Here is a 72,089-nt window from a genome sequence, read left to right as displayed (position 1 = left end):
ACAAGAACAAGGATGGTGGCGCTGTTAAGAGTCTTCTTAGGAAATAGGTTTTTGATTTTTCCTGCAAGGAAAGGAAACAAAAACATCTGTCATGCAAGGTACAAGTTGTTTGTCTATAAGATGCTTTGCAAAAGGATGTGACTGATCAGTAATTATTCACCAAGTCACTACTTTAGAAACTCACTGACCAAGACTTCACCAGACTCAGCTGTGCTCATGGCTGCTGCCCCATAGAGTTAGCCCTGTAGGAGATACCACTCCTTGTGATGGGAAAGGGGTGCAGGTTCTCTGTCTATGGGTGAGTTCAGTTATCTACACTGAATACTGATAAACTGATTTTATTTGCTCTTTCAACTTATCTATTAAGAGTTCATCTCTCCCTCCCTTCCTGTCTTCCTATTTTTGTCAACTTTGGGCTCACTCACAAAGGAGTAGGACTGGATTGTTCTTTAGGACAAATATGAACTCTATGGTCTGAAATGCATGCCCTGTGCTGTGAGACGCTACTTCTTGGGGTGTTTTTCCATTCATTCCCATGTTGAATTGCTGGATATTTGTCCTGTAATGACAGTTGGGAGGTAGGAGGGATGTTCATAGAATGAAATCTTTGGTAAGCTGTCTACCATGCATGAGAAAAACAGTTGTGACAATCCCTGCAGACTATGTGAGTGTAGGTGTGGTCCCTGAAGCTCTAGCTCGAGAGGTTAAAAGTGTTGCTTACGGGAGGGCTGCACATTTCCCAGTTAGTGAAGGAGAAGGGACCCTTTGTAATGTTTTCTCTTAAAGATCCATATTAAAAAATTGGCTCTGACTTAAAGAAAAAGATATGATCTTGAAATGGGCCTGTGCAGAGACTTGGGATCTGCAAAGATCCAGTCATGTGGGTCATGTGGGTCATGTGCAGAGTTCTCCAGGTGTGTTTCTGCATACTTGGGTTCCTGTGAATCCCTCCCATGGGATTTCCCCTTGGCTTTCCCAATTAATGTGGACCATTTCATCTTCTGCAGAGTTCTCCTGCTCCCTCTCTGCAAATGCATTTCCACCCCCACCCCCATAAACCCATGGAGTGTCAAGCATAGGGCTCACTCACACAGGAGACTCAAAAGTGTTCCTATAACGGGCAGTCCTCTTACCATTTGTTTGAGTTTCCACCCAGGAGTTAATCTTCTTTTCACTTTCTTCTGCAGCATTTTGAAAATCAACAGATTCTGCATGGGCCAGGAAAAATTCCTTAACATTATCTAAATATTGCTTTGAGATGGGAAAGAATAAAAGAGGAATTAATGGTAAGATATCAGCAGCAATGTATTACTGTTACTAAACTTAATTATTTATAATTACAGTAAGCTGAGTTCAGACCCTGAACACATCCACTATCTCCTGCCCAAGCCTATTTTTGTGCAGCTGTCATGTAGTCCATGAGAAAGGGGTGCAGGCTGGCTCAAGACGGAGGTAACTGCAGATCAAATCCATCTGGCAAACGTTGGGCAGAAAAGGCTATGGTTGGCAGGCTCCAAAGCATGTTGTTCTGATGTAGGTGAATTTTTTCTGATGCTTCTTTTCAGTATTCCAACCAAGACATTTCTCACCTTTGTGTCTTCCTCAGGCATTCAGTATCTCCTAGTACTTCCCCAGCTGTCCCCAGGGACTCACCCAAGCCTGCCCACTCCAGTAATATCCCATTTGCCTTACATTTTCTACCAACATGTGCTCTATATTACTGGCATTTCATGAATCATTGAGCTACCACACCTCCTGTTTTCTTATCAGATTACCGCTAAAACCACACTTTTCTCGTGCATTATCAGAATCTTGGGTGGAGTTGTGGTGTTGGAGCTGATGAACCCTGAGTGAATGCTCCCCACCTGAGAGGACCAGACTAATCTTCCTCACCCTGCCACATTATACCTTTCAGACGCGTAGGACCCAGGATGCAGATGAAAGTTTTGGTAGTTCAGGTGAAATTTACCTCAAGGAATTGATAAGTCTTTTCTCCATAAAGCCTGTTGGCAATCTTCAGCTCATACGCATCAGTGCGTTTGTGTAATTCAGTCAGAAGCTTTTGCAATTGGTGATACACATTTCCTGGCTTTTCATCCTTCAAACATCAAAAAGGACCTCATTGAAATACCGTATCAATGAAATTACTAAACCCATTCTAAGTCTGTGGTGTCAATACCTAAATGTGAGTGGTCTCACAGATGACCTTTTGTGCCTGTTCCCTAGTATTTGCTGAATTTTTACCTCAGATACTCTTCAAAATGTATCTTACATTTACCTTCTTCCAGTAAATTCTTTCTTCTTGTCTAAGACATCTCATCTTTTCTCTTTTGAACTAAAGATGTAACAGTATTCTACCACTAAATTGTCCCCTCATTGGTTTAAATTGTTAAGTATAACTTCCCAGCTAAACTCTAAGCATCTCAAGGGCAAGAACCATATTTCATTTCTAACAGCCATCATGGATATCATTATGTTGGAGTTTCAATTTTTTAGATATGTTATGACATGAAGCGCTGCTCTATCCCTTGATGGAACTATCTTCTAAGACACATGGACTGTGATTTATGGCTCTTTCCTCACGATGGTCATTCTCTGCATGTAAGAGCAGTGTGTGCCTTGCAGTCATCTGAGGGCTTTACATGGGTAGCTCGAAGTCTTCTGCCAAATTCAGATGAAAACAAGGAAGCTCAGCAAATTAAACAAATCTCTCCCAAGAGACATAAATTAGCAAAGCCAAGGTTTGAACCTAAACCTGTCTGGTTCTAGATCCTTCTACTTGGTACCTAAGACTTTTGAAGCTTAGATTGAAGCTCTAAATCTATATATCTCATAGGTATCATTTCTAAAATATAGTTGTAATTTTGCTTATTTTCCTTGATTTCATTGATGACAATGAAAATTAAATTATTTTGGCAACATTATTGTCATTAGTATGATAATTATTTTATAGTAATATCTTTTTTATGGCTTTTTAGAGGCCAGGTGCTTTGTAAATGTTTGCATGTATTTGTATGTATTGAGTCAGATATTTTATTATTCCTAGTTTTGTGGTATGAGGTCAGTGTGACTCAGCAGTTGTATCTTGCCAGTGTTCTCTATGTGTGAAGAGCAGAGCTGGAATTTGAACATAGCCTATGCAGCTCTAGACCCATGCTCTTAAGTACAATGCTGACCTTCTTATAGTAAAGCAAAATGTGAAAATAATAATTACGTGACACAAAATGCAAAACCACTCTGTATGTCACAATCTTTTTTGTCCCAGTATACTTCAAAAAGTTTCCTTTAGTTTCTTAATTTATAAGAAGTCCCAGTTTAAACTACCACCCACTGAGATATCTAAAGCTATTTCTGAACTGCAGTGCTTTGTGACTCACATGACATGCAGTAGTTCTTTGTTTTTTGTTTTCCATGACTCGATTAAAGTGAAGGACCTGGAAGAGATATGAAGTGGGAGAAGAAAACTTTATTCAGAAGATCTGTTTAAATCAGTCCTCACTCAATAAAGGAAATTTCTACTCATCGTGTGCAACACCCATTAGGCCCTGTGCCCCCCCCCCCAAGGTAACTGGATTTGGTGCCATCCACATGCCCACTGACACAGCAATGGATAGCAATGTTCAAACAGGTAAAGGTAACAAAGCTGTCATGTACCTCTTCAATTTCTAGTGCAGTGTTTTCTCTGCATCCTAATAGAAGCATCCCAAATGCTGATGTGATGCTGAAAGGGGAATAGAAGATGTTCTCCTTCTTTGATTTTCCAAACTGTCGGAACATATCTAAAGCAAACTGGGTGTTTGCTTCACTGAGTGACTTCATGGTGACCTTGGTGTGATCCAGAACTCCTGGAAAAGCATCAGATTCATTTTTAAATGACTTTACTGAATGTAGCATCACTTTATAATAAAATTTTCTTACACAAAGTGACATGTCTGGGTTATAGGATTCTGGCGATTAAAGTTTTCTTTCTTTTTACTTTTCAAGCCTTCTACAAGGTCACATATTAATGTCAAAAGTACAAGACTTACAAAATTACTATTTTCAAATACTTTGTGAACAGGAAATAAAACATCTTTATCTCTTCTTCATCGCTGCCTGTACTAGGTCTAGGCAGAAAGGCTTTATAACAAACGCTCAGATGAAGATTACTGTAGGCCCCATCCTGGCAGCTCTCTAGAGGCACCTCTGACTTTTTCTTCAAACTTCTGTGTCTGCAAGGCACCCTTTCCACTATCCCTGTGCTTCTACGGGTGCATTGGTTCACTTAGAAATAAATAATTGAAAGGATAAATCCTATGAAATAGGTATTTTAATTTTACCCTTTGCAGAATAAGCAAAATACAATTAGGCAGAATAAAGTAGATGCATAATATAAAACACATTATTGTTATTATTCTAAGAAATAATTCATATTTTTATGTGGAGATACTGGACGCACTCACCTGTGTTCCTGGAAGAAGCTGAAGATGTCAGGAAGCCTATGAGAGTCTGAGTGTTCTGTATGGCGAGATCCTGAATATATATGCCTTCTTTCTGCCACTCCCTCTCCATTGCAGTTGGTGTTTCCAGTAAACCTACTTTAGATTTCACAACCAGGATAACACTCATTTTTATGAACATGAAAATTTATAAAAGAAACGTGTGACTGTTTGTTCTAGCAGTGTACTTCCTTTTTAATATGTGGAAAAAAATTGCAAATTTGCAGTTTGGCAATCATTGGCTTGTTGAAATCCATGTAGGTGCCTTTCTAATACCAATGAGAATACTTTTTAAATTTCCACTTTTTCTCCTTCCTTTCAGCTCCATCCCTTTGTACACTTCCCCAGATGTAAAAACAATTCTTTCTGTTCTTGAATGTGTAACTGTTTTTAAGGCACACTTGCAATACCAAACAGCTAAAGAGCTTACATTGACTATTTTTCAGTTCTAAAAAGTTTTGTTCATCCTAACAATTTCCCTAGTAACTGTTCTGTTAAACCAGGAAAATAGTTCTAATCTATGTCCGAAGAGATACTGAGGAGATGTCTCAGCAAACTGTAGAGAACAGGGTTCTATTGCTTTCTCCTAAATTCTCTGCATTGGCAGGGATCCTCTTGGTTACCTCCTATGCCCCTGGCAGCCATTCAGTGTTTTCCTTAGCTTAAGGTCAGTCAGATGGTTATTTACCTCGCTGAGTTAACATACTGACAATGAGAAGAACAGGTGGAAAAAAAACAAACAGAATCTATTTTGAATGGCAGCTTCCTAATTTTTCATATAAAAATGAAACAGAAAAATAAATTGTTTCAGCTGTGAGGATCACAGCATTTCTCTACCGACCTCACCATTTATCACCCTGGGCTAGCTGTGAAGATGAAATGCCTGGTTATGTAAGACATAACAAGAAAGGGGAAAGTGTTCTTTGAATTCTGTCGGTAAGTCCATTTTTACTGGATTCTTATTCTCTGCATATGCATGGTGTTTCTGTATGTAGAACAATGTTAATGACTGTTGACCTTTACTGAGCTGGAATATATATGTGGTTACTTGCACCTTACAGCAACTCATTAATATAGGTGCATCTGTTTTCCCCATATCACCTATGAGAAAACACATCTGTGTTTAATGGTACAGAGTCTGGGTCATAGAGCTTGTGAACAGCATGGATGAGATTTTAAGGCAGATAATCTGGCCTAGAGACCCACATGTTTATTTGCCACCCTGTATTGCATAAAATAGCCTTCAGGTTTAAAATGACCTATTTCCCTCCTTTCTAAGTGATAAGGCCCTTCTCTTCTGTACTCTCAAAAGAGAAAATGTTTTCCCACCAAAACAAACAAACAAACAAACAAAAACCCCTGAGGGGTAGGGGTGGATCAAATACTAAGCCCTAGACCTGTCCTCTCTGGGGTCTCCCAGGAGCCAGGGGAGAAGGCTGGGCCCATAGACAATGTTGGGGGCTGCGTCCAGAGTGGGGATGGAAACAGGGTAATTTCTTCTGACTGAGGGGCTCTGAGAGACAATCAAATCCTGCTCATTCTTCCCTTTACCAAACTGCTCTATCAAGCTTGGATTTAGGAGAAATGAGTAATTTTGAGAAGAAAAAGACAAGGGCAAAAAAAAAAAAAAAAAAAAAGAGTGCTTTCCCTGGAATACCCCCCATACCCTGGAGGATGTCTGTGGCCAAGGAGAGGGCTGTTGTCCACAGCCATTTAACCCAATATCTCCCTGACCACCCTGGGTGGGGGCTGTTTGTTCTGTGGAGCCCCTTTTATATTGAAATATAATTTACACACCATAAAGTTTACTATTTTAGATTGTGCAATTCAGTTTCTTTTAGTATATTCACAAGTTGTGAAATTACCACCATGATCTCATTCCACAATAATTTTATTACCTCCAAAATAAACCTCATAGTTCACTCTTCCTTCTTTCCAGACCCTGGAAACCACTAATCTACCCCCTTCCTCTATGGATTTACCTATTCTAAATATTTCATGTAAATGGAAACATACAATATTTGTCCTTTTGTGACTGACTAATTTCATCTAGGATTCTTTTCAAGGTTCATTCTTGTTGTTGCATAGATCAATGCATAATTCCTTTTTAAGATTGAATAATATTCCTTTGTATGGATATACGACCTTTTTTCCTTCTTTTTTATCTTCGCTTATTTATTATTTTAAGCACATTTTCTTTATTTCTTCATCAGTTGGTAGACATTTGTGCTGCTTACATTTTTGGGGTCTTATGAATAATGATGCTCTGACCTTCCAGGTATGTTTTTTTGTGTGGCATATGTCTTCAATTTTCTTGGGTGGATACCTACAAGTGGAATCACTAGATCATGTGGCAACTCTATGTTTAACATTTTGAGGAAATGCCAGACTGTTTTCCACAGCAGCTGTGCTATCTTAGATTCCAGACAGCAATGTATAGGATTCTGATTTCTCCGTATCCTCCCTAACACTTGTTCTTGTCATGGGCCCTTTTTATTTTATTTTATTTATTATTTTTAGGTAAATTTTTTTTTGACTGTTGAAAATTTTTTTTTTTTTTTTTTTTTTTTTTTTTTTTTGAGACAGAGTCTCGCTTTGTTGCCTAGGCTAGAGTGAGTGCCATGGTGTCAGCCTAGCTCACAGCAACCTCAATCTCCTGGCTCAAGCAATCCTTCTGCCTCAGCCTCCCAAGTAGCTGGGACTACAGGCATGCGCCACCATGCCCGGCTAATTTTTTTATACATATATATATTAGTTGGCCAATTAATTTCTTTCTATTTATAGTAGAGACAGGGTCTCGCTCTTGCTCAGGCTGGTTTCGAACTCCTGACCTCGAGCAATCCGCCCGCCTCCCAGAGAGCTAGGATTACAGGCGTGAGCCACCACGCCCGGCCGAAAAATTTTTTTATTATTATTATTTTTTATTTCGGCATATTATGGGGGTACAAATTTTAAGGTTTCAATAAATGCCCTTTCTCCCCTTCCCCCCACAAGTCTGAGTTTCCAGCATATGGGCCCATTTTAATACAGCAGTGAGTTTGTTGTCTTAGCACATCACAAAGTCACAGAAGATTCATCTACAACAAAGTTCTAGAAATATATAGGATGGAAGTAGGGGATGATGGGGAGAAAGGTAGCTGGGTTTTCAAACCTTAAACTTTCACCTGCTCGCTTCCCCAACCTCTGAGACATGCTGCTCTGAGGGCTCTGTTATCAATGTGCCCTGAATGAGATTCGGGGGTACAAGTTCTCTGAGTTGAGTTGGGGGATAGAGTAAAGGAGTGTTGACAAAATAAAAAGTTAGTCCAAAGACAGAGGAAAATGATGGGAAAATATCCAAGACGAAGAATTCTAAATATGAAGACTGTGGTTTCCTCAGTTGAGTCTGTATTCAAGGCAACAGTCACAAGATGAAAAAGGATTTGCCTCTATGCGGAGCAGGATGAGTTTACTTGGGTCCCAAAGAGAAAGAGATCCAACTTCCCCATAGGAGAAAAGCAAGAAGCTCAGCCTGGGAATGGAGGGAACAAAGTGGATGGCAAACGAAGACAAACTAGAGTGTCAGGGGCCAGTCTAAGGAAGAGAATTTCAGAATAAGGCTACATCTCCCGAAACACTGAGGTTTGTTGTGAAGAGGGTGAGTTTGAGGAAAAGGTACTAAAATTAGTACCTTTAATTATTAGTACCTTTAATTAATTAGTACCTTAAATTATCAAAAAATTGATAATGACCAGGAGTTTGCTTAAAGAGAACTTGGATTTAAAGAGAACTTGGATTAGTTCAAATGACAAGTCATTTTATGAATTTTCTGTTCCCAAAAGTGTTTCTGGCATGCTATAGACAGGATGATGACTACCTAATATTATACATTGTCACAGGAAACTCAGCAATTCTCAGAAGTTTTTGCATGTGTGCACTTGTCAAATTATGTCTATCAGTGTTTCATAATCACATACCGATTTCAATAGTTCTAAAAATGTAGAAATAAAAAATGCTCAACAAGAAATTGCACTTTCACAATCATCCTGCTATTACTAATGCTTTTACAGGTTGGTTAAGATATATTCTCTAGATTTTTGTGAACTTCACTTCCTTGTGAAGAGTGTGAAGTTTTCTCAGCATTGTTATATTACAAATTGAAGAGAATATTTTATTTCTTTTTTCTTACCAAGTATGTGCTTTTGCCTGTCTATATGGAAAATGGTTAGTATTAGGTATGGATAAGGAGAAGGAGGGACAGATGTCTTGTCCAGGGGATCTTTAAGGACTGAGTGAATAGCTCTTTGGTCAATGATAGGGAGTTTTTAAGGACTGACTAACTAGAAAGAGGCAGAGAAATAATGAAGAGGAGATATGATTCAGACTACAAAAGGGGGTCTTGGATCATGTGTACAAACAAGGTGGCAGTGTCCTCAAGTGACGTACCCTCATTAGCATAGTAAAAATTACACCCACCCATGCCACCAGAGTTTACAAATGCTGTGGCAACTCCCAGATATTGCCTTTCAAGGTTAAAAATGGGGGGAGGACCTGCCAACTCGGGGACTCTCCACCCTTTTCTGAAAAAATCCATAAATATTCAGCCCCAACTTAATATAGAATTAAAATCTTAGTATAAGGGAGAGAATCCGATTCAATGTATGGTGGTCTCCACTGGCAGAGCTACATTCAGACCTTCTTTGGAACATACTTTCATTTTAAGGGTTGTCTTTCCTCATGGAGTTAGACCTGTCCCCTCTTCAGAATGTTCTGTGCATAATAAATGTTACCATTTGGCTTGCTTGCATCTGTTTGGCTTGCTCATTTATTCTATTAACTTGATACCAGTAACCATTCTTCATTACTGGAAACCAAGAACCAGGGAACATAAACCTGACATTTTGACATCAAACCTAACAGTGGAGAAGATCCTTCAACTATTAAATGATAGGATTTGTGCCAATTACTGTATTCCCAAGGATCTCTCTACGGACATGGATATGTATATATTGAACAAGCTCATCACAACGTCAATTAGCTTTCCTTTTTAAGTCTTCCTGAGGAAAAACAACTCCAGTAAGGTTTAAAAAGAAGTTAGTTAGGAAAATAGTCTCATCTAAGTATATCATGGAACACAGACAAATGATGTTATGTCCACTGACCTTCCCCACTTTCCACCTTAACACCACTCAGGACAGACATCATACTATGCTTTCAACCAAATCTAACCCTGTTTTCTCACTCATGTCCTATAGCTCCTTTCCTGATTCTTCATGACATTCTTGTTCTATTGCCAAAATACATCAATATGGATTTTACCTTTTGTTAGAACTGTCCTTCTTCCGTGCTTCTTTTTTATTCCCACTGTCTTTCTAGCCATTGTTCTTTCCCTGTTTTCAATAACCTATTTTAATCATCTGGCTATACAGCTATAGGTGTGCCCACTGGTACCTTCTATGCTACACCTGTGAATATTAATTCATAGGTAATTTGTCACCTGTCCACTCTTCCATGGTTTTTGTCTTCATCTTAACAGCTTCCAATTCTACATTTAAATATATACCCTAGATGAACCCATGTACTATGTCCAACAAAACATACACCAATATGTGATTGCAGCATTCCTGCCAATGGTAAAGAATTAGAAACAAGTTAAATGTATTCAAAAGAATAATAAGGAAAAACTTAAGCTAGGTTTATACAATGGTGTATTCTACAGAAATAACTGTAAATAAACTAGGTATTCGTTTATCAAAAAGGATAAATCTCTAAACATAATGTGTGGGGGAAAGAAAGTTGAAAAGAAATTATAAATATCATTTATGTAATTTTTATAAAAAGAATCCATAACATTGTATCTGTAATGTATTTTTATAAACATAGAAATAAAAAGATATTAACTTGTGTCAAGACTAAGTAGAAGGTATATGAAATTCTTAAATTGTTTTCAGAATATTTTTTAAAAGTTTTATAAACTTTTAATTGGCAAATAAAAATTGTATGTAGTAATGGTGTACAACATGATAGTTTGATATGTGTACACATGTGGAATTGCTAAATCAAGCTAATTAACATATGCATTACTTTATATATTTTTTGTGATTATAATTGGAAATCTACTCTCTTTGCAATTTTCAAATATACAATATATTGTTATTAACTATAGTCGTGAGGATGTAAAATAGAGGCCTGGACATGATTCCTCCTAACTAAAATTTCATATCCTTTACTAGCATCTCCCCAATCCCCCTACTTCCCCCAGCCTCTGGTATCCACCATTCTATTCTCTGCTGCTATGAGTTCAATTTTTTTAGATTTCACCTGTAAGTGAGATCATACTGTATTTGTCTTTCTGTGTCTGCATTATATGACTTTGCATAATATCCTCAAGTTCATCCATGTTGTCATGAATGACAGAATTTCCTTCTTTTTAATGGCTGAATAGTATTCCATTGGGTGTATGAACCACATTTTCTTTGTCCATAAATCCCCTGATGGACACTTGGGCTGATGCCTTATCTTGGCTATTGTGAATAGTGCTGCAAAGAACAAGGAGAAGCAAAATGAAATACTGACTTCATTTCCTTTGGATGTATTCCCAGAGGTGAGATTGCTGAATCATGTGGTAGTCCTGTTTTTAATTTTTTGAGAAACTTCCATACTGCTTTGTAAATAGCTATACTAATTTTATTGCCACCTACAGGGTACAAGGGCTCCATTTTTCCACATCTTCACCATCACTTTTTATCTTTTGACTTTTTGGTAATAGCCATTCTAAGAGTTGTGAGATGGTATCTCATCATGGTTCTGATTTGCATTTCCCTGATGATGAGTGATATTGAACATTTTTTCATACATCTGTTGGCCATTTGTATGACTCCTTTTGAAACTCACCTATTCACATCCTTTGCTCATTTTTAAATAGCCTTATTTGTTTTTGTGCTATTGAGTTTTGGCAGTTCATTCTACATTTTAAATAGTAACCCCTTATCAGAGATGTAGTTTTCACATACTTTTCCCACTTGTTAGGTTGTCTCTTCACTCTGTTGCCCATGAATTATTTTCTCCTTTGTTGTGGAGAGTCTTTTTGGCTTTAAGTAATCATATCTGTCTCTTTTTGATTTTGTTGCCTGTGCTTTTAGAATCATAGCTAAATAATCATTGCCCAGACCAACGTCATGGAGCTTTTCCACTATGTTTTCTTCTATTAGTTTTATGTTTTCAGTCCTCACATTTAAGTCTTCAATCCATTCTTAGTTAATTTTTGTATATGATGTGAGATGGTCTAATTTTTTTTTCTGCATATGGCTATCCAGTTTTCTGAACACTGCTTATGGAAGAGCCTATCCTTTTCCCATTGAGTGCTCTTGGCATCTTTTTTGCAAGTCAATTGACTTCATATGCATGGACTAATATATGGACTCTCTATTCTGTTTCACTGGTCTATGTGTGTGTTTTTATGGAAGCACCATGCTGTTTTGATTTCTATAGCTTTGCAGGTTATTTTGAAGGCAGGTGGTGTGATGCCTCCAGCTTTCCCTTTTTCAAGATTGCATTGGCTATTTGGCATCTTTTGATATTTCATGCAAATTTTAGAATTTTTTCTATTCATTTAAAAAAAGAATTTTGATAGGAATTGGATTTAAATGAATCTGTAGATATCTTTGGGTAATACAGACATTTTAACAATATTACTTCTTCCAATTTATGAACATGGGATACTTTTTATTTATCTCTCTTTAATCTCTTTCATCTATGGTTTAGTTCTCAGTGTGCAAATATTTTATCTCCTTGGTTAAATTTACTCCTAAATACTTTATTTTAGTACCTATTGTTTTCTTGATTTATTTTTCAAATAGACCTTGCCATGATGAGAAGGGAAGAGGTCTGGAATCCACTTATAGAATTTTCCTTGGATGGGAGGTGAGGTGCCTTCTACATCATCACAAGAAGCAATGAGAAGAGGATGGGTGTCTCACAGGTATTGGGAAGTTGAGGATGTTTCCGTGTAGGGGTATTTATTTTCTTAATGACCCACGAAGCCAGATCTCTTACGGGAAGTGTGAGTGTAGGAGTGTGAACATGTACAGTCATGAGCCGACTGAGGTGTGGTAGACAAAGTAAGAAGACCGAGAGTTGAATAGTTACTCTGGGGAATGACAGGGCATGCTTGCTGGGGAAATATTATAATATTTCTCTGTAGTAAATCCTATTTTATCATAATTGGTATAGAGGGTCATTAGTTATATTATGTATCTGCAGAAACAGTCAGCCACATAGAAAACATCTTTGGTTTGTTCTTCTAGTCTGAGATTTAGACAACTGTTTGATGATTTCTCAACTGTTTCTGCAGTGCTTGAAATCTAACCCTATTATTGTTCTTGAATATCCCTGCTGGAAGAAATAGTGAAGTAGGAAGCTCTAAACCTCTTTATGCTGTGGAAAGATACTTAAAAATCCAAAAATTGATTGAATTGGTAAAAGCTCTAGAAAACAACCCAAACTCTGTAACAACAAAGCAAACTCCCAATCATTTGCTCATTTTAAAATAGTCTTCGTTTTTGTGCTATTGAGTTTTGTCAGTGGGTTCTACATTTTGAATAGTAACCCCTTATCAGAGATGTGATTTGCAAATACTTTTCCCACTTGTTAGGTTGTCTCTTCACTCTGTTGATCATGAATTATTTTCTCTATTAATGAATGAAACAGCCACATTCAAAATGGTAGGAAATCAACAACCTAACTTTATACCTTAAGGAAGTAGAGAAAGAAGAACAAACTAAACCCTAAATTAGCAGAAGAAATGAAATAATTAAGAGCAGATAAACCCAAATATAGTGTAGAAAAACAATAGAGAAGATCAATAAATCCAATTGTTTTTTGTACTAAAAAGTCAACAAAATTAAGAAATCATTAGCTAGACTGACTAGGAAAAAAAGAGAGAAGATTAATATTACCAATTACCAATATTACCACAAATGAAGTGTGGACATTACTATCTACTTTACAGAAATAAGAAGGATTATAAGGGAATATGAAGAATAATTGTGCAAACAAATTTTATAACCTAGATGAAATGGACAAATTCCTAGAAATATATAACCTGTTTTGACTAAGTTATGAAGAAACATAAAATCAGAATATACCTATAACTAACAAGAGGATTGAATCAGAATAAAAAACATCTTCACAAAATAAATCCTTGAACTGGATGACTCCACTGTCAAGTTCCACTAAACATTAGAAGCAGAATTAACACCAATCCTTCTGAAAGTTTTCCAAAAGATTGAAGAGGTGAGAAAACTTCCTGACACATTGTGATAGACCAGTATTATTCTGATACCAAAGCCAGACATAATCAAAGACATAATAACAAGGAAAGAAAAGTATAGACCAATAAATATACCTTATAAATATTGATACAATAATCCTCAACAAAATACTGGAACGCAAGAATGCTTAACATAGAAAATTGATTGGTGTATATCTCATTAACAGAGAAAAGGAACACAACAAAGCACAACCTGATCATCTCAATAGATGCAGAAAGAGAATTTGACAAAATTCAACATTCTTTCATATTAGAAGTACCCAATAAACTAGGGATAGAAGAAAACTTCATCAAATACAATTAAAGTCATATATGAAAAACCTGCAGCTTACTTCATACTCAAAGTTTAAAGACTGAATGCTTTCTTCCTATAATCTGAAAAGGGCAAGGATGCCCGCTTTTGGAATATCTATTCAAGATAGTATTGGAAGTTGTAGCCACAGAAATTAAACAGGAAAAAAAAAAAAGAAAGACATCCATGTTAGAAAGGAAAAAGTAAAATGATCTCTTTTTCCAGATGACATAATTTTATGTGTGGAAAACCCTCATGATTCTACAAAAGAACTTAGAACTAAGAAACGCATTTAACAAAGTTGCAGGATACAAATTAACACATGAAAATTATGTTGGTTTCCATGTACTAAGAATGAGCAATCATCAAAGGAAATTAAGAAAACAATTGGTTTACTATAGCAACAACAAGAATTAGATACTAAAAATGAACTTACCAAGGATGTAAGGTTTGATTGTCTATTTTTAAGGGTTCTTAAGTGACCCTTTCTCTGTAAAATGGGTTCTTAGTTATTTTTTTATGTCTAAATGGTGAGCTAAGTGTGGAATCTCTAGCACATTGCCTGAAACAGGGACTTATGGAACAAAGAGATTTGCCAAGGTCCCTTTATATTTGGGGGCAAGGTGATTGGTTAAGCCTTATCCTCTGAGGCAGATTTCTGAGTGCATCACCTCATCACACCCTTCCCATCTCATTGCTTCTAGACCAGCCACTGTCTTCCTAAAAATGGTCTTGCCTTTTACGCACCTCTCTCCAGGGACTCCAGGAGCAGTTACCATCACCTTCTTCTGTGGTCCCTCAGTTGCCCAATGTCTGATAAAATCTACTCCCATACTTATAAGTAATTCTCTGTTACTGCATGTGAAACTTTGTGACTTTAACCTTGTCTCAGTGATATCTTCTTTAAAATATGAGAGTTAATTGTTAAAGCATGTAAATTAATTATACTTTATGTAAAAAGGATTGCTCCTGAAAAGTATTGCATTAAATTTGCTATTTGGTCAATATTTGTTTTGATTTCCAATCTTATTGCAGAGATGCTTATCTTTGCTTTTTAAGAATTATTATTTTAAAAAATTACCAAGACACTAGAAGTTTTCAATTCAGAACCATTCTACTAAGTGAAGTATCACAAGAATGGAAAAACAAGCACCACATGTACTCAACAGCAAATTGATTTTACTGATCAACACCTAAGTGGACACATAGCAATAACATTTATCAGGTGTAGGGCAGGTGGGAGGGAAGAGGAGGGGATGGGTATATACAAATATAATGAGTACGAGGCGCACTGTCTGGGGGATGGTCACGCTTGAAGCTTTGACTTGAGGGGAGACGGGAGACAAGGGCAATATAGGTAATCTTAACATTTGTACCCCCATAATATTCTAGGGAAAAAAAGAAACACATAACCTTCCTAGAAGGAGAAAACTGCACAGAAGGCCAATGATAATTTTGAATTATGCAGTCAGTCTACTACTCTCTCTTCTGATCCTAAAACAACAAGAGAGATTGCCTACCTGTGGGTCTGCTTGTCTAGCAAAAAGATCATAGCCTCATTAGATTTGCTTTGCCATTTCATATGGGTACTTGTTAAATTGAAATGACTTAAAACAGAAAAAAACTGAATACCAGAAATTGCATAGAAATCAATGGGATAATTTATTAAGCTATACATATACATGTATATGTGTCTATAGAGAGAATAGGGATGAAAGGTGTTCAGTATTTTTTGAATCTTGAAAATTATTTATCTTGCTTGTATTCTTATAAAATAACAGGATGAATAAAAAAAAAAGAAACACAAGAAATCTGAATAACATCTGTAGATTGTACCAATGTATATTTCCTGGTTTGGATACCACACTATAGTTATACAAGTTATTACCATTGGGGCAAGCTTGGTGAAGTATACTGGAGCCTTCTTTGTATTCTATTTACAACTTTCTATGAGTGTCTAATTATTTCAGAATAAAAACTCTTGAAGAATCCAATCTAACACAAATTATAATTCTCTAAGTAATCTCCACTATATTTTTAAATGCTTTCTGACTGTAAAGGTACTTTAAACCTGTTGCAACTCTTAGTTTTGACACCACTCTTATTTCAACGTACTTCCTGCTTATGTGTTACATTTGTGGGTAGAGGTTTGCCCAATACTATATGGATAGCACACAGTTTTCAATAAAAGACACCCTGGAAAAGTGAAGGAAAAACAAAATGCAAGTAGGATAGTGTGAGGGGAGATTCCGTCTTTTTAGGGCAGTAGCAGGAGTAATGGTTATAGTAATGATTTTCCATTAACACATCAGCCTCTTCCAGTTCTTTTTTTTTTTTTTTTTTTTTTGGAGAGGAGAGGGGAGACAGGGTCTCACTCTGTCATCTGGGCTAGAGTACAATGGCATCCTAATAGCTCACTGCAACCTGAAACGCCCAGGCTCAAGGGATTCTCCTGCCTCAGCCTCCCGAATAGCTGGGACTACAAGCATACTCCACAAAGCCCAGCTAATTGTTCTATTTTTTGTAGAGGCAGGATCTTATTTTTATTCAGGCTGGTCTCAAACTCCTGACCTCAAGTGATCCTCCTTCCTTGGCTTCCCAAAGTGCTAGGATTACAGATGTGAACATCATGCCAGACCTCTTCTAGTTCTTGACTTTTGTTGAAATTGCATTCCCCAGAGATCAAAGCAAAAGGACATGTACAAGAACTACTGGAACTCTTATGTTGCTTTCTACCCATGAATTTATTTATTTTATTTTATTTTTTTTTTGTTGTTGCCTAAAACTATGGTGTTCAATCTACCCATGAATTTAAAGGTGATCAATTCTTTTCTGCTCTTCTTAATACTTATTTCTAGTATAAGAAAAATACCGAATCAGGTAAAGTAGTATATGTTATACAAGGAATTATTTTAGATTTAACTGGGATGTTTTACAGAGTATAATTTTTTAAAGCTACATTGGATTAAACTCATGAATTAAATTTTGCAATTTCTTTTGGGTTTGGTATGCATTATTTAATAAACATGTAAAAATTATTTTATCAAGTATCATGAAATGTTTAGTCCTATTACAGGCAATCCTCATTATATTTCATCTTATAAAATGATTAATGTTTCAATCTCCTATTAACAACATCTAGGATTCTATGTTAGGTGCAGGATCAATACATTTTTAGAAGTGCATTGCCTGCTAGATCATTGTGCTAAATGAAAGACCACAGAAAATTTTTTGTTCTCATTCACCCCATTAAGAAATGCAGGTCCAATAAAAATGTAGCTTGTATGATTAATAACTATTTACCAAAATTTAAATACATATATCTTTGTTTTTTTAGTTGCATTCTGACAGAAAGTGTAGTGATAATCCAGAAGAAACTTTTAAAATATTTAGAATAAGGAACATGGGCCATAAGAACATTTTGTTTTAAATTTATATACATACTTTCATTGCAAAGAAGTATGACCTGATTATCAGTGAAAGACTTTCAAATATAAAAGTAAATTAAATTAAGAGAAAATTCTTTGGAGGAAGAGGTATGGAAATACAATTTCAAGGTAAGAAGGAATGATGTAAAATAGCTGAATGTTGAAAGGGTTTTCATGTGTTTTCAATATGGATGATGGTGGGTCTTATGGTTAGATTTCACTGGATATTTAAAGAATGATGAAACTGTTTTATTTTAAAATAGCAGCATTCATAATTTTCCAGAATTATATCCTCTGCAACTATTTAGATTATGGAATAAATTTTGAGATGTCCTTTTAAAAATGTACAAGGAATATATGATTTTTTTTATTTTAGCATTTTACGGGGGTACAAATTATAAGGTTTCAAATAATTGCCCCATATCCCCCCACAAGTGTGAGCTTCAAGTGTGACCATCCCCCAGATAGTGCACAACTCACTCATTATGTATGTATATACCGTCCCCACCTTCCCCCTCCCACCTGCCCATACCCAATTGATGTAATTCCTATGTGTCCACTTAGGTGCTGATCAGTTAATACCAATTTGATGGTGAGTATATATGGTGCTTGTTTTTCCATTCATGGGATACTTCACTTAGTAGAATGGGTTCCAGCTGTATCCAGGAAAATACAAGAAGTGTTATATCACCATTGTTTCTTAAAGCAGAATAGTACTCCATGGTATACATATACCACATTTTATTAATCCACTCATGAATTGATGGGCACTTGGGTTGTTTCCACAGCTTTGCAATTGTGAATAGTGCTGCTATAAACATTTGAGTGCAGGTGTCTTTTTTGTAGAGTGTCATTTGATCTTTTTGTTAGATGCCCAGTAGTGGGATTGGTGGGTCAAATGGTAGATCTACTTGTATCACTTTAAGATATCTCCATATCGCTTTCCATAGAGATTGAACTAGTTTGCAGTCCCACCAGCAGTGTAGGAGTGTTCCTATCTCTCTGCATCCATGCCAATATCTAATGTTTTGATCCTTTTTGATAAAGGCCATTCTTACTGGAAATAAGTGACAATTCATTCCAGTTTTGGTTTGCATTTCCCTGATGATTAGAGATGTTGAGCATTTTTTCATATGTTTGTTAGCCATTATTTTGCCTTCTTTAGAAAAGTTTATGTTCATGTCCTTTGCCCACTTTTTGATAGGGTTGTTTGATTTTTTCTGGTTGATTTTCGTGAGTTCTAAGTAGATTCTAGTTATCAGCCCCTTATCAGATGTGTAGGATGCAAAAATTTTATCCCATTTTGTAGGTTGTCTGTTTGCTTTCATGACTGTTTGGCTGTGCAGAAGCTTTTTAGTTTGATCAGTTCCCATTTATTTATTTTTGTTGCTGCTGTGATTGCCTTTGGAGTCTTCTTCATAAATTCTTTGCCTAGGCCAATGTCTAGGAGAGTGTTTCCAAGATTTTCCTCTAGAATTCTTATAATTTTATACCATAGGTATGAAATACCTTAGGTATAAGTCTCATCTCAGCATGAGATGATTTTTGTGAGAGGTGAAAGGTGTGGATCCTGCTTCAGCCTTCTACAAGTGGCTATCCAGTTTTCCCAGCACCATTTATTGAAAAGGGATTCTTTTCCCCAGTGTATGTTTTCGTCTGCTTTGTCAAAGATTAGATGGCAATATGAGGATGGTTTTATATAAGGGTTCTCAGTTCTGTTCCACTGGTCAAGGAATATATGGTTTTTTACAAAAGTTATAAGGGTGTTCTTTAGCAAAGGTTTCAGAGGTCACCAGTACCTTAATGGTGCTGTGTGCTTTCAACAAAGCTGGCCACAAAGTTTGTGACACTGCATATCAGTGGCTGCAACAGCAACTCAACAGCTCACAACTTCCTGCGGACATGGAAGGTTTGTGGCTTTTCCTCTTTAAGGCAAGATCATGGCTGACAAATCTCCAGGTCACCATGACTAGGTAATCGCTCTGGGGTTCTTAAATTATCAGCAACCAGAAGATGGGGCAAGGAAAGAGAATGACAAGATGCATTGACACCACTTGTGAGTTAGCTATTTCATCTGATTATGAGAAAGAGTGTTGCTTTACTTAATGATGCAGATTTTGTTTAAGTTTACCATAGAATTTCTGATCTGTAGACACCAGAAGTTCCTGAGACCACAAGAGCAAAACCAGATTCATGATAATAGTAAAATGTAATTTGTCTTTTCTACTGCGCTGCAATTTGTGCTCATATGCAAAAGGGATAGGAAGAACTATTGCAATTTAGCATGAAGCAGGGTGTTGGCTCTAACCTGGACTCATAGTCATGGATTTTTCTTTGCCAGACCTACAGGAAAATGCCATTTTACAATTTTGAATGATCTTGATGAAGATGTCTAAATTGTAAATTGTATTAAATTTCAACTCTTGACTATATATCTGTTAATGTTTGGTGTGATACAATGTGAAGCATCCATAAAGCATCCTTTAAAAATGTTGAAATGCTTATAGATTCAGAGGAAGTTATGTCAAAAAGTGTATAAGGAGGTTTTGTGTACTCTTCCATCAGTTTCCCTTGAAAGCAAAATTTTGCACAACTATAATACAAATAGAAAAACCAGGAAATGATGCTGGTACAATTTAAAAGGGTCTTCAGAAGAAAAAGAGAAGACACCTGTTCCGGGTTTAAAGGATGAATAGCAGTTTAACAATGGCTAAGTCTGAAAGGAGGAACATTATACCAGAGCGAAGAGAGACACAAATTGTGTTAGGGGAACAAAAAATAATTCCATTTTGCTAAAGCAAAAAAAAATGCAGAAAGGGACACTGAGCCAGGCGATGAGATTGTGGGCCGGGTATTGACCCAATGATGAAGGGCTCCTGTGTCAAGATGGAAGACTTGTTTGTTTCCTAGAGCTCTGGGGAGCTGTGCAAAGGTTTTAAGAATGTGGGTGGTGTCATTGGATTCATATTTCAAAAAATAACCTTGGATTTTTTTGAGGATTAAAGGACAAGTAGCATTAAGCTCATTAGGAAGATTTCTGATAATCAATGCTAAGAGATTTTGAACTAATGCGATAATAGGAGGATGGATACCAAGAGAAATTGAAGAAATATTTAAGAAACAAGAACTACAGGACTTTATAATGAATGATGGAGGTAAAAGAAAAAGGGGTGTAGGATGACTCACAGATCTGACTTAGTTGGCAGGATTCAATGATGGTACCATTCACTCACATGCTCCATCTGGAAATATTTGGATTTAGTTTTTTAAGAAACATCAAAGGTTTAGACGGCTGGTTTTACTGGCACAGAGTCTGGTGAAGTAGTCAGGTTACAGATACAAATTTGGATGTCTTCATTTTGGGAGGTTGTTAAAATAATGTGAGTGTTTGAAGTCATCTCTAGAGAGAAGACGTGATATAATAATAAAGAAGCAAAGTTTGGAAACTAGGGGAAAAGCAGGTGATATAAAGAAGAAAAGGAGTTGGTGTAGCACACTGAGATAGATAAGAGAAAGTAAAACTATTAAATGCAGCAGAAATGCACAGTGCAGTGCTGGCCAGATAGTTTGGTATCAAGACCCCTTACCCTCTTGGCCAAGGCAACCTCTCAGAATTATTGAATCATGTAATCAATAATCAATTTTATATATTTAATAATTTACTAATTTAATCAATATGTACATTTATATGTATACAATTGATTATTGATTACATGATTCAATATATAAAAGGTGGACTTAAAACCACAAGAAAATCCAAATCCAAGTCCTGGATAGCAGGATGTTTAGTGATGGATATTCAAGAAAAAGGAAAGTAGTGGTAAAAGGGAAGGAGAAATTTGAGGCATTAGGTAATTTACCCTGTTTAATCATCATTGGTGTGAAAACCATAGCAGGGAAGGGCAAAGATGCCTCATTGCATGTGGCCCAATATGTCTGAACTAAGCTCAAGAGACATTAAGATGTGAAAAATGTTAAAGATCTTAGAATTGATGTAATTGTGGATTTCAATAGGGAAGTCTTACGATGCTGTGAGCTGGCTGCTGTTGTCTTCTTACCACACATTTTAGAAAGGCTCTTCAGTTCATAGAAATCAGGCACACAGGGTTAAGGACATGTGCGAAGATCACATGCCCTGTTGGGGTAGAATGGTGGGATTTGAACCCAGGTCCCCCTAGAGCTCAGCTGCCTTGTCTCTTTAGGAGGGTCTTTCACTGGGAAAGAAAAGATATGCTGTAAAGAAAGGAGAAAATGACAGAAAGCTGGATGAGAAAAGGGGAAATATGCAAACAAATGTTAATGTTTACTGTCTCTCTATGTGTGTGTGTCTTTTAAATGACACTTGGGAAGCAATATATTTCACATGAAGTTTGATCAGTATATGCCTCATTTTTAGTTAGTGTCAAAGTGTTGATGATAATATATGCATATGTATGACTATATCTCATTTCAAACTGTTGATTCATGTGTGCATATATACATCCTTTTTTTTTTGGGGGGTGAGTGGTGTAGTTATTTTTGTGCAATAAACACCATAAAAGTTGAATGTAGACCTATGCAAAAAGAAAAAAAAAGAGTGGATGGGTAACCTAGTCCAGAGATAAGTCCAGCCATAATGAATGTTTTATCTATAAGCAATACAGTGAAGCCTTCCTGGGAATTGTCTTTCCAGTCCTGAGTATGCCTGCCTGTGTGTAGTCATTGAAACTGGAGGTAGCATATTCTCTGAAAAGAAGTCTTTAAAGCAAAAGATTCAAAAGTTTGGCCTAAAATAGGATCAGCTCATAATATCAGAATTTACTGAAATAAGCTGGGTCCTTGAATGACAGGTAGGAAGAAGTATCTCAATCATTTCCTTTGAAATTTCCTAGCTGAAGGAAAAACTCAGGTTTGAGTGCAAGAAAATCTGGGAGGGAAAGCTTATATAATGCTCTTTTCACTTTTTTTAAATTAAATATTTAATTTTCATGGAAAAGGGAGAAAAATGAAATTAGGTTTTCACCTGGCCCCTGCAGTCACTTAAATATTGCACTGGACAAAGAATAGTAAATTTTGAAGAAGCTACTAAATTATGTGGGGGGACTTAAAAGATAAGAGTTATTTTAAAGGGCCTGTACAGAATTCTTTTAGTCTTAACTTCTCATCCTTGAGGATAAAAACGTTATTTCTTTTGGTATGGGAAGGGTACCTTTCACATGGGAATTTCAACTTCTGTTTTTAAGAAACAGCACAAAATTCAGAATGATCTCTTTCTACTTACTGTTTTCAAGAGCCTTTAATTTAAATAGTCAATATGCGAGCGTGGAATAGTTTTAAGTCCTTCACCTGGATCCTCCCTGCTGGTGCTACCTGTCCACCTGGTACCTCTCAGAGTGGCAGATGAGTTCAGGAAGAGGAGAGAACTTCCCCTGGCTGATCAGGATTCCCAGAGCTTCCCATTCCTCCCCTTGCTGGTGACTCACTATTTACCAGGGAAAGGAATCAGCTTACCTGGACTGTCAAGAAGTGCAGGATCCAGGTCTTCTTTTCTCTTGAGTGATGGGCTGTGAGATCACTTGCTGCTGTTTTTTCCCTCTAGTCCTGGGAGCACAAATCACCTTTATTTTTTCTCATCAGTTTTCAGAATATTCCATTGCTTGCCTCTTGTGTAGTTTGGGGGCTTCTGTTTGCACTTAGCAGGGAGGATCACGGAGAAACAAGTCCAACCCATCTTATCTGGAATGGAAGTCCCTCCTTCACTTAAAAAAATCAAATATAAAGGTTTTTGTAGTATTCATAGATTATGTCTAGTATGTCCGTGGAATCTGTTGTAATCTCTCCGTTTTTGTTCCTGATGGAATTTATTAAGATTTCTGTTTTCTATTTCATTAGTCTAGCCAAAGTGGTGTCAATTTTGTTTATTTTTTCGAAGAACCAACTTTTTGTTTTATTAATCTTCTGTCTAGCTTCCTTGTTGTCAATTTCATTTAGTTCTGATTTGATCTTGTTAATTTCACTTCTTCTGCTGGGTTTGGGTTTGGTCTGTTCTTCTTTTTCCAAATTAAAGACTCAATACCCTTCACAATAGCAACAAAGTAAATAAAGCACCTAGCATAAAATTAACAAAAGGGATAAAAGAGCTCTGCAGGGAAAACTGTGAAACTCTGAGGAAGGAAATAGCAGAGGACATAATCAAATGGAAATCCATACTGTGCTCCTTGGTCTGCAGACTCAACACTTTTAAAATCTCTATACTACCCAAAGTGATCTACAGATTCAATGCAATCCCTATCAAAATGCCAACATCATTTTTGACAGATATAGATAAAATAATTTTATGCTTCGTATGGAACTAGAGAAGACCCCATGAATCAAAAGCAATTCTAGGTAATAAAAACAAAATGGGTGGTATCAATTTGCCAGATATCAAACTATACTACAAAGCTGTAGTAATTAAATCAGCTTCATATTGGCACAAAAATAGGGACATTGACCAGTGGAACAGAACAGAGAACCCAGAATAAAACCATCCTCATATAGCCATCTAACCTTGGAGAAAGCAGACAAAAGCATACACTGGGGAAAAGAATCCTTATTCAATAAATGATGCTGGGAAAACTGGATAGCCATATGTAGAAGACTGAAGCAGGACCCACACCTTTCTCTAACTTAAGGTATGAAACTATTAGAATTCTCGAGGATAACATTGGAAATACTCTTCTAGATCTCGGCCTAGGCAATGAATTTATGAAGAAGACCCCAAAGGCAATCATGGAAGCAAGAAAAATAAGTGGGACCTGGTCAAACTAAAAAGCTCTGCACAGCCACAGGAACAGTCACAAGAACAAACAGACAACCTACGGAATGGGAGAAAATTTTTGCATCCTACACATCTGATAAGGGATTGATAACTAGAATCTATTTAGAACTCAGGAAAATCAGCAAAGAATAATCAAACAACCATATCAAAATGTGGGCAAAGGGCATGAACATAAACTTTTCAAAAGAAGACAGAATAATGGCCAACAAACATATGCAAAAATGCTCAACATCTCTAATCATGAGGGAAATGAAATCAAAACTGTGATGAGATATCACTGATCTCAATTAATAATGGCCTTTACCAAAATGTCTCAAAACAATAGATGTTGGCGTGGACGCAGAGAGATAGGAACACTCCTACACTGCTGGTGGGTCTGCCAATTAGTTCAACCTCTATGGAAAGCCATATGGAGATACCTTAAAGCAATACAAGTAGATCTACCATTTGATCCCATTACTGGGCATCGACCCCAAAGAACAAATGACATTCTACAAAAAAGACACCTGCACTTGAATGTTTATAGCAGCACTATTCACAATTGCAAAGCTGTGGAAACAACCCAAGTGCCCATCAATTCATGAGTGGATTAATAAAATGTGGTATATGTATACCATGGAGTACTACTCAGCTTTAAGAAACAATGGTGATATAGCACCTCTTGTATATTCCTGGATACAGCTGGAACCCATTCTACTAAGTGAAGTATCTCAAGAATGGAAAAACCAGCACCACATGTACTCACCAGCAAATTGGTATTAACGGATCAATACCTAAATGGACATATAGGAATAACATTTATCGGGTGTCGGGAGGGGGGGAGGGTGGATGGGTGTATACAACCACAATGAGTAAGATGTGCAACGTTTGGAGGATGGACATGCTTGAAGCTCTTACTTAAGGGAGGAGGGGGGCATAGGCAATATAAGTAACCTTAACACTTATACCCCAATAATACGCTAAAAACCCTCCAAGTGCCCATCAATACATGAGTGGATGAATAAAATGTGGTATATGTATACCATGGAGTACTATTCTGCTTTAAGTAACAATGGTGATATAGCATTTCTTGTATTTTCCTGGATAGAGCTGGAACCCATTCTACTAAGTGAAGTAGCCCAAGAATGGAAAAACAAGCACCACATGTAATTACCAGCAAATTGGCATTAAGTGATCAATATCTAAGTGAATACATAGAAATAACATCTATCGGGTGTTAGGCAGGTGCAAGGGGGGAGGAGGGAATGGGTATATACATACATGAATCAGATGTGCACTGTTGGGGGATCTTCACGCTTGAAGCTCTGACTCCAGGGAGAAAGGAGACAAGGGCAATATACCTAATCTTAACATTTGTACCTTCATAATATGATGAAATAAAAAAATCATATATATAGTAGTAGAGGAGGGTTCCTTTTTTTCTTTTTGGTATGTTAACGTTATAAAAGAGAAAAGATACCCCCCTGACTTTCACAGAAGTTTTGTATATTTGGACACAGGCAGCCATTGAAGGAAAGATGGATTCAGGTTACAAGGTAAAGACCTCTAGTGGTCAAGGTGGAGAATGAATACTAACTAGTTCCAGTCCTAACTCAGTCCCTCACCAACATATCTCATCAGGTCAATTCTAAGCTTCCTTTCTTCCTTCTGTCTGATGAGCAATTTGGGGTCCCCCCAGCTCCCATGTATATAAACCGAAACCCATCCTTTTTACCCTTCACTGAGGGTGATAGCCCAGGTTTCCTCTAGAAATTTCTCTCAGCAGTTGAGGAAATCATGTTTGGAGAAGACAGGACATACAGACCAGTTTGGCTATATCTGCTTACACCAGAGCCACAATTTGATCATTTGTTCATTCACAGTATTTGTCCATTTGGTTCATAATCACTACTTCTTCAAGTATGTTTTGTATGCTTACTATGTGCCAGGATTTTCCTACGGTCCGTAAAGATAAAAAGTAAAATGAGACAGATTCTATCCTTATGTTGCTCAGCCACTTATTTGGCATTATCTTCCAATAAATACCCATTAAGTAATGTGGGTAAGTAACTTGAGAGGCCAAAACATCAAATGTGTTTAGGTTCAATGTGCAAAATGCCAACATTGGTTCTCTGTGAAGCTGCACAGGAGGTCTGGGACCATTGTTCAAACACAGTGAATCTCAGAGCCTTAGCACTCTTTGCACCATTAGGCCTCCATGAGCAAGTGTCAGTGATTCTGTGAGCCTCTGTTCTTTTAATGAGTTTAGCAAACATGAACTACAAGTGCTGTCATCTTGTCTCTATTCATTGTGCTGTGTAATTGGAAGAAGAAATTCTAGTTTGTTTCTTCCCTGTGAAGTAGCCAGTTAGGCAACAGACCAGTCTTCTGACATATTGTACCTGGGACAGTTACAGAATCTCATGATTCAATGTTTTATCGATAGATTCTCTTGCATGGTTAATAGCGCAGTGTCTATGTTCCAGGTCTATGAGCTGAGACTATAATCTGTGAGAAGCAGGTAATCACATAGCTCTTGGTTCAGGAATTATAGACTCTTGAAACCAAACAGAGCCTAGAAGCAAAATAAGCAGTAACCATAAATTACGTTGCAAAATACACTTTAAGGGACAAAGAAATACAAGCTAATTAAAGATGTAGAAGGAAAATTTACTGAGGAAAATTTGACCTTGGTCAAATCCTTTAAATTTGTAATTTTTGAAATCAGCTGGGATTTAGTAATGACTGGGAGGAATCTGGGATAAACATAGATCCATGAATAACGCTACCTCCTAGAAAATAAAAATTTTCAATTCTGGTCTTTACATATTGGTATACTTTAGGTCAGTTTTAGACTCTCCTTTCTTCTGAATTTAAACTTTCTCCCTAGGATCTCATCTTTGCCTTTAGGTATAGTTACCGTATTTATGCCAGTAGCTCAGCAATTTTATATTGAACGTCACTAATTAAGAGCTTCTGGACATATACTGTTTCTGAGTTCTGCACTAATATTTTCATGTGCCTGCCAGACAAATCTATTTGGATCTTAAAAGAGCCTCAAATTCAATTCTAATTTTAACCCATGATCCTCTCTTGTCCCCAGAACAAAATCTAGCTGGCTAGGTCAGAAACTTGGGTGTCTTTCTTGGCTTCTCTTCACTTCCCTATATCTAAGCAGTTGCCATAATTCTGTGTCCGATCGTTCCTAAATAATTCTCACAAGGTGTTTCATTCTCTCCATCTGCACTACCACCACTCTAATGGTTTCCTAATGTATGTCACAATAACCACAGTGTCCTTTATTCTCATCCATTTATATCAGAGTAGTCAGAATTGGATCTTTCAGATACAGATACAATGATTTTATTTCATTCTTAGAGAAACAAATAATCAAAGCCTGTAATGAGCTTCCTATTCCTTTCAGGATAAAACAGAAAGTTGTTAATGTGGTTTACAGGCTCTTTATGTTCTAGCAGCTGCCTACCACTCTAGACTCATCATGCCCTATTCTAGTTTAAAATATTTCTGCCTGTATTATTAATATCTTTGAAATTATCTTTTCTATGTGTGATTGGCTGTTTGCATTTTGTGGAAAGACAAAAGGTAAAACAAAAACTAACTGAAGTCATTATTTTATTGATAGTGTATTTTACAGAATCATAAAATTTAGATACATAAGAAGGGTTCCAGATATCACCTAAATTCAAAGAACTGTGGGTGTCTAGGTTAATGAGTTTGAAGAGAAAGCAAGATTTGGTTTGGCTTGTTAAACTAGGTTGCAAACAATTATATTTCAAATTTAGAAGATATTGTATTGAAATAACCTTTTATATTACCTTAAAGTTGGACATTTTCCCCAAGGAAATTTTTATTGTAGAAAAAGTAGATTTATATATGTGTGTAGAAAGAGAAAGATAGAGAGACATGTTTTTTCAACCATTAATTCTTGGTGATGACTATGAGATTGAAAAGAAAAATGAATCAAGACAACCTATTGTTTCCAGCAATAAGTTTACTGGAACAATTCTGTGAACATCTTATAAAAGTTACAGGCTAATCACATCTAAGGGGAAGAGACTCTTCCAAAGAAGAGGATGCTGTTGGTCTTATTTTGCTTGATGAAGAATAGGAATGGGTGATTACAATGGAACTCTTCATGAATTGGATAAGAAGCAGATGTTAGGTTGATAGCTATGCCAGTGGCAGCAGCAGCCTCTGCTCCCTCCTCTGTGACCTCTACAAATGCCTTGTGTAGGACTTTAGTCACTACAAGACCCCGACTCCCAGTCATGCCTGAGAGGTCAGTATCCTGTGGAGAGAAAACATCCACCATCCCCATGGCCATCAACATGTCCTTGAGTTCATAGCTCTCTTCCACTTTGAACTGAGGTAAGTATAGATCCACATCTCTCTTGCTCATATTCTGTGAGCTTGTCCATTCTATCAATTTCTGAGCAGTGAGTTTATCTTCAAGCTATAAAAATGAAAAAAGAGGCCGGGCGTGGTAGCTCACGCCTGTAATCCTAGCACTCTGGGAGGCCGAGGCGGCGGATTGCTCGAGGTCAGGAGTTCAAAACCAGCCTGAGCGAGAACCCGTCTCTACTAAAAATAGAAAGAAATTAATTGACCAACTAAAAATATGTATACAAAAAATTAGCCGAGCATGGTGGCACATGCCTGTAATCCCAGCTACTCGGGAGGCTGAGGTAGTAGGATTGCTTGAGCCCAGGAGATTGAGGTTGGTGTGAGCTAGGCTGATGCCACGGCACTTACTCTAGCCTGGGCGACAAAGTGAGATTCCGTCTCAAAAAAAAAAAAAAATGAAAAAAGAAAATGACATGGTTAACTACAGACCTCTAACATAGCTTAACAATGAATTGAATATGTGTGAAGCTTTTGTTTTAGCACTAAGTAAAAATACAAAACATTTATTTTATTAGATATTCTAATAAACAAAATAACAGTCCTGATTATATAAGTACATGGGATTATACATGTGTAAGTATATATGTATGTACATGTATATATATAAACAGAATCATTACATCATTTTATACTAAATGAACTCTATTTCACTTTCCTTATGCCAACAACCTCTTACATGTATTAATTTGTAATATACTCTTCCTGTCCTGTACACACCACTAAACACATACTGCAATTACAGTGTCTACCCTATTGTAATTCCTTTTTTTGCTTTAAGTATTTATAAATTTTTCTCACGTTGCTATATATTTCTCTCAATTAAGTATAAAATTGTTGCATAATACTACCATCAAATTGAGATCCACTGCATATAACTCTAATTAATTAATAATTGCTGAAGCTTTCAGTTTGTATCAGGTCTTATGTTAAAAGATGTGTAATACAAAAGTGAATCATTGTTCCTCATTTTGAATTTTTCATTAGTTTAAGGCTCCTTTGTCCAAAACCTTTAGCCTTGTTGAGACTTGTTACCTTAGGAAGAAAATCGGGCAATGGAAGGATTACAGATGCAAGGTTTTACCTTCTGCAGACCATCTATTTCATTTGGCAGCAGCACAATCATGGTTAGGTCTTCGCCTTTGTATGGTATTTCCAGAACTTTAGCCTGCACATCCTCCAGCAAGGCAAAATTAAAGGATTTTCTTTGATTCATCATCTGTACAGATTTGCTTGTGCCCTGCAATAAATTAATGTGCCAAACAAATACCAAGTGAGACACAAGCCAAAAATGAAAATAGTATTGAGTTACCAACACATCTTTCTCTTTCTAAGAAATAAGGCAGGAAATTTGTGAATAGGAGAAAAGAGTTTCTGTAGGTATTTGTAGCGAAATAAAATTATAAGAATGAAATGTTTTACTTTGCATGGTACATCCCATCAGATGTGTTTAAATTTGACATGAGTGGATTAAGAAAACATTGTTCATGTATACTATGGAATACTACTCAACTACAGAAAACAATGGTGATCGAGCACCTCTTATATTGTCCTGGATAGAGCTTGAGCGCATCCTTCGAAGTGAGATATCACAAGCATGAAAAAATAAGCACCTCATGTACTCACCATCAAATTGGTATGAACTGATCAACACAAAGGTACTCACTTGGTAGTAATATTCACTGGTGTCAGTCAGGTTGGGAAGGGTGGGTGCGTAAGCTCACAACTAATGGAGATGGAGCACACTGTATGGGGGAAGGGCACACCTCTAATCCTGGCTTGTATGAGGCAAAGGCATTGCTTGTATCCAAAATTTTTGTACCTACCTAATTTTCTGAAAAAAAAAATTAACATGCTCTTTATAACTACATTACATTATATAAATAAAATGTAGGCAATACCTTGTTCAGCCAAAATTCTCCCTCTTTTGTATCTTCTTTATTAAATTTCTCCTCCCACTGCCCTTTGAAATAGACTGCATTCACAAGAACCAGTATGGTGGTGTTGTCAAGAGTCTTGTTAGGAAATAGGTCTTTGATTTTTCCTGCAAGGAAAGGAAAAAGAGCATCTGTCATGCAAGGTACAAGTGGTTTGTCTGGAAGATGCTTTGCAAAAGTTTGTGACTGATCATTAATTAATCACAAATTCACTACTTCAGAAACTCACTGACCAACAGTTCACCAGACTCAGCTGTGCTCATGGCTGCTGCCCGATAGAATTACCCCTGTAGGAGATTCCACTCCTTGTGATGAGAAAGGGGTGCAGGTTCTCTGTCTATGGCTGAGTTCAGTCATCTACACTGAATACTTTTAAACTGATTTTATGTGCTCTTTCAACATATCTATTAAGAATTCATCTCTCCCTCCCTTCCTGTCTTCCTCTTTTTGTCAACTTAGGGCTCACACACAGAGGTGTAGGACTTGATGTTTCATTAGGACAAATATGAACTCTATGCTCTGAAATACATGCCCTGTGCTGTCAGACACTACTTCCTGGGGAGTTATTCCATTCATTCCCATGTTGAATTGCTGTAAATTTGTCTGTAATGACAGTTGGGAGGTAGGATGGATATTCATAGAATGAATCCTTTGGTAAGCTCTCTACCATGCATGAGAAAGAAAGCTGTGACAATCCCTTCAGCTCCATCTTAGGTGGTAAAAAGAGTGGGTTACAGAGTGGGTTAAGAGCTGCTTATTTCCCAGTTAATTAAGGAGAAGGGACTTGTTGGAATATTTTTCCTTAAAGATCTATAGTCAAAAATTGTCTCTGACTTAAAGAAGAGGATATGATCTTGAAATGAGCCTGTGCAGAGACTTGGGATCTACAAAAATATAGTCATGTCGACCAGGTGCAAAGAGTTCTCCAGCTGTGTTTCTACGTAATTGGCTTCCTGTGATTCCTTCCTGTGGGATTTCCCCTTGGCTCTCCCACATTAACATGTACTGTTTCATCTTCTGCAGAGTCCTCCTGCCTTCTTTCTGCAAATCCATCTCTACATCCACCCTCAAAACCCCAAACAGTGTCAAGCACAGGGCTCACTCACACAGGAGACTCAAAAATGTTCCTATAATGGGAAGTCCTCTTACCATTTGTTTGAGTTTCCACCCAGGAGTTAATCTTCTTTTCGTTTTCTTCTGCAGCATTTTGAAAATCAATAGATTCTGCACTGGCCAGGTAAAATTCCTTAATATTATCTAAATATTCCTTTAAGATGTAATGGAATAAAAGAGGAATTGGGGTAATGTATCAGCAGCTATGTATTACTGCTACCAAATTTAGTTATTTATAGTTATAGTAAGGTGAGTCCAGACCCTGAACACATCCACTATCTCCTGCCCAAGCCTATTTCTGTGCAGCTGCCACATTATCCATGTGAAAGGGGTGCAGGCTGGCACAAGATGGAGGTAACTGCAGGTCAAAGCCATCTGGCAGACATCGAGGCAGAAGAGGCTGTGGTTGGCAAGCTCCAAAGCACCTTACTCTGAAGCAGGTGACTTGCTTCTGAGGCTTCTTTCCAGTAATTCCAATCAAGACATCTCTCACCTTTGTGTCTTCTTCAGGCATTCAGTATTCCTCAGCTGTCCCCAGGGATTCACCCAAGCCTGCCCACTCCAGTAATATCCCAGGAGTCTTACAATTTCCACCAATCCCTGCTCTATATTACTGGCATGTCATGTCTCACCGTGCTACCCCACCTCCTGCTTCCTCATCAGATTATCCGTAAAACCACACTTTCCTGGTGCAATATCAGAGTCTGGGGTGGAGTTGTGGTATTGGAGCCGATGAACCCTTAGTCAATATGCTCCCCAACTGAGAGGACCAGACTCATCTTCCTTGCCCTGCCACATTAGACCATTCAGACACGTAGGACCCAGGATGCAGAGGAAAGTTTTGGTAGATCAGGTGAAATTACCTCAAGGAATTGATAAGTCTTTTCTCCATAAAGCTTGTTGGCAATCTTCAGCTCATATGCTTCAGTGTGTTTGTGTAATTCAGTCAGAAGCTTTTGAAATTGGTGATGCACATTTCCTGGCTTTTCATCCTTCAAACATCAAAAAGGACCTCATTGAAATACCCTATCAATGTAATTACTAAACCCATGCTAAATCTGTGGTGTCAATACGTAAAGGTGAGTGGTCTCAAAGATGACCTTTTGTGTCAATTCCCTGATATTTGCTGTCTTTTTACCTCAAATATTTTTTGAAATCTACCTTACAATTAACCTCTTCCAGTAAATTCTTTCTTCTTCTTCTAACATATCCAATGTTTTCTCTTTTTAACTAAAGATGCAACACCATTCTACCACTGAATTGTCCCCTCGTTGGTTTAAATGGTTAGGTGTAATTTCCTAAAGCTAAACTCTAAGCTTCTCAAGGACAAGAACCATATTTCATTTCTAACAACCATAATGATATGATTATGTTGAAGTTTCAATTTTTTAGATATGTTGTGACATGACATAGACATGCTGTTCTACCCCTTGATGGAATCATCCTCTAAGACACATTGACTGCAATTTATGGCTCTTTCCTCATGATGGTCATTCTCTGCATGTAAGAGCGGTGTGTGCCTGGTACTCATCTGAGGGCTTTACATGGGTAGCTCGAGAAGTCTTTTGTCCAATTCAGATGAAAACAAGAAAACTCAGAGAATTAAAAAACCGGTCTAAAGAGACATGAATTGGAAAATCCAAGGTTTGAACCTAAACCTGTCTGATTCTAGAAGTCTGTAATTTGTAGCTAAGAGTTTTGCACCATTGAGGCTCTAAATCAAAATATCTCATAGATATCATTTCTCAAAATGTACTTGGAATTTTACTTATTATTCTTGATTTCATTAATGACAATTAAAATTAAATTATTTTAGTGATATTATTGTGATTAATATAATTATTAGTTTATAATAATAACTTTTATTGTGGCTTTTAATAAGCCAGTCACTGTTGCAAATGTTTGCATGTATTTGCATGTATTGAACCAGATTGTTTGTCATCCCTACTTTAACTGGGATGAGTTCAGTGAGGCTCAGCAGTTGTAGCTTACTCACTTTCACTATGTGTGAAGAGCAGAGCTAGAATTTGATCCTAGGCTATGCAGTTCTAGACCCCTGCTCTTAAGTACAATGCTGACTTGCTCACAGTAAAGCTAAAACACAAACTAACAATTATGCAACATGAAATGCAAACGAGTCTGTACACCATATTCTTTTTTGTCCAGGAGTTCTTCTAACAATTGCCTTTAGTTTCTTAGTTTATGTGAAATTTCCAGCTTATACTGTGACCCACTTATATATCTGAAGCTCTCTCTGAAGGGCAATGCTCTGTGACTCACATGGCACTTTGTATCTCTTTCTTTTGTGTTTTCTGTGACTTCATTAAAGTGAAGGACCTAGAAGAGATACAAAGTGGGAGAAGAAAATTTTATTGAGAAGCTATGTTTAAATTAGTGCTCACACAGTTATGGAAATTTTGCTCAGCCCCTGTGGTATCTATCAGCCCCTGCACATACATCAGGCCCTGTGCTACTCCATAGGCCTCCAGATCTGGTGTCCTACGCATGCTCACTGACACAGTGATGGAGAGCAACGTTCAAACAGGTCAAGATAACAAAGCTGACACCTACCTTCTCGATTTGTAGTGCAGTGTTTTCTCTGCACCCTAATAGAAGCATCCCAAATGCTGATGTGATGCTGAAAGGGGAATAGAAGATGTTGTCCTCCTTTGATTTTCCAAACTGTCGGAACATATCTAAAGCAAACTGGGTGTTTGCTTCACTGAGTGACTTCATGGTGACCTTGGTGTGATCTAGAACTCCTGGAAAAGCATCGGATTCATTTTAAAATCACTTTACTGAATGGAGAATCACTTCATAATAACATTTTCTTACAGAAAGTGACATATCTGGGTTATAGGATTCTGGCAATTAAAATTTTCTTTCTTTTTACTTTTCAAGCCTTCTACAAGGTCATGTATTAATGTCAAAATTACAAGACTCATGAAATTACTATTTTCTAAGACTTTGTCAACAGGAAATAGAACATCTTTATCTGTTCTTCATTGGGGGCGGTACTAGGTCTAGGCAGAAAGGCTTTATAACAAACACTCAGATGAAGATTTCTATGGGTGGCATGCAGCTAGCTCTCAAGAGGCACCTCTGACTTTTCCTTCAAGGTTCTGTGTCTGCAAGGCACTCTTCCCCACCCCCGTGCTGCTAAGGATGCATTTGTTCACTTGCAAATAAATAATTGAAAGGATAAATTTGATGAAGTAGGTATTTTAATTTAGCCCTTGCAGAATAAGCAAAATACAATTAGACAGAATGAAGTAGATATAAAACACATTATTATTATTATTCTAAAAAATAATTCATGGTGTTAAGCTGGAGTGGCTGGAAACACTCACCAGTGTTCCTCGAGGAGGTGAAGTTGTCAGAAAGCCTAGAGTGTCTCTGTGTGATGAATGGTGAGATCCTGAATATATATACCTTTCTTCTTTCTGCCACTCCCTCTTCATTGCAATTGGTATTTCAAGTAAATCAACTTTAGATTTATGAGGGTGAAGAGTTTTGGACAAAAAGTCAGGATTTTTTTTTCTACCACTTGCCAACAGAAAAGAAGCCAAACACTTGTAGCAAATGCAATCATTGTTAACCATTTAAGCTGAGGGATTTAGGGACTTTCCTTGTGTCACAATATTTTAGTCTCTTTAGTAATTTGTCCTAAGGAGGCTCATAAAATTCTTGTTTCATCCCTTTTTGCATAAACCCCATAACTGAGTACGATTATGCTCAGGGAGCTCTAAGTCTATGGGAAGCAGGAAATTTTTATGATTGGGATGGATATCCACTTGGCCCAGAAAGGCAAAGTCTCTCATTTAGTATTTGTTTAGGCTTTTGCGTGCCCATCCTTGATCTGGAGGGTTTAAACTAATTCTGTCCCTTATAATTGGCTCTTGTAATCTCACCTAACAGGTTGGGCCCAGCAGGATTCAATTGTTTTAAATCCTGGAGATATCAGGTAGACTTGTTTTTATTTGAAAGTTGTCATGACTCTGGAAAACAAAGCAAGAGAATCAGTAATATTTTAAATAAAAGTCATAAAAAATATTTTAGTTCTTTCCATGACCTTTTTATAAAAGAAGGAATTCTTGGATTGTAGTTGATTATACTATACTTGATCTTAGCCGAAAGGCGAGAAGTGATGTAGTTGATTATAAATTGTTGTTTAATGACAATCAAAGTAAAATAATTATTGTGGATGATAAAAGCCTTGCAATAGTCATGGTTAAAGAAGCAAAGAGATTTAGTTATTTCTGTGGCATATAACAATTTAGCATGTATAATTATTATTGATAGTATTATACCAAGGCATAATAGAATTTTAGGAATCTTATATACTTTTGGAACAAGTATTTATAATACATTGATATAAATACAACCAAAAGAAAGTTACATGCTATTTCATATTTGACAATGCTTTCTTGTACAGTTTAAAATACCAGTAAGCCTAATAAGCTTTTCTTGGATATTTAGTGTTTCTTTTATTAAAAGGTAGTTTGAGGTTAAAAGGACTGAATGGGGAAAAGAATCTGTTTTCAATAAATGGTGCTGGGAAAACTGGATAGCTACATGCAGAACAATGAATCTGGATCCCCACTGCTCACCTCTCATAAAAGTCAATTCAAGATGAATAACAGACTTAAACCTAAGGCATGAAACCTTAAGAATTCTAGAAGAAGATGTTGGAAGACCCTTTCAGACATTGGCAAAGGCAAAGGACATAGGCAAAAAATTTTTGAAGAAGATCCCCAAAACAATCACCACAGCAACAAAAATAAATAAATGAGATCTGATCAAATTAAAAAGCTTTTGCACAGCCAAGGAAACTATTATTAGAGCAAATAGACAACCTACAGAACGGGAGAAAATATTTGCTGTCTATACATCCGATAAAGGGCAGATAACAAGAATCTGTCTAGAACTTTAAAAAATCAACCAGAAAAAATCAAACAACTCTGTCAATAAATGGGCAATGGAAATGAACAGAAACTTTTCAAAAGAAGACAGAATAATGGCCAGCAAACATACAAAAAACGCTCAACATCTCTAATCATTAGAGAAATGCAAATCAAAACCACAATGAGATATCACCTAAGCCCAGTGAGATTGGCCTCTATCAAAAAATCCACAAACAACAAATGCTGAGGAGGATGTGGAGAGACAGGAAAACTCTTACACTGCTGGTGGGACTGCAAATTAGTGCAACTTCTGTGGAAAAGAATTTGGTGATATCTCAAAGAGCTAAAAATAGAAATACCATTCGATCCAGCAAATAGCATTATTAGGCATCTACCCAAAAGACAAAAATGCATTTTATAACAAAGATATCTTGTTATATTCGAGATTTGCTGGGCCACAAGACAGAGAGACAGAGTCACCGAGGCTGTAATTATCAAAAGGAGTTTTATTGTCTAGCTCGAGCTAGGGTCTGAGCCCCCAGAGTGCCAGCGCAGTGGCCTCTTCTTCAAGCAGGGACCCCCCCTTTGTGTGCTAGTGACCCTTTTATAGCTAAGTTGTTTACACACTGATCATGCATCCGCCCCCACAGTGATTCTTACTTCATCCTGCCCCTGATAGGCTCTAACCAGTTCCAGGACCTAGCTGAGAGACTTCGGTTTCTGCGTTCTTTGTCTTTTTCCTCTGCATCCCATAATGTACTCATAATGCCTTGCTGTTAGCAAACAAGCAGTAAACAGAAGCTGGAAGGTGTCCATTGTCCTTATAGCCCAGTATCTTACAATCTGCACCCGAATGTTTATGGCAGCACAATTCATTATTGCAAGGATGTGGAAACAACCCAAGTGCCCGTCAATTCATGAGTGGGTAATTAAAATTTGGTATATGCTTATAATGGAATATTACTCAATGTTAAGAAATGACAGTGAGCTAGCATCGCTTATACTATCCTGGATTAAGCTTAAGCCCATTATCCAAAGTGAGGCGACACAAGATCAGGAAAATGGGCTCCACATGTACTCACCATCAAATTGGTACTGACTGATTAAAACTATGGTGCTCAAAAGGTGGTGGTATTCACCAGGGATTCGGGGGTAGAGGGGCAGTCTCACAACTTAAGAATGTGGCGAGCATTGTGGAGGGGAAAGGCATACCTTTAACCCTTGCTAGAGAGGCAAAGATATAAAATGTAGCCAGAAAGTCAAAAAAACCCCACAAACTTTTATCGGGTGTCAGGAAGTGGGAGTGGGGAGGAGGGGATGTGTATATACTTACATAATGAGTGTGATGCCCACCACCTGGAAGATGGACACGCTTGAAGCTCTGACTCCAGGGGAGAGGGATAGCAAGGGCAATATATGTAACCTTAACAACATTTGTACCCCCACAATATGATGAAATGAAAAAAAATCAAAAAAGTAGGTTGCAAACAATTACATTTCAAATTTAGAAGATATTGTATTGAAATAACCTTTAGTATTATTGAAGTTGGACATATTTCCCCAAGGAAATTTTTATTGGAAATAAGGTAGATTTATATGTGTGTTTAGAAAGAGAAAGACAGAAAGAAGTGCTATTTGAACCAGTAAATTCTTGGTGACGATTATGAGTATGAAAAGAAAAATGAATCAAGACAACCTCTTGTTTCCAGCAATCAGTTTACTAGAACAATTCTGTGAACATCTTATAATAATTACAGGCCAATCACATCTAAGGGGAAGAGACTCTGCCAAAGAAGAGAATGTTGTTGGTCTTATTTTGCTTGATGAAGAATAGGAATGGGTGATTACAATGGAACTCTTCGTAAATTGAATATTGAGTAGATATTTTACTGATAAGTATGCCAGTGGCAGCAGCAGCCTCTGCTCCCTCCTCCGTGACCTCTACAAATGCCTTGTGCAGGACTTTAGTCACTACAAGACCCCGATTCCCAGTCATGCCTGAGAGGTCAGCATCCTGTGGAGAGAAAACGTCCACCATCCCCATGGCCATCAACACGTCCTTGAGGTCGTAGCTCTCTTCCACCTTGAACCGAGGTAAGTATAGATCCACATCTCTCTTGCTCATATTCTGTGAGCTTGTCCATTCTATCAATTTCTCAGCAGTGAGTTTATCTTCAAGCTATAAAAATGATAAAAAGAAACTGATATAGTTAACTACAGACCTCTAACACAGCTTAACAGAGAATGAATATGTATAAAGTTTTTATTTTAGCAATAAATAAAAATACAAAAGGTCCAGTTTATTAGATATTCTAATAAGAAAAATAACAGTGTTGATTATGTAAGTACATTTGATTATTTATGTGTAAGTATATATGTATGTACGTATGTATTTATATGTAAAAACAGAATCATCATATCAGTTTGTACTTAACTCTATTTCACTATTTCTTATGCCAACAACTTCCTAAATGTGTCTAATTGTAATAGACTCTTCCTTTCTTGTATACATTACTTGCCACATTCTGCAACTACAGCATCTACACTATTATAATTACTTTTTTGCTTTATGGATTTTTAAATTTTTCCCACAGTGCTATACATTTCTCTCAATCAAGTGTAAATTGTTGCATAGTACTGCCATCAAATTGAGATCCACTGTATATAACTATAGTTAATTAATAATTGCTTAAGCCTTCTGTTTTTATCATGTCTTATATTAAAAGATGTTTAAGAGAAAAGTGAATCATTGTTCCTCAGTTTTAATCCTTTATTAGTTTGAGGCTCCTTTGTCTAAAATCTTTAGCCTTGTTTAGACTTGGTACTTGAAAATCGGGCAATAGAAGGATTGTGCATGCAAGGTTTTACCTTCTGCAGACCATCTATTTCATTTGGCAGCAGCACAATCATGCTTAGGTCTTCGCCTTTGTATGGTATTTCCAGAACTTTAGCCTGCACATCCTCCAGCAAGGCAAAATTAAAGGTTTCTCTTTGATTCATCATCTGTACAGATTTGCTTGTGCCCTGCAATAAATTAATGTGCCAAACAAATACTAAGTGAGACACAAGCCAAAAATGATAATAGTATTGAGTTACCAACACATCTTTCTCTTTCTAAGGAATAAGGCAGGAAATTTGTGAATAGGAGAAAAGAGTTTCTGTAGGTATTTGTAGCTAAATAAAGTTATAAGAATGAAATGTTTTACTTTGCATGGTACATCCCATTAGATGTGTTTAAATTTGACATGAGTGGATTAAGAAAATGTGGTACATGTGTACTATGGAATACTACTCAACTACAAAAAATATGGTGATCACACATGTACTCACGATCAAATTGATACTAACTGATCAACACGAAGGTACTCACTTGGTAGTAATATTCACTGGGTGCCAGTCAGGTTGGGGGGGTAGGTGGGTAAATTCACAACTAATGGAGATGGAGCACACTGTACAGGGGAAGGGCACACCTCTAGCCCTGGCTTGGGTAAGGCAAAGGCATTACTTGTATCCAAAATATTTGTACCATCATAATTTTCTGAAATAAAAAAATAATATCTCCTGTATAACTGCATTACATTATATAAATAAATTATAGGCAATACCTTGTTCAGCCAAAATTCTCCCTCTTTTGTATCTTCTTTATTAAATGTCTCCTCCCACTGCCCTTTGAAATAGACTGCATTCACAAGAACCAGTAAGGTGCTGCTGTCAAGAGTCTCCTTAGGAATAAGGTCTTTGATTTTTCCTGCAAGGAAAGGAAAGAAAAGCATCTGTCATGCAAGGTACAAGTGGTTTGTCTGGAAGATGCTTTGCAAAAGTTCATGAGTGATCATTAATTATTCACCAAGTCACTACATTAGAAACTCACTGACTAACCATTCACCAGACTCAGCTGTCCTCATGGCTGCAGCCCCATAGAGTTAGCCCTGTAGGAGATACCACTCCTCGTGATGGGAAAGGGGTGCAGGTTCTCTGTCTATGGGTGACGTCAGTCATATACACTGAATAGTGATAAACCGATTTTTTGTGCTCTTTCAACATATCTATATAGAATTCATTTCTACCTTCCTGTCTTCCTATTTTTTTCAAATGTGGGCTTACTCAAAGAGGATTAGGACTTGATTGTAATTTAGGACGAATATGAAGTCTATGCTCTGAAATACACGCCCTGTTTTGTCAGCCACTACTTCATGGGGAGTTTTTCCATTATTCCCATGTTGAATTGCTGTAAATTTGTCCTGTAATGACAGTTGGGAGGTAGGATGGATGTTCATAGAATGAAACTCTCTACTATGCCTCAGTAAAACAGTTGTGACAATCCCTGCAGACTATGTGGGTGTGGGTGTGGTTCTTGTAGCTCCAGCTCAGGTGGTAAAAAGAGTGGCTTATAGGAGGGCTGCTCATTTTCCAGTTAGTGAAGGAGAACGGACCATTTGTAATGTTTTCTCTTAAAGATCCATAGTCAAAAATTGGGTCTGACTTAAAGAAAATGATATGACCTTGAAATGGGCCTGTGCAGAGACTTGGGATCCACAAAGATACAGTCATGTGGGTCATGTGGGCCATGTGCAAAGAGTTCTCCACCTGTGTTTCTGCATAATTAGCTTCCTGTGAATCCCTCCCGTGGGATTTCCCCTTGGCTCTCCCATATTATCGTGGACCGTTTCATCTTCTGCCGAGTCCTCCTGCCTCCGCTCTGCAAATCCATCTCTGCACCAACACTCAGAACCTCATGTAGTGTCAAGCACAGGGCTCACTCACACAGGAGAATCAAAAATGTTCCTATAATGGGCAGTCCTCTTACCATTTGTTTGAGTTTCTACCCAGGTGTTAATCTTCTTTTCACTTTCTTCTGCAGCATTTTGAAAATCAACAGATTCCGCACTGGCCAGGTAAAATTCCTTAACATTGTCTAAATATTGCTTTGAGATTGGAAAAAAATAAAAGAGGAATTAATGGTAAGGTATCAGTAGATATTTATTACTGTTACCAAATTTAATTATTTATAATTATAGTAAGGTGAGTCCAGACCGTGAACACATCCACTATCTCCTGCCCAAGCCTATTTTTGTGCAGCTGTCATGTAGTCCACCTGACAGGAGTGCAGGCTGTCACAAGATGGAGGTAACTGTAGGTCAAAGTCACCTGGCAGACATGGAGGCAGAAGAGGCTGTGGTTGGCAAGCTTCAAAGCACCTTGCTCTTAAGCAGGTGACTTGCTTCTGAGACTTCTTTCCAGTAATTCCAACCAAGACATCTCTCACCTTTGTGTCTTCCTCAGGCATTCAGTATTCCTCAGCTGTCCCCAGGGACTCACTCAAGCCTGCCTACTCCAATAATATCCCATGAGCCTTACAATTTCCACCAACACGTGCTATATATTACTGACACGTCATGACTCACTGTGCTAACACATCTCCTGTTTCCTCATCAGATTATCCCTAAAACCACACTTTCTCCGTGCATTATCAGAGTCTGGAATGGAGCTGTGGTATTGGAACTTATGCACCCTGAGTGAATGCTCTCCACCTGAGAGGAACAGACTCATCTTCCTTGCCCTGCCACATTAGACCATTCAGACACGTAGGACCCAGGAGGCAGAGGAAAGTTATGGTAGGTCAGTTGAAATTTACCTCAAGGAATTGGTAAGTCTTTTCTTCATAAAGCTTGTTTGCAATCTTCAGCTCATACGTATCAGTGCGTTTATGTAATTCAGTCAAAAGCTTTTGAAATTGGTGATGCACATTTCCTGGCTTTTCATCCTTCAAACATCAAAAAGGACCTCATTGAAATACCGTATCAATGAAATTACTAAACTCATGCTAAATCTGTGGTGTCAATACCTAAAGGTGGGTGGTCTCAAATATGACCTTTTGTGCCAATTCCTTGACATTTGCTGCATTTTTACCTCAAATACTCTTTGAAATCTACCTTACATTGAACTTTTCCAGTACATTCTTTCTTCTTGTTCTAAGACATGCAATGTTTTATTTTTTGAATTAAAGATGCAATACCATTCTACCATTGAATTGTCCCCTCATTGGTTTAAACAGTTAAGTATAACTTCCCTGCTAAACTCTAAGCTTTCATGGGCAAGAACTATTTTTCATTTCTAACAGCCATCAAGGATATGATTATGTGGAAGTTTCAATTTTTTAAATATGTTATGACATGAAGCGCTGTTCTACCCCCTGATGGAATCATCTTCTAAGACACATTGACTGCGATTTATGGCTCTTTCCTCATGATGGTCATTCTCTGTATGTAAGAGCGGTGTGTGCCTGGTAATCATCTGAGGGCTTTACATGGGTAGCTCGAAGTCTTTTGTCCAATTCAGATGAAAACAAGAAAACTCAGAGAATTAAAAAACCTGTCTAAAGAGACATGAATTAGAAATTCCAAGGTTTGAACCTAAACCTGTCTGATTCTAGAACCTTCTACTTTGTAGCTAAGCGTTTTGCACCATTGAGGCTCTAAATCAATATATTTCATATGTATCATTTCTCAAAATATACTTGGTATTTTGCTTATTCTTCTTGATCTCACTGATGACAATGAAAATTAAATTATTTTAGCAACATTGTCATTAGTATAATTATTATTTTATAATAATATCTTTTATTATGGCTTTTTAGAGGCCAGGCAGTGTTGTAAATGTTTGCATGTATTTGCACGTATTGAGTCAGATTTTTTATTACCCCTAGTTTGTTGGTATGAGGTCAGTGTGACTCAGCAGTTATATCTTCTCTGCGTTTGCTATGTGTGAAGAGCAGAGTTGGAATTTGAACATAGCATATGTAGCTCTAGAACCATTATCTTAAGTGCAATGCTGACCTTCTGACAGTAAAGCAAAATGTGAAAATAATAATTATGTGACATGAAATGCAAAACCACTGTGTATGCCACAATATTTTTTTGTCCCAGAATACTTCTAAAAATTGCCTTTAGTTTCTTAATTTATTATGAAGTCCCAGTTTAAACTACCACCCACTGAGATATCTAAAGCTATTTCTGAACTGCAGTGCTTTGTGACTCACATGACATGTGGCAGTTCTTTGTTTTGCGTTTTCTGTGAGTTGATTGAAGTGAAGGACCTGGAAGAGATATGAAGTGGGAGAAGAAAACTTTATTCAGAAGCTCTGTTTAAATCAATGCTCACTCAATTATGGGAATTTCTTCCCAGCCCTTGTACTTCCCATCAGCCCCTCCACCACCCATGAGGCTCCTTGCCACTCCATAGGCCACCAGATCTGGTGCCATCCACATGCTCACTGACACAGCAATGGATAGCAACGTTCAAACAGGCCAAGATACCACAGCTGTCACCTACCTTCTCGATTTGTAGTGCAGTGTTTTCTCTGCACCCTAATAGAAGCATCCCAAATGCTGATGTGATGCTGAAAGGGGAATAGAAGATGTTGTCCTTCTTTGATTTTCCAAACTGTCGGAACATATCTAAAGCAAACTGGGTGTTTGCTTCACTGAGTGACTTCATGGTGACCTTGGTGTGATCTAGAACTCCTGGAAAAGCATCAGATTCATTTTAAAATCACTTTACTGAATGGAGAATCACTTCATAATAACATTTTCTTACAGAAAGTGACATATCTGGGTTATAGGATTCTGGCAATTAAAATTTTCTTTCTTTTTACTTTTCAAGCCTTCTACAAGGTCATGTATTAATGTCAAAATTACAAGACTCATGAAATTACTATTTTCTAAGACTTTGTCAACAGGAAATAGAACATCTTTATCTGTTCTTCATGGGGGGTGGTACTAGGTCTTGCTAGAAAGGCTTTATAAGAAACACTCAGATTAAGATTACTGTGGGTGGCATGCAGCCAGCTCTCAAGAGGCACCTCTGACTTTTCTTTCACAGTTCTGTGTCTGCAAGGCAGTCTTCCAACTACCCCCATGCTTTTAAGGGTGCATTTGTTGACTTGCAAATAAATAATTGAAAGGATAAGTCTGATGTAATGGGTATTTTAATTTAGCCCTTGCAGAATAAGCAAAATACAATTAGACAGAATAAAGTAGATGCATGATATAAAACACATTATTGTTATTATTCTAAAATTGATTCATATAGTTATGTGGAGCATCTGGACGCACTCACCTGTGTTCTTGGAGGGAGCAGAGGTTGTCAGGAAGCCTATGAGAGTCTCAGTGTTCTGTATGGCGAGATCCTGAATATATATATACCTTTCCTCTTTCTGCCACTCCCTCTTCATTGCAGTTGGTGTTTCCAGTAAAAGAACCTTAGATTTCACAACCACGATAACACTCACTTTTATGAACATGAAAATTGATGAAAGACAGATGTGACTGTTTGTTCTAGCAGTGTACTTCCTTTTTAATATGTGGAAAAAAATTGCAAATCTGCAGTCTTTGGCAATCTTTGGCTTATTTGAAATGCATGTAGGTGCCCTTCTAATACCAATGAGAATAAGTTTAAAATTTCAACTTCCTCTTATTCCTTTCAGCTCCATCCCTTTGTACACTTCCCCAGTTGTAAAAACAATTCTTTCTGTTCTTGAATATGTAACTGTTTTTAAGGCACACTTGCAATACCAAATGGCTAAAGAGCTTACATTGACTATTTTACATTTCTGAAAAGTTTTGTTCATCCTTACAATTTCCTCAGTAACTGTTCTGCAAAACCAGGAAAATAGTTCTAATTCTGCATCTGAAGAGATACTGAGTAGATGTGTCATCAAACTGTGGAGAACAGGGTTCTATTGCTTTCTCCTACATGCTCTGCCTTGGCAGTGATCCTCTTGGTTACCTCCCATGCTCCTTGCAGCCACACCAGTGTTTTCCTTTGCTTAAGGTCAGTCAGAAGGTTATTTACCTCACTAACTTAACATGCTGACAATGAGAAGAACAGGTGGAAAAAGAAACAGAAGCCATTTTGAATGGCAAATTTCTAATTTTTCATATAAAAATGAAACAGAAAAATAAGTTGTTTGAGCTGTCAGGATCACAGCATTCTTCTGTCAACCTCACCATTTATCAGCCTGGGCTGGCTGCCACGATCAAATGCCTGTAAGACATACCAAGAAGTGGAAAAGCTTTCTTTGAATTCTGTCGGTAAGTCCACTTTTACTGGATCCTTATTCTCTGCATATGCATGGTGTTTCTGTATGTAGAATAATGGTAATGACTGTGGACCCTCACTGAGTTGGAATATGTATTTGCTTACTTGCACCTTACAGCAACTCATTAACGTAGGTGCCTTTGTTTTCCCCATATTACCAATGAGAAAACACATCTGTTTTTAATTGTACAGAGTCTGTGTCATATAGCTTGTGAACAGCATGGTTGAGACTTCCAGGCAGATAATCTGGGTGAGGGACCCACATGTTTATCTGCCTCCCTGCACCACATAAGACAGCCTTCAGCTTTAAAATGATCTATTTCCCTTTTTTTCAGTGACAAGGCCCTTTTCTTCTGTACTCAGAAGAGAAAATGTCCCCCCCTGGCAACAAAACAAAAAAAAAAAAAAAAAAAAAAAAAAAAAAGAAAGAAAAAAACAACAACAAAAAAAATGAAGGGGCAGAGGTGGATCAAATACTAAGCCCTAGACCTGTCCTATCTGGGGTCTCCCAGGAGCCATGGGAGAAGGCTGGGCCCATAGATAACCTTGGGGGCTGCATCCAGAGTGGGGATGGAAACGGTAATTTCTTCTGACTGTGGGCCTTAGAGAGACAATCAAATCCTGCCCAATATTCTCTTTGCCAAACTGCTCTATCAAGCTTGGATTTAGGAGAAATGAGTAACTTTGAGAGGAAAAAGAGAAGGGCAAAAAAAAAAAACAAAAAAACAGTGTTTTCCCTGGAATACCCCATACCCTGAAAAATGTCTGTGGCCAAGGAGAAGGTTGTTGTCCAAGGCCATTTAACCCAATATCTCCCTGACCACCATGGGTGGGGGCTGTTTGTTCTGTGGAGCCCCTTTTTTATTGAAATATAATTTACACATCATCAGGTTTACTACTTTAAATTGTGCATTTCAGTTTTTTAAAGTATATTCACAAAGTTGTGAAATTACCACCATGATCTCATTGCACAATAATTTTATTACCTCCAAAAGAAACCTCATATTTCATTCTTCCTTCTTTCCATACCCTGGAAATCACTAATCTACCTACCTCCTCTATGGATTTACCTACTCTAAACACTTCGTGTAAATAGAAACATACGATATTTGTCCTTTTGTGACTAATTTCACCTAGCATTATTTTCATGGTTCCTCCATGTTGTTGCATAGATCAGTGCATCATTCCTTTTCAAGGCAGAATAATCTTCCTTTGTATGGATATACCACCATTTCTCCTTTTCTCACATTTCATTTATTTCTTTATTAATTGGTAAACATTCATGCTGCTTCCATTTTTTGGCTCTTATGAATAATGGTGCTCTGACCTTTCACGTACTTTTTTTTTCTTATCTTTTTTTTTATTTCAGCATATTATAGTGGTACAAACATTAAGGTTACACACATTGCCCTTGTTTCCCCTCCCACCTAGAGTCAGATTTTCAAATGTGTCCATCCCCAAGACGGGGTACATCACACTCACTAGGTATGTATATACCCACCCTCTCCTCCCCCCTCCCACCTGCCCCACACCCGACAAATGTTTGTTTTTCTACTTTTCTTAACTTTAGGTAACATTTTATCTGTTTGCCTCTCCCTAGCAAGAGTTAGAGGTATCCCCTTCCACTCCACATTTTTCACCACATGCCTTAGATGTGGGACTACCCTCCAATCCGCAAATCCCTGGTGAACACCACCACCCTTTGAGCAGCATAGTGTCAATCAGTGAGTACCACTTTGATGGCGAGTATATGTGGAGCCCACTATTCTGATCTTGTGTCATCTCACTTTGGATAATGGGCTTAAGCTCAATCCAGGATGATATAAGCAGTGCTAGCTCACTGTCGTTTCTTAGAATTGAGTAATATTCCATTGTGAACATATACCAAATTTTAATAATCCACTCATGATTGTTGGACACTAGGGTTGTTTCCATGTCTATGCAATAGTGAATTGTGCTGCCATAAACATTAGGGTGCAGATGTCTTTATAATAGAATGTCTTATGCTCTTTGGGGTAGATGCCTAATAATGCTATTGCTGGGTCGAATGGTATTTCTATTTTTAGCTCTTTGAGGTATCTCCAAATTCTTTTCCAGAAAGGTTGCACTAATTTGCAGTCCCACCAACAGTGTGCTGGCTGGAATCTAAGATGGTGCAGCCTTTCTGCAAAACAGTCTGGCATTTCCTCAAAATGTTAAACATAGAGTTATCACATGATCCAGTGATTCCAGTCGTAGCTATACACCCAAGATAAATGAAGAGATATGCCACACAAAAAAAACATACATGGGTATACAAGACATATACCACACAAAAACGTATGCCACGTTTACATACAGGATTATGACTACCTGATATTATACATTGTCACAGGAAACTCAGCAATTCTCAGAAGTTTCTGCATATGTGCACTTGCCAATTTATGTCTATCAGTGTTTCATAATCATATACCGATTTCATTGGTCCCAAAACTGCATAAATAAAAGAAAATACTCAACAGGAAATTGCACTTTCACAATCATCCTCCTATTACTAATGCTTTTACAGGTTGGTTAAGAAATATCTTCTAGATTTTTCTGAACTTCACTTTCTTGTGAAGAGTGTGAAGTTTTCTCAGCATTGTTACATTACAAATTAAAGAGAACATTTTATTTTTTTTTCTTACCAAGTAAGTGCTTTTGGTTGTCTATATGAAAGCTGGTTAGTGTTCGGTAGGGTTAAGGAGGAAAAGTAGGAACAGATGTCTTGTCCAGGGTTTATTTAAGGACTGAGTGAATAGCTCTTTGGTCTATGATAGGGTGTTTTTAAGGACTGACTAACGAGAAAGAGGCAGAGAAATCATGAAGAGGAGATATTATTCAGATTACAAAAGGGGGTCTTGGGACATGTGTACAGCAAGGTGGCAGTGCCCTCAAGTGACCTACCCTTTTTAGCATAGTAAAAATCACACCCACCCATGCCACAACAGTTTGCAAATGTTGTGGCAACTCCCAGAAATTGCCTTTCAAGGTTAAAAATGGTGGGAGGACTGGCCATTCTGAGAACTCTCCACCCCATTCTGAAAAATGATAAATAAATATTCAGCCCCAACGTAACATAGAATTAAAACCTTAGTGTAAAGGAGAGAATTCTATTGAATCTCAGGGTGGTCTCCACTGGTTGAACTAGACTTGGACCTTCTTTGGAACATACTTTCATTTTAAGGGTTGTCTTTCCTCATGGAGTTAGACCCGTCCCCTCTTCAGAATGTTCTGTGCATAATAAATGTTACCATTTGGCTTCCTTGCATGTGTTTGGCTTGCTCATTTATTCCATTAACTTGATACCAGTAACCATTCTTTGGTACTGGAAACCAACAACCAGGAAACACAAACCTGATATTTTGATATCAAACCTAACACTGAAGACGATTCTTCAACCATTAAATTATAGGATTTGTGCCAATGACTGTATTCCCAAGGATCTCTTTATGGAAATAGATATGTATATATTGAACAGCTTTATAACAAGGTCAATTAGCTTTCCTTTTTAAGTCTTCATGAGGAAAACCAACTCCAGTAAGGCTTAAAAAAAGTTAGTTAGGGAAATATTCTCATCTAAGTATATCATGGAACACAGAAAAATGATGGTATGTCCACTGACCTTCCCTACTTCCCACCTCAACACCACTCAGGACAGACATCATACTATGCTTTCAACCAAATCTAACCCTGTTTTCTCACTCATGTCCTATAGCTCCGTCCCTGATTCTTCATGACATTCTTGTTCTAATGCCAAAATACATCAATATGGATTTTCTTTTTTGTTAGAACTGTTCTTCATCCTAGGTGCTTCTCTTTTATTCCCACTGCCTTTTCTAGCCATTGTTCTTTCCCTGTCTTCAATATCCTATTTTAATTATCTGGCCATGCAGTTATACCATATGCCCACTTGGTACCTTCTGTGCTACTCCTGTGAATATTAATTCATTAGGTAATTTGTCACCTATCCACTCTTCCATGATTTTTCTCTTCATCTTAACAGCTTCCAATTTTACCTTTAAATATATAACCTAGATGAACCCATGTACTATGTCAAACAAAACCTACACCAGGGTGTGAATTGCAGCATTCTTGCCAATGGCAAACAAATATAAACAAATGGGATCTGATCAAATTAAAAAGCTTCTGCACAGCCAAGGAAACTATCATTGGACCAAATAGAGAATCTACAGAATGGGAGAAAATATTTGCTCTCTATGCTTCCGATAAAGGTCTGATAACAAGAATATATCTAGAACTCAAAAGCATTCACAAGAAAAATTCAAACAACCCCATGAATAAATGGACAATGGAAATGAACAGAACCTTTTCCAAAGAAGAGAAAAAATGGGCAGCAAACATATAAAAAATGCTCAACATCTCTAATTATTGGAGAAATGCAAATCAAAACCACAATGAGATATCACCTAACCCAGTGAGATTGGCCTCTATCAAAAAATCCCAAAACAACAAATGCTGGCGAGGATGTGGAGAGACAGGAACACTCTAACACTGCTGGTGGGACTGCAAATTAGTGCAACTTCTGGGAAAAGAATTTGGTGATACCTCAAAGAGCTAAAAATAGAATCATATCTCCTCTTTATGATTTCTCTTTCTCATTAGTCAGTCCTTAAAAACACCCTATCATAGACCAAAGAGCTATTCACTCAGTCCTTAAATATCCCCTGGACAAGACATCTGTTCCTACTTCTCCTCCTTATCCCTACTTAACACTAACCAGCTTCCATATAGACAACCAAAAGCCCATACTTGGTAAGAAAAAAGAAATAAAATGTTCTCTTTAATTCGTAATGTTAAAATGCTGAGAAAACTTCACACTCTTCACAAGAAAGTGAAGTTCAGAAAAACCTAGAGGATATTTCTTAACCAACCTGTAAAAGCATTAGTAATAGGAGGATGATTGTGAAAGTGCAATTTCCTGTTGAGTATTTTCTTTGATTTAAGCAGTTTTGGAACCAATGAAATCGGTATATGATTATGAAACACTGATAGACATAAATTGGCAAGTGCACATATGCAAAAACTTCTGAGAATTGCTGAGTTTCCTGTGACAATGTATAATATCAGGTAGTCATAATCCTGTATGTAAACGTGGCATACGTTTTTTGTGTGGCATATGTCTTGTATACCCACGTCCGTTTTTTGTGTGGCATAGCTCTTCATTGATCTTGGGTGTAATAGCTACGACTGGAATCACTGGATCATGTGATAACTCTATGTTTAACATTTTGAGGAAATGCCAGACTGTTTTGCAGAAAGACTGCACCATCTTAGATTCCAGCCAGCACACTGCTGGTGGGACTGCAAATTAGTGCAACCTTTATGGAAAAGAATTTGGAGATACCTCAAAGAGCTAAAAATAGAAATACCACTCGACCCAGCAATAGCATTATTAGGCATCTACCCCAAAGAGCATAAGACATTCTATTATAAAGACATCTGCACCCTAATGTTTATGGCAGCACAATTCACTATTGCATAGACATGGAAACAACCCTAGTGTCCAACAATCATGAGTGGATTATTAAAATTTGGTATATGTTCCCAATGGAATATTACTCAATTCTAAGAAACGACAGTGAGCTAGCACTGCTTATATCATCCCGGATTGAGCTTAAGCCCATTATCCAAAGTGAGATGACACAAGATCAGAATAGTGGGCTCCACATATACTCGCCATCAAAGTGGTACTGACTGATTGACACTATGGTGCTCAAAGGGTGGTGGTGTTCACCAGGGATTCGGAAGATGAGGGGTTAGACCCACATCTGAGGAATGCAGTGAGCATTGTGGCGGGGAGGGGCATACGTGTAACCCTTGCTAGGGAGAGGCAAAGATAGAAAATGCAACCAAAATGTTTGTGCTCTCATGTTTTCTTGAAATATAAAAAAGCTTAAATGTATTCAAAAGAAGAATAAGGAAAACATTAAGCTAAGTTTACACAATGGTGTATTCTACAGCAGTAATTATAAATAAAACAGATATTCATGTATCAAAAAGGATAAATCTCTAAACACAATGTGTAGGGGGAAAGAAAGTTGAAAGGAAAGGTAAATATCATTTATTTAATTTTATAAAAGAATCCTTAACATTGTATCTGTAATGTATTTTTTAAAACAGACAAATAAATATATATTAACTTGTGTCAAGTCTAAGTAGTAGGTACATGAACTTCTTAAATTGCTTTCAGAATATTTTTTAAAAGTTTTAAAAACTTTTAATTGGCAAATAAAAATTATATGTAGTAATGGTGTACAACATGATATTTTGATATATGTATACATGTGGAATGGCCAAATCAAGCTAATTAACCTATGTATTACTTTATACACTTTTTTGTGATTAGAATTGAAAATCTACTCTTTGCAATTTTCAAATATACAATATATTGTTATTAACTATAGTCGTGAGGATGTAAAATAGAGGCCTTTAACTGATTCCTCCTAACTAAAATTTCATATCCTTTACTAGCATCTCCCCAATCCCACTACTCCCCCAGCCTCTGGTATCCACCATTCTACTCTCTGCTGCTATGAGTTCAACTTTTTTAGATTCCACCTGTAAGTGAGATCATACGGTATTGGTCTTTCTGTGTCTGCCTTATTTGACTTAACATAATATCCTCAGGTTCATCCATGTTGTCACCAATGACAGAATTTCCTTCTTTTTTATGGCTGAATAGTATTCCATTGTGCATATCAACCACATTTACTTTGTCCACAAGTCCACTGATGGACACTTGGGCTGATGCCTTATCTTGGCTATTGTGAATAGTGCTGCAATGAACAAGGGGATGCAAATTGAAATACTGACTTCATTTCCTTTGGATGTATTCCCAGAGGTGAGATTGCTGAATCATATGGTAGTCCTGTTCTTAATTTTTTGAGAAACTTCCCTACTATCTTCTAAATGACTATACTAATTTTATTCCCACCTACAGGGTACAAGGGCTCCATTTTTCCACATCTTCACCAATACTTTTTATCTTCTGATTTTTTGGTAATAGCCATTCTAAGAGTTGTGAGATGATATCTCATCATGGTTCTGATTTGCGTTTCCCTGATGATGAGTGATATTGAACGTTTTTTCATACATCTGTTGGCCATTTGTATGACTTCTTTTGAAAAACACTATTCACATCCTTTGCACATTTTTAAATAGCCTTATTTGTTTTTGTGCTATTGAGTTTTGGCAGTTCATTCTACATTTTAAATAGTAACCCCTTATCAGAGATGTAGTTTTCACATACTTTTCCCACTTGTTAGGTTGTCTCTTCACTCTGTTGACCATGAATTATTTTCTCCTTTGTTGTGGAGAGTCTTTTTGGCTTTAAGTAATCATATCTGTCTCTTTTTGCTTTTGTTGCCTGTGCTTTTAGAATCATAGCTAAATAATCATTGCCCAGACCAACGTCACGGAGCTTTTCCACTATGTTTTCTTCTATTAGTTTTATGTTTTCAGTCCTCACATTTAAGTCTTCAATCCATTCTTAGTTAATTTTTGTATATGATGTGAGATGGTCTATTTTTTTTCTGCATATGGCTATCCAGTTTTCTGAACACTGCTTATGGTAGAGCCTATCTTTTTCCAATTGAGTGCTCTTGGCATCTTTTTTGCAAGTCAATTGACTTCATATGCATGGACTAATTTATGGGCTCTCTATTCTGTTTCACTGGTCTATGTGTCTGTTTTTATGCAAGCACCATGCTGTTTTGATTTCTATAGCTTTGCGGATTATTTTGAAGGCAGGTGGTGTGATGCCTCCAGCTTTCCTTTTTTCAAGATTGCTTTGGCTATTTGGCATCTTTTGACATTTCATGCAAATTTTAGAATTTGTTCTACTCATTTATAAAAAGAATTTTGATAGGGATTGGATTTAAATGAATCTGTAGATATCTTTGGGTAATACAGACATTTTAACAATATTAATTCTTACAATTTATGGACATGGGATACTTTTCATTTATCTTTCTCTAATCTCTTTCATCTATGGTTTAGTTCTCAGTGTGCAAATATTTCATCTGCTTGGTTAAATTTACTCCTAAGTACTTTATTTTTAGTACCCATTGTTTTCTTGATTTATTTTTCAAATAGACCTTGCCATGATGAGAAGGGAAGATGTCTGGAATCCACTTATAGAATTTTTCTTAAATGGGAGGTTGGGTGCCTTCTACATCATCACAAGAAGCAATGAGAAGAGGATGAAGGTCTCACAGGTATTGGGAAAGTTGAGGATGTTTCCGTGTAGGGGTATTTATTTTCTTAATGACCCACGAAGCCAGATCTCTTACGGGAAGTGTGAGTGTAGGAGTGTGTACATGTACAGTCATGAGCCCATTGAGGTGTGGTAGGCAAAGTAGGAAGACCGAGAGTTGAATAGTTACTTTGGGCAATGACAGTGCATGCTTGCTGGAGAAATATTATAATATTGCTCAGAAGTAAATGCTATCTATTTTATCATAATTGGTATAGAGGGTCATTAGTTATATGATGTATCTGCAGAAACAGTCAGCCACATAGAAAACATCTTTGGTTTGTTCTTCTCCTCTGAGATTTAGACAACTGTTTGATGGTTTCTCAACTGTTTCTGCAGTGCTTGCAATCTAACCCCATTATTGTTCTTGAACATCCCTGATGGAACGAATAGTGAAGTAGGAACCTCTAAACCTCTTTATCCTGTGGAAATAGATACTTAAAAATCCAAAAATTGATTGAATTGGTAAAAGCTCTAGAAAACAACCCAAACTCTGTAACAACACAGCAAATTCCCAATCATTTGCTCGTTTTTAAATAGTCTTATTTGTTTTTGTGCTATTGAGTTTTGGCAGTTGGTTCTACATTTTAAATAGTAACCCCTTATCAGAGATGTGGTTTGCAAATACTTTTCCCACTTGTTAGGTTGTCTCTTCACTCTGTCACCAGGAATTATTTTCTCTATTAATGAATGAAACAGCCACATTCAAATTGGTAGGAAATCAACCACCTAACTTTATACCTTAAGGAGGTAGAGAAAGAAGTACAAACTAAACCCTAAATTAGCAGAAGAAATGAAATAATTAAGAGCAGAAATAATCCAAATATAGTGTGGAAAAACAATAGAGAAGATCAATAAATCCAATTGTTTGTTGTACTAAAACTCAACAAAATCAAGAAATCATTAGGTAGACCAATAGGAAAAAAAGAGAGAAGACTAATATTACCAAACCCACTAATATTACCAAATCATTAGCTAGACTGACTAGGAAAAAAAGAGAGAAGACTAATATTACCAAACCCACAAATGAAGTGTGGACATTACTATCTACTTTACAGAAATAAGAAGGATTATAAGGGAATATGAAGAATAATTATGCAAACAAATTTTTAACCTAGATGAAATGAACAAATTCCTAGAAATATATAACCTGTTTTGACTAAGTTATGAAGAAACATAAAATAAGAATATACCTATAACTAACAAGAGGATTGAATCAGAATAAAAAACATCTCCACAGAATAAATCCTTGAACCGGATGACTCCATTGTCAAGTTCCACTAAACAGTAGAAGCAGAATTAACACCAATCCTTCTCAAAGGTTTCCAAAAAATTGAAGAGGTGAGAAAACTTCCTAACTCATTGTGAGAGACCAGCATTATTCTGATACCAAAGCCAGACATAATCAAAGACATAATAACAAGGAAAGAAAAGCATATACCAATAAACATACCTTATAAATATTGATACAATAATCCTCAACAAAATACTGGAATGCAAGAACGCTCAACCTCGAAAATTGATTGGTGTATATCTCATTAACAGAGAAAAGGAACACAAGAAAGCATAAACTGATCATCTCAATAGATACAGAAAGAGAATTTGACAAAATTCAACATTCTTTCATATTAGAAGTACCCAATAAACTAGGGATAGAAGAAAACTTCATCAAATACAATTAAGGTCATATATGAAAAACCTGCAGCTTACATCATACTCAAAGTTTAAAGACTGAATGCTTTCTTCCTATAATCTGAAAAGGGCAAGGATGCTTGCTTTTGGAATATCTATTCAATATTATATTGGAAGTTCTAGCTACAGAAAATAAACAGGAAAAAAAGAAGGAATGACATCCATGTTAGAAAGGAAAAAGTAAAATGATCTCTTTTTACAGATGACATAATTTTATGTGTGGAAAACCCTCATGATTCTACAAAGGAACTTAGAACCAAGAAACGCAGCATTTAACAAAGTTGCAGGATACAAATTAACAAACGGAAATCATGTTTGTTTCCATGCACTAAGAATGATCAATCTTCAAAGGAAATTAAGAAAACAATTTGTTTATTATAGCAACAAAAATAATTAGATACTACAAATGAACTTACCAAGGAGGTAAGGTTTGATTGTCTATTTTTAAGGGTTCTTAAGTGACCCTTTCTCTGTAAAATGGGTTCTTAGTTATTTTTTTATGTCTAAATGGTGAGCTAAGTGTGGAATCCCTAGCACATTGCCTGAAGCAGGGACTTATGCACCAAAGAGATTTGCCAAGGTCCCTTTATATTTGGGGGCAAGGTGATTGGTTAAGCCTTATCCTCTGAGGCAGATTTCTGAGTGCATCACCTCATCACACCCTTCCCATCTCACTGCTTCTAGAACCAGCCTCTGTCTTCCTGAAAATGGTCTCGCCTTTAACACACTTCTCTCCAGGGCCTCCAGGAGCAGTTACCATCATCTCCTTCTTTGGTCCCTCAGTTGCCCAAAGTCTGATAAAATCTACTCCCATACTAATCAGTAATTCTCTGGTACTGCATGAGAAAACTGTGACCTTGTCTCAGTGATATCTTCTTTACAATATGAGAGTCAATCGTTAAAGCATGTAAATTAATTATACTTTATGTAAAAAGGATTGTTCCTGAAAAACATTGCATTAAATTTGCTATTTGGTCAATATTTGTTTTGATTTCTAATCTTATTGCACAGATTCTTATCTTTGGTTTTTTAAAATTTTTATTAAAAAATTACCAAGACACTAGAAGTTTTCAATTCGGAACCCATTCTACTAAGTGAAGTATCTCAAGAATGCAAAAACAAGCACCACATGTACTCAACAGCAAATTGATTTTACTGATCAACACCTAAGTGGACACATAGGAATAACATTTATCAGGTGTAGGGCAGGTGGGAGGGGAGGGAGGGGATGGGTATATACAAATATAATGAGTGTGAGGCGCACTGTCTGGGGGATGGTCACGCTTGAAGCTCTGACTTGAGGGGAGAGGGGAGACAAGGGCAATATAGGTAATCTTAACATTTGTACCCCTATAATATTCTGGGGAAAAAAAGAAACACATAACCTTCCTAGAAGGAGAAAACTGCACAGAAGGCCAATGATAATTTTGAATTATGCAGTCAGTCTACTACTCTCTTTTCTGATCCTAAAACAAAAGAGAGATTGCCTACCTGTGGGTCTGCTTGTCTAGCAAAAAGATCATAGTCTGATTAGATTTGTTTTGCCATTTCATATGGGTATTTGTTAAATTGAAATGATTTGAGACAGAAAAAACTGAATACAAGAAATTGCATAGAAATATTGGGAGGATTTATTAGGCTATAATATACATATGTATATATATGTCTATAACGAGAATAGGGATGAAAGGTGTTCAGTATTTTTGAATCTTGAAAATTATTTATCTTGCTTGTATTCTTATTAAATAACAGGATGAATTAAAAAAAAAGAAACACAAGAAATCTGAATAACATCTGTAGATTGTACCAATGTCAACTTCCTGGTTTGGATACCACACTATAGTTATACAAGTTATTACCATTGGGGCAAGCTTGGTGAAGTATACAGGAGCCTTCTTTGTATTCTATTTACAACTTTCTATGAGTGTCTAATTATTTCAGAATAAAAACTCTTGAAGAATCCAATCTAACACAAATTATAATTCTCTAAATAATCTCCACTATATTTTCAAATGCCTTCTGACTGTAAAGGTACTTTAAACCTGTTGCAACTCTTAGTTTTTACACCACTCTTATTTCGACGTACTTCCTGATTATGTGTTACATTTGTGGGTAGAGGTTTGCCTAATACTATATGGATAGCACCCAGTTTTCAATAAAAGACACCCTGGAAAAGTGAAGGAAAAACAAAATGCAAGTAGGATAGTGTGAGAGGAGACTCCTTCTTCTTAGGGCAGTAGCAGGAGTAATGATTACAGTAATGATTTTCCATTAACACATCAGCCTCTTCCAGTTCTTTTTTTTTTTGGAGAGGAGAGGGGAGACAGGGTCTCACTCTGTCATCGGGGCTAGAGTACAATGGCATCCTAATAGCTCACTGCAACCTGAAACGCCCAGGCTCAAGGGATTCTCCTGCCTCAGCCTCCTGAATAGCTGGGACTACAAGCATACTCCACAAAGCCCAGCTAATTGTTCTATTTTTTGTAGACGCAGGGTCTTATTTTTGTTCAGGCTGGTCTCAAACTCCTGACCTCAAGTGATCCTCCTTCCTTGGCTTCCCAAAGTGCTAGGATTACAGGTGTGAACATCATGCCAGGCCTCTTCTAGTTCTTGAGTTTTGTTGAAATTGCATTCCTCAGAGATCAAAGCAAAAGAACATGTACAAGAACTACTGGAACTCTTATGTTGCTTTCTACCCGTGAATTTAAAGGTGATCGATTCTTTTCTGCTCTTCTTAATACTTATTTCTAGTATAAGAAAAATACCGAATCAGGTAAAGTAGTATATGTTATACAAGGAATTATTTTAGATTTAACTGGGATGTTTTACAGAGTATAATTTTTTAAAGCTACATTGGATTAAACTCATGAATTAAATTTTGCAATTTCTTTTGGGTTTGGTATGCATTATTTAATAAACATGTAAAATGATTTTATCAAGTATCATGAAATGTTTAGTCCTATTACAGGCAATCCTTATTATATTCATCTTATAAAATGATTAATGTTTCAATCTCCTATTAACAAAATCTAGGATTCTATGTTAGATGTAGGGTCAATACATTTTTGGAAGTGCATTGCCTGCTAGATCATTGTGCTAAATGAAAGACCACACAATTTTTTTTTTTTCTCATTCACCTTATTAAGAAATGCAGGTCCAAAAAAATGTAGCTTGTATGCTTAATAATTATTTGTCAAAATTTAAATACATATATATTTGTTTTTTTAGTTGCATTGTGACAGAGTGTAGTGATAATCCAGAAGAAACTTTTAAAATATTTAGAATAAGGAATATGGGCCATAAAAACATTTTGTTTTAAATTTATATACATATTTTCATTGCAAAGAAGTATGACCTGATTAACAGTGAAAGACTTTCAAATATAAAAGTATATTAAATTAAGAGAAAATTCTTTGGAGGAATAAGTATGTAAATATAATTTCAAGGTGACAAGGAATGATGTAAAATAGCTGAATGTTGAAAGGGTTTTCATGTGTTTTTAATATGGTTAGTGGTTGGTCTTATGGTTAGATTTCACTGGATATTTAAAGAATGATGAAACTGTTTTATTTTAAAATAGCAGCATTCATAATTTTCCAGAATTATATCCTCTGCAACTATTTAGATTATGGGATAAATTTTGAGATGTCATTTTAAACAAGGACAAGGCATATATGGTTTTTTAAAAAAATTTCCTTTGAAATTTCCTAGGTGAAGGAAAAACTCAGGTTTGAGTGCAAGAAAATCTGGGAGGGAAAGCTTATATAGTGCTCTTTTCACTTTTTTTTTAAATTGAAAATTTAATTTTCATGGCAATGGGAGAAAAACGAAATTAGGTTTTCACCTGGCCCCTGCAGTCACTTAAATATTGCACTGGACAAAGAATAGTAAATTGTGAAGAAGCTACTAAATTATGTGGAGGGACTTAAAAGATCAGAGTTATTTTAAAGGGCCTGTACAGAATTGTCTTAGTCTTAACTTCTCATCCTTGAGGACAAAAACGTTATTTCTTTTGGTATGGGAAGGGTACCTTTCACATGGGAATTTCAACTTCTGCTTTTAAGAAACAGCACAACATTCAGAACGATCTTTTTGTACTTGCTGTTTTCAAGAGCCTTTAATTTAAATAGTCAATATGCCAGTGTAGAATAGTTTGAACTCCTTCACCTGGATCCTCCCTGCTGGTGCTACCTGTCCACCTGGTACCTCTCAGAGTGGCAGATGAGTTCAGGAAGAGGAGAGAACTTCCCCTGGCTGATCAGGATTCCCAGAGCTTCCAATTCCTCCCCTTGCTGGTGACTCACTATTTACCAGGGAAACGAATGAGCTTACCTGGGCTGTCAAGAAATGCAGGATCCAGGTCTTCTTTTCTCTTGAGTGATGTGCTGTGAGATCACTTGCTGCTGTTTTTTCCCCCTAGTCCTGGGGGCACAAATCACCTTTATTTTTTTTATTTATTTATTTTTTTTAATTTTTTTTTTATTTTGGCATATTATGGGGGTACAGATTTTAAGGTTTCAATAAATGCCCATTTCCCCCCCTCCCCCCAAAAGTCTGAGTCTCCATCATGACCATCCCCTAGATGGTGCACATCTCACTCATTATGTATGTATATACCCGCCCCCCTCCCCCCTCCCACCTCCCCAATACCCTATTACTGTAGCACCTGTGTGTCCACTTAGGTGCTACTCAGTTAATACCAGTTTGCTGGAGAATATATCTGGTGCTTGTTTTTCCATTCTTGGGATACTTCACTTAGTAGTATGGGTTCCAGCTCTAACCAGGAAAATATAAGATGTGCTATATCACCGTTGTTTCTTAGAGCTGAATAGTACTCCATGGTATACATATACCACATTTTATTAATCCATTCTTGGATTGATGGGCACTTGGGCTGTTTCCACAGCCTTGCAATTATGAATTGTGCTGCTATAAACATTCGAGTGCAGGTGTCTTTTTTCTTCTCAGTTTTCAGAATATTCCATTGCTTGCCTCTTGTGTAGTTTGGGGGCTTCTGTTTGCACTTAGCAGGAAGGATCATGGAGAAACAAGTCCAACCCATCTTATCTGGAATGGAAGTCCCTCCTTCACTTAAAACAATCAAATAAAAAGGTTTTTGTAGTATTCATAGATTATGTCTTGTATGTCCGTGGCATCAGTTGTAATATCTCTGATTTTGTTCCTGAAGGAGTTTATTAGGATTTCTGTTTTCTAGTTTCATTAGTCTAGCCAAAGTGGTGTCAATTTTGTTTATTTTTTCGAAGAACCAACTTTTTGTTTTATTAATCTTCTGTATAGCTTCCTTGTTGTCAATTTCACTTAGTTCTGATTTGATCTTGTTAATTTCACTTCTTCTGCTGAGTTTTGGGTTGGTCTGTTCTTTTTTTTCCAAATCAAAGACTCAATACCCTTCACAATAGCAACGAAGCAAATAAAGTACCTAGGAATATACTTAACAAAATAGGTAAAAGAGCTCTGCAGGGAAAACTGTGAAACTCTGAGGAAGGAAATAGCAGAGGACATAATCAAATGGAAATCCATACTATGCTCCTGGGTCTGCAGACTCAACACTGTTAAAATGTCTATACTACCCAAAGTGATCTACAGATCCAATGCAATCCCTATCAAAATACCAACATCATTTTTGACAGATATAGATAAAATAATTCTAAGCTTCGTATGGAACTAGAGAAGACCCCATAAATCAAAAGCAATTCTAGGTAATAAAAACAATATGGGTGGTATCAATTTGCCAGATATCAAACTATACTACAAAGCTGTAGTAATTAAATCAGCTTCATATTGGCACTAAAATAGGGACAATGACCAGTGCAACAAAACAGCGAACCCAGATATAAAACCATCCTCATATAGCCATCTAAACTTGGAGAAAGCAGACAAAAACATACACTGGGGAAAAGAATCCTTATTGAATAAATGATGCTGGGAAAACTGGATAGCCACATGTAGAAGACTGAAGCAGGACCCACACCTTTCATCTCTCACAAAAATCATCTCACGCTGGGTAACAGACTTTAACTTAAGGTATGAAACTATTAGAATTCTCCAGGATAACATTGGAAATAGTCTTCTAGAGCTTGGCTTAGGCAAAGAATTTAAGAAGAAGACCCCAAAGGCAATCACAGAAGCAAGAAAAATATATGGGACCTGGTGAAACTAAACACAGCTACAGAAACAGTCACAAGAACAAACAGACAACCTACGGAATGGGAGAAAATGTTTGCATCCTACACATCTGATAAAGGATTGATAACTAGAATCTATTTAGAACTCAGGAAAATCAGCAAAGAATAATCAAACAACCGTATCAAAAAGTGGGCAAAGGACATGAACATAAATTTTTCAAAAGAAGACAGAATAATGGCCAACAAACTTATGCAAAAATGCTCAACATCTCTAATCATGAGGGAAATAAAATCAAAACTGCAATGAGATATCACTGATCTCCAGTAAGAATGGCCTTTACCAAAAAGTCCCAAAACAATAGATGTTGGTGTGGACGCAGAGAGATAGGAACACTCCTATACTGCTGGTGGGACTGCCAATTAGTTCAACCTCTATGGAAAGCCATATGGAGATACCTTAAATCAATACAAGTAGATCTACCATTTGATCCAGCAATCCCATTACTGGGCATCAACCCAAAAGAGCAAATGACATTCTACAACAAAGACACCTGCACTTGAATGTTTATAGAGGCACTATTCACAATTGCAAAGCTGTGGAAACAACCCAAGTGCCCATTAATTCATGAATGGATTAATAAAATGTGGTATATGTGTACCATGGAATACTACTCAGCTTTAAGAAACAATGGTGATCTAGCACCTCTTGTATATTCCTGGATAGAGCTGGAACCCATTCTACTATGTGAAGTATCTCAAGAATGGAAAAACCAGCACCACATGTACTCACCAGCAAATTGGTATTAACGGATCAACACCTAAGTGGACACATAGGAGTAACATTTATCGGGTGTCAGGAGGGTGGGAGGTGAGAGGAGGGGATGGGTGTATACAACCACAACATGTAAATTGTGCAATGTTTGGGGGATGTACATGCTTGAAGCTCTTAGTTGAGTGAGGAGGGGGGCTTGGGCAATCTAAGTAACCTTAACACTTGTACCCCCATCATACGCTAAAAAAACCCCCAAGTGTCCATCAATACATGAGTGCATTAATAAAATGTGGTATATGTATACCATGGAGTACTATTCTGCTTTAAGTAACTATGGTGATACAGCACTTCTTGTATTTTCCTGGATAGGGCTGGAACCCATTCTACTAAGTGAAGTAGCCCAAGAATTGAAAAACAAGCACTACATGTATTACCAGCAAATTGGCATTAACTGATCAATACCTAAGTGAATATGTTGAAATAATATTTATCGGGTGTTAGGCAGGTGCAAGGGGGGAGGAGGGAATGGGTATATACATACATGAATAAGATATGCACTGTTGGGGAATGGTCACGCTTGAAGCTCTGACTTGAGGGAGAGGAGAGACAAGGGTAATATACCTAACCTTAACATTTGTACCTTCATAATACGATGAAATAAAAAAATCAAATATATAGTAGTATAGGAGAGTTCCTTATTATCTTTTTGGTATGTAAACATTATAAAGGAGAAAAGATACCCCCAGACTTTCACAGAAGTTTTGTATGTTTGGACACAGGCAGCCTTTAAAGGAAAGATGGATTCAGGTTACAAGGTAAAGACCTCTAGTGGTCAAGGTGGAGACTGAATACTAACTAGTTCCAGTCCTAACTCAGTCCCTCACCAACATATCTCATTAGGATAATTCTAAGCTTCCTTTCTTCCTTCTGTCAGATGAGCAATGTGGGGTCCCCTCAGCTCCCATATATATAAACCAAAATCCATCCTTTTTACTCTTCACTAAGGGTGATAGGCCAGGTTTCCTCTAGAAATTTCTCTCAGCAGTCGAGGAAATATGTTTGGAGAAGACAGGACATACAGACCACTTTGGCTATATCTGCTTACACCAGAGCCACAGTCTGATCATTTGTTCATTCACTATGTATTTGTTCATTTGGTTCATCATCACTACTTCTTCAAGTATGTTTTGTATGCTTACTTTGTGCCAGGATTGTCATAGGTTCCATAAAAGATAAAAAGTAAAATGAGACAGATTCTATTCTTATGTTGCTCAGCCACTTATTTGGCATTATCTTCCAATAAATACACATTAAGTAATGTGAGTAAGTAACTTGAGAGGCCAAAACATTAAATGTGTTTAGGTTCAATGTGCAAAATACCAACATTGGTTCTCTGTGAAGCTGCACAGGAGGTCTGGGACCATTGTTCAAACACAGTGAATCTCAGAGCCTTAGCACTCTTTGCACTGTTAGACCCCCATGAGCAAGTGTCCGTGATTCTGTGAGCCTCTGTTCTTTTAATGAGTTTAGCAAACATGAACTACAAGTGCTGTCATCTTGTCTCTATTCATTGTGCTATGTAATTGGAAGAAGAAATTCTAGTTTGTTTCTTCCCTGTGAAGTAGTCAGTTAGGCAACCCACCAGTCTTACGACATTTTGTACATGGGACAGTTACAGAATCTCATGATTCAATGCTTTATAGATAGATTCTCTTGCATGGTTAATAGCACAGTATTTATGTTCCAGGTCTATGGGCTGAGACTATAATCTGTGAGAAGCAGGTTATCAGATAGCTCTTGGTTCAGGAATCATAGACTCTTGAAACCAAACAGAGCCTAGAAGCAAAATAAGCAGCAACCATAAATTAGGTTGCAAAATACACTTTAAGGGACAAAGAAATACAAGCTAATTAAAGATGCAGAAGGAAAATTTACTGAGGAAAATTTGACCTTAGCCAAATCCTTTAAATTTCTATGTTTTGAAATCAGCTGGGATTTAGTAATGACTGGGAGGAATCTGGGATAAACATAGATCCATGAATAACGCTACCTTCTAGAAAATAAAAATTTTCAGTTCTTGTCTTTGCATATAGGTATACTTAAAGGTCAGTTCTAGACCCTCCTTTCTTCTGAATTTAACCTTTCTCCCTAGGATCTCATCTTTGCCTCTAGGTATAGTTACCATATTTATGCCAGTAGCTCAGCAATTTTATATTGAACATCACTATTTAGAGCTTCTGAACATATCCTGTCTCTGAGTTCTACACTAATATTTTCATGTGCCTGCCAGACAAATCTATTTGGATCTTAAAAGAGGCTCAAATTCAATTCTAATTTTAACCCATGATCCTCTCTTCTCCCCAGAACAAAATCTAGCTGGCTAGCTCAGAACTTGGGTGTCTTTCTTGGCTTCTCTTCACTTCCCTATATCTAAGCAGTTGCCATAATTCTGTGTCCGTTCATTCCTAAATAATTCTCACGAGGTGTTTCATTCTCTGCATCTCCACTACCACCACTCTAATGGTTTCCTAATGTATGTCACAATAACCACAGTGTCCTTTATTCTCATCCATTTATATCAGAGTAGTCAGAACTGGATCTTCCAGATACAGATGCAATGATTTTATTTCATTTTTAGAGAAACAAATAATCAAAGCCTGTAATGAGCTTCCTATTCCTTTCAGGATAAAACAGAAAGTTGTTAATGTGGTTTATAGGCTCTTTATGTTCTAGCATCTGCCTACCACTCTAGACTCATCATGCCCTATTCTAGTTTAAAATATTTCTGGCTGTATGATTAATATCTTTGAAATTATCTTTTCTATGTGTGATTGGCTGCTTGCATTTTATGGAAAGACAAAAGGTCAAACAAAAACTAATTGAAGTAATTATTTTATTGATAGTGTATTTTATAGAATCATAAAATTTAGATACATAAGAAGGGTTCCAGATATCACCTAAATTCAAAGAACTGTGGGTGTCTAGGTTAATGAGTTTGAGGAGAAAGTAAGATTTGGTTTGGCTTGTTAAACTAGGTTGCAAACAATTATATTTCAAATTTAGAAGATATTGTATTGAAATAACCTTTTATATTACCTTGAAGTTGGACATTTTTCCCCAAGGAAATTTTTACTGGAGAAAAAGTAGATTTATATATGTATTTAGAAAGAGAAAGATAGAGAGACATGTTATTTCAACCATTAAATTTTTGGTGATGACTATGAGATTGAAAAGAAAAATGAATCAAGACAACCTATTGTTTCCAGCAATAAGTTTACTGGAACAATTCTGTGAACATCTTATAAAAGTTACAGGCTAATCACATCTAAGGGGAAGAGACTCTTCCAAAGAAGAGGATGCTGTTGGTCTTATTTTGCTTGATGAAGAATAGGAATGGGTGATTACAATGGAACTCTTCATAAATTGAATAACAAGTAGATGTCAGGCCGGTAACTATGCCAGTGGCAGCAGCAGCCTCTGCTCCCTCCTCTGTGACCTCTACAAATGCCTTGTGTAGGACTTTAGTCACTAGGGGACCCCGACTCCCAGTCATGCCTGAGAGGTCGGCATCCTGTGGAGAGAAAACGTCCACCATCCCCATGGCCATCAACATGTCCTTGAGGTCATAGCTCTCTTCCACTTTGAACCGAGGTAAGTATAGATCCACATCTCTCTTGCTCATATTCTGTGAGCTTGTCCATTCTATCAATTTCTCAGCAGTGAGTTTATCTTCAAGCTATAAACATGAAAAAAAGAAACTGATATGGGTAACTACAGACCTCTAACACAGCTTAATAGAGAATTGAATATGAATAAAGTTTTTATTTTAGCAATAAATAAAAATACAAAAGGTTCAGTTTATTAGATAATCTAATAAGCAATATAACAGTCCTGAGTATATATTTGATTATACATGTGTAAGTATATATGTATGTACATATGTATATATATGTAAAGACAGAATCATTACATCATTTTGTATCAAAGGAACTCTATTTCACTATTCCTTATGCCAACAGCCTCCTACATGTGTATATTTGTAATAGACTCTTTCTTCATTTATACATAACTTATCATGTACTGCAATTACAGTGTCTACCCTATTATAATTCCTTTTTTCCATTATGTACTTGTAAATTTTTCCCACAGTGCTATACATTTCTCTCAATCAAATGTAAATTGTTGCATAATACTACCATCAAATTGAGATCCACTGTATATAACTTGAATTAATTAATAATTGCTTAAGCCTTCAGTTTGTATCGGGTCTTATGTTAAAAGATGTGTAATACAAAAGTGAATCATTGTTCCTCATTTTGAATTTTCATAGTTTAAGGCTCCTTTGTCTAAAACATTTAGCCTTGTTTAGACTTGGTACCTTAGGAAGAAAATAGGGCAATAGAAGGATTGTGCATGCAAGGTTTTACCTTCTGCAGACCATCTATTTCATTTGGCAGTACCAGAATCATGCTTAGGTCTTCCCCTTTGTATGGTATTTCCAGAACTTTAGCCTGCACATCCTCCAGCAAGGCAAAATTAAAGGATTTTCTTTGATTCATCATCTGTACAGATTTGCTGGTGCCCTGCAATAAATTAATGTGCCAAACAAATACCAAGTGAGACATAACCCAAAAAGGATAATAGTATTGAGTTACCAACACATCTTTCTCTTTTAGGAAATAAGGCAGAAATTTTGTGAATAGGAGAAAAGAGTTTCTTTAGGTATTCATAGCTAAATAAAGTTATGAGAATGAAATGTTTTACTTTGCATGGTACATTCCATCAAATGTGTTTAAATTTGACATAAGTTGATTAATAAAATGTGGTACATGTATACTATGGAATGCTACTCAACTACAAAAAACAATGGTGATCTAGCAACCCTTATAAAATCATGGATAGAACTTGAGCCCATCCTTCGAAGTGAGGTATCACAAGCATGAAAAAATAAGCACCACATGTACTTGCCATCAAATTGGTACTAACTGATCCACATTAAGGTGCTCATGTGGTAGTAATATATAATAATATATATTATAATAATATAATAATATTATATATTATATATTATATTATATTATATATTATAATATATAAAATATATATTATAATAATAATATAATAATATTCACTGGATATTATAGTCAGGTGGGGTGGTGTGGGTGGGTGGTGGAGATGGAGCACAGTGTCTGGGGGAAGGGCACATCTCTAGACCTGGCTTGAGTGAGGCAAGGGCATTACTTGACACCAAGATATTTGTACCTCCATAATTTTCTGAAATAAAAAAATTAACATCCCCTGTATAACTACATTACATTATATAAATAAAATATAGGCAATACCTTGTTCAGCCAAAATTTTCCCTCTTTAGTATATTCTTTATTAAATTTCTTCTCCCATTGCCCTTTGAAATAGACTGCATTGACAAGAACAAGGATGGTGGCGCTGTTAAGAGTCTTCTTAGGAAATAGGTTTTTGATTTTTCCTGCAAGGAAAGGAAACAAAAACATCTGTCATGCAAGGTACACGTGGTTTGTCTATAAGATGCTTTGCAAAAGGATGTGACTGATCAGTAATTATTCACCAAGTCACTACTTTAGAAACTCACTGACCAAGACTTCACCAGACTCAGCTGTGCTCATGGCTGCTGCCCCATAGAGTTAGCCCCTGTAGGAGATACCACTCCTTGTGATGGGAAAGGGGTGCAGGTTCTCTGTCTATGGGTGAGTTCAGTTATCTACACTGAATACTGATAAACTGATTTTATTTGCTCTTTCAACTTATCTATTAAGAGTTCATCTCTCCCTCCCTTCCTGTCTTCCTATTTTTGTCAACTTTGGGCTCACTCACAAAGGAGTAGGACTGGATTGTTCTTTAGGACAAATATGAACTCTATGGTCTGAAATGCATGCCCTGTGCTGTGAGACGCTACTTCTTGGGGTGTTTTTCCGTTCATTCCCATGTTGAATTGCTGGATATTTGTCCTGTAATGACAGTTGGGAGGTAGGAGGGATGTTCATAGAATGAAATCTTTGGTAAGCTGTCTACCATGCATGAGAAAAACAGTTGTGACAATCCCTGCAGACTATGTGAGTGTAGGTGTGGTCCCTGAAGCTCTAGCTCGAGAGGTTAAAAGTGTTGCTTACGGGAGGGCTACACATTTCCCAGTTAGTGAAGGAGAAGGGACCCTTTGTAATGTTTTCTCTTAAAGATCCATAGTAAAAAATTGGCTCTGACTTAAAGAAAAAGATATGATCTTGAAATGGGCCTGTGCAGAGACTTGGGATCTGCAAAGATCCAGTCATGTGGGTCATGTGGGTCATGTGCAGAGTTCTCCAGGTGTGTTTCTGCATACTTGGGTTCCTGTGAATCCCTCCCATGGGATTTCCCCTTGGCTTTCCCAATTAATCTGGACCATTTCATCTTCTGCAGAGTTCTCCTGCTCCCTCTCTGCAAATGCATTTCCACCCCCACCCCCATAAACCCATGGAGTGTCAAGCATAGGGCTCACTCACACAGGAGACTCAAAAGTGTTCCTATAACGGGCAGTCCTCTTACCATTTGTTTGAGTTTCCACCCAGGAGTTAATCTTCTTTTCACTTTCTTCTGCAGCATTTTGAAAATCAACAGATTCTGCATGGGCCAGGAAAAATTCCTTAACATTATCTAAATATTGCTTCGAGATGGGAAAGAATAAAAGAGGAATTAATGGTAAGATATCAGCAGCAATGTATTACTGTTACTAAACTTAATTATTTATAATTACAGTAAGCTGAGTTCAGACCCTGAACACATCCACTATCTCCTGCCCAAGCCTATTTTTGTGCAGCTGTCATGTAGTCCATGAGAAAGGGGTGCAGGCTGGCTCAAGACGGAGGTAACTGCAGGTCAAATCCATCTGGCAAACGTTGGGCAGAAAAGGCTATGGTTGGCAGGCTCCAAAGCATGTTGTTCTGATGTAGGTGAATTTTTTCTGATGCTTCTTTTCAGTATTCCAACCAAGACATTTCTCACCTTTGTGTCTTCCTCAGGCATTCAGTATCTCCTAGTACTTCCCCAGCTGTCCCCAGGGACTCACCCAAGCCTGCCCACTCCAGTAATATCCCATTTGCCTTACATTTTCTACCAACATGTGCTCTATATTACTGGCATTTCATGAATCATTGAGCTACCACACCTCCTGTTTTCTTATCAGATTACCGCTAAAACCACACTTTTCTCGTGCATTATCAGAATCTTGGGTGGAGTTGTGGTGTTGGAGCTGATGAACCCTGAGTGAATGCTCCCCACCTGAGAGGACCAGACTCATCTTCCTCACCCTGCCACATTATACCTTTCAGACGCGTAGGACCCAGGAGGCAGATGAAAGTTTTGGTAGTTCAGGTGAAATTTACCTCAAGGAATTGATAAGTCTTTTCTCCATAAAGCCTGTTGGCAATCTTCAGCTCGTACGCATCAGTGCGTTTGTGTAATTCAGTCAGAAGCTTTTGCAATTGGTGATACACATTTCCTGGCTTTTCATCCTTCAAACATCAAAAAGGACCTCATTGAAATACCCTATCAATGAAATTACTAAACCCATTCTAAGTCTGTGGTGTCAATACCTAAATGTGAGTGGTCTCACAGATGACCTTTTGTGCCTGTTCCCTGGTATTTGCTGAATTTTTACCTCAGATACTCTTCAAAATGTATCTTACATTTACCTTCTTCCAGTAAATTCTTTCTTCTTGTCTAAGACATCTCATCTTTTCTCTTTTGAACTAAAGATGTAACAGTATTCTACCACTAAATTGTCCCCTCATTGGTTTAAATTGTTAAGTATAACTTCCCAGCTAAACTCTAAGCATCTCAAGGGCAAGAACCATATTTCATTTCTAACAGCCATCATGGATATCATTATGTTGGAGTTTCAATTTTTTAGATATGTTATGACATGAAGCGCTGCTCTATCCCTTGATGGAACTATCTTCTAAGACACATGGACTGTGATTTATGGCTCTTTCCTCACGATGGTCATTCTCTGCATGTAAGAGCAGTGTGTGCCTTGCAGTCATCTGAGGGCTTTACATGGGTAGCTCGAAGTCTTCTGCCAAATTCAGATGAAAACAAGGAAGCTCAGCAAATTAAACAAATCTCTCCCAAGAGACATAAATTAGCAAAGCCAAGGTTTGAACCTAAACCTGTCTGGTTCTAGAACCTTCTACTTGGTACCTAAGACTTTTGAAGCTTAGATTGAAGCTCTAAATCTATATATCTCATAGGTATCATTTCTAAAATATAGTTGTAATTTTGCTTATTTTCCTTGATTTCATTGATGACAATGAAAATTAAATTATTTTGGCAACATTATTGTCATTAGTATGATAATTATTTTATAGTAATATCTTTTTTATGGCTTTTTAGAGGCCAGGTGCTTTGGAAATGTTTGCATGTATTTGTATGTATTGAATCAGATATTTTATTATTCCTAGTTTTGTGGTATGAGGTCAGTGTGACTCAGCAGTTGTATCTTGCTAGTGTTCTCTATGTGTGAAGAGCAGAGCTGGAATTTGAACATAGCCTATGCAGCTCTAGATCCATGCTCTTAAGTACAATGCTGACCTTCTTATAGTAAAGCAAAATGTGAAAATAATAATTACGTGACTCAAAATGCAAAACCACTCTGTATGTCACAATCTTTTTTGTCCCGGTATACTTCAAAAAGTTTCCTTTAGTTTCTTAATTTATAAGAAGTCCCAGTTTAAACTACCACCCACTGAGACATCTAAAGCTATTTCTGAACTGCAGTGCTTTGTGACTCACATGACATGCGGTAGTTCTTTGTTTTTTGTTTTCCGTGACTCGATTAAAGTGAAGGACCTGCAAGAGATATGAAGAGGGGGAAGAAAACTTTATTCAGAAGATCTGTTTAAATCAGTCCTCACTCAATAATGGAAATTTTACTTAGCCTGTGCAACACCCATTAGGCCCTGTGCCCCCCCAAGGTAACTGGATCTGGTGCCATCCACATGCTCACTGACACAGCAATGGATAGCAATGTTCAAACAGGTCAAGGTAACAAAGCTGTCATGTACCTTTTCAATTTGTAGTGCAGTGTTTTCTCTGCACCCTAATAGAAGCATCCCAAATGCTGATGTGATGCTGAAAGGGGAATAGAAGATGTTGTCCTTCTTTGATTTTCCAAACTGTCGGAACATATCTAAAGCAAACTGGGTGTTTGCTTCACTGAGTGACTTCATGGTGACCTTGGTGTGATCCAGAACTCCTGGAAAAGCATCAGATTCATTTTTAAATGACTTTACTGAATGTAGCATCACTTTATAATAAAATTTTCTTACACAAAGTGACATGTCTGGGTTATAGGATTCTGGCGATTAAAGTTTCCTTTCTTTTTACTTTTCAAGCCTTCTACAAGGTCACAT

General features: G+C 37.1%; 4 protein-coding genes across 4 annotated transcripts in view; all 4 read right to left on the bottom strand.

Moving 5' to 3' along the window:
• Nucleotides 1-4,528, bottom strand: part of LOC105883741 (serpin B3-like) — a 6,729-nt gene extending 2,201 nt beyond the window's left edge. Inside the window, exons 1-6 of the mRNA XM_075993812.1 lie at nt 4,443-4,528; nt 3,655-3,845; nt 3,378-3,434; nt 1,970-2,098; nt 1,134-1,251; nt 1-61 (exon numbers count right to left, since the gene is read on the bottom strand). The exon at nt 1-61 is cut by the window's left edge and continues 82 nt beyond it. Of these exons, the coding sequence (XP_075849927.1) occupies nt 1-61; nt 1,134-1,251; nt 1,970-2,098; nt 3,378-3,434; nt 3,655-3,819 (530 nt within the window). The 5' untranslated portion in view covers nt 3,820-3,845; nt 4,443-4,528. The remainder of the gene's footprint in view (nt 62-1,133; nt 1,252-1,969; nt 2,099-3,377; nt 3,435-3,654; nt 3,846-4,442) is intronic.
• Nucleotides 4,529-28,280: 23,752 nt separating this feature from the next.
• Nucleotides 28,281-35,154, bottom strand: LOC105872253 (serpin B3-like). The gene is made up of 8 exons (XM_020282419.2): nt 35,109-35,154; nt 34,330-34,520; nt 34,039-34,095; nt 32,622-32,750; nt 31,795-31,912; nt 30,610-30,752; nt 29,793-29,948; nt 28,281-28,760 (listed from the first exon to the last, which is right to left on the bottom strand). The coding sequence occupies exons 2-8, from the start codon at nt 34,492-34,494 to the stop codon at nt 28,350-28,352; spliced, it is 1,179 nt and encodes a 392-aa protein (XP_020138008.2). The 5' UTR covers nt 34,495-34,520; nt 35,109-35,154; the 3' UTR covers nt 28,281-28,349.
• A 3,207-nt stretch (nt 35,155-38,361) lies between these two features.
• LOC105876721 (serpin B3-like) lies at nt 38,362-44,910 on the bottom strand. Its single transcript, XM_012774463.3, has 8 exons — nt 44,781-44,910; nt 43,995-44,185; nt 43,702-43,758; nt 42,298-42,426; nt 41,470-41,587; nt 40,268-40,410; nt 39,531-39,686; nt 38,362-38,841 (listed from the first exon to the last, which is right to left on the bottom strand). The coding sequence occupies exons 1-8, from the start codon at nt 44,893-44,895 to the stop codon at nt 38,431-38,433; spliced, it is 1,320 nt and encodes a 439-aa protein (XP_012629917.3). The 5' UTR covers nt 44,896-44,910; the 3' UTR covers nt 38,362-38,430.
• Nucleotides 44,911-65,923: 21,013 nt separating this feature from the next.
• LOC142861646 (serpin B3-like) overlaps nt 65,924-72,089 on the bottom strand; it is a 6,735-nt gene continuing 569 nt past the window's right edge. The window contains exons 2-8 of the mRNA XM_075993811.1: nt 71,742-71,932; nt 71,470-71,526; nt 70,062-70,190; nt 69,226-69,343; nt 68,010-68,152; nt 67,095-67,250; nt 65,924-66,403 (exon numbers count right to left, since the gene is read on the bottom strand). Of these exons, the coding sequence (XP_075849926.1) occupies nt 65,993-66,403; nt 67,095-67,250; nt 68,010-68,152; nt 69,226-69,343; nt 70,062-70,190; nt 71,470-71,526; nt 71,742-71,932 (1,205 nt within the window). The 3' untranslated portion in view covers nt 65,924-65,992. The remainder of the gene's footprint in view (nt 66,404-67,094; nt 67,251-68,009; nt 68,153-69,225; nt 69,344-70,061; nt 70,191-71,469; nt 71,527-71,741; nt 71,933-72,089) is intronic.

This window comes from Microcebus murinus, chromosome 17 (genome assembly GCF_040939455.1).
Source record: "Microcebus murinus isolate Inina chromosome 17, M.murinus_Inina_mat1.0, whole genome shotgun sequence".
Classification (NCBI taxonomy): domain Eukaryota; kingdom Metazoa; phylum Chordata; class Mammalia; order Primates; family Cheirogaleidae; genus Microcebus; species Microcebus murinus.
The sequence above is the reverse complement of the archived record's forward strand: the minus strand, read 5'-3'. Positions and strand labels throughout refer to the sequence as shown.

What these genes read in the sequence shown, in the direction of transcription:
- LOC105872253 (XM_020282419.2), bottom strand. Translation starts at nt 34,494, where the DNA reads ATGAAGTCACTCAGTGAAGCAAACACCCAGTTTGCTTTAGATATGTTC. An exon ending in CTGCACTACAAATCGAGAAG is followed by an intron (nt 34,096 to 34,329) that starts GTAGGTGTCAGC and finishes TATCTCTTCTAG; the next exon opens with GTCCTTCACTTTAATGAAGT. An exon ending in AAAGAGATACAAAGTGCCAT is followed by an intron (nt 32,751 to 34,038) that starts GTGAGTCACAGA and finishes TGATGTTTGAAG; the next exon opens with GATGAAAAGCCAGGAAATGT.
- LOC105876721 (XM_012774463.3), bottom strand. Translation starts at nt 44,895, where the DNA reads ATGAAGAGGGAGTGGCAGAAAGAGGAAAGGTATATATATATTCAGGAT. An exon ending in GGTAGAAACTCAAACAAATG is followed by an intron (nt 40,411 to 41,469) that starts GTAAGAGGACTG and finishes CTTTCCTTGCAG; the next exon opens with GAAAAATCAAAGACCTTATT. An exon ending in AAATAGATGGTCTGCAGAAG is followed by an intron (nt 38,842 to 39,530) that starts GTAAAACCTTGC and finishes TCATTTTTATAG; the next exon opens with CTTGAAGATAAACTCACTGC.